General features: G+C 40.5%; 3 protein-coding genes across 3 annotated transcripts; all 3 read left to right on the top strand.

Annotated features, from left to right (window-relative positions):
• The first annotated feature begins 24,211 nt into the window (after positions 1–24,211).
• On the top strand, positions 24,212–26,551 carry LOC145943411 (uncharacterized). Its single transcript, XM_083050921.1, has 3 exons — positions 24,212–24,484; positions 24,578–25,500; positions 26,411–26,551. The coding sequence occupies exons 1-3, from the start codon at positions 24,379–24,381 to the stop codon at positions 26,549–26,551; spliced, it is 1,170 nt and encodes a 389-aa protein (XP_082907047.1). The 5' UTR covers positions 24,212–24,378.
• A 13,605-nt stretch (positions 26,552–40,156) lies between these two features.
• On the top strand, positions 40,157–46,024 carry LOC145943773 (uncharacterized). The gene is made up of 2 exons (XM_083051590.1): positions 40,157–40,228; positions 40,334–46,024. The coding sequence occupies exons 1-2, from the start codon at positions 40,157–40,159 to the stop codon at positions 46,022–46,024; spliced, it is 5,763 nt and encodes a 1,920-aa protein (XP_082907716.1).
• Positions 46,025–58,854: 12,830 nt separating this feature from the next.
• Positions 58,855–59,421, top strand: LOC145943410 (uncharacterized). The gene has a single exon (XM_083050920.1). The coding sequence runs from the start codon at positions 58,855–58,857 to the stop codon at positions 59,419–59,421; it is 567 nt and encodes a 188-aa protein (XP_082907046.1).
• Positions 59,422–72,089: the final 12,668 nt, after the last annotated feature.

Below are 72,089 nucleotides of genomic sequence, written 5' to 3'. Positions count from 1 at the left end.
TTGACGGAGGTTGAAACTCTCTCTGACCACAGATATATAGAGTTCTCCGTCAATGCCTTCCCCCGAGAAGTGGTGGAGCGCCGCCGATTGAGAGAAGCTGTCTCTCGCAGATGGGCCCTCAAGAAAATGGACCAGGACGCGTTCCTGGCCGCAATTGAGGCTTCCCTGATGGTTCAAGGAGGGGAAATTAGGGGGGACCTGGAAGAACAAAGGGCGTGGCTGCTCAGGATCATAAATGAAGCTTGTGATGCAGCCATGCCCAGGGTAAAGAATAGGTCCCCCCGAAAAGCATATTGGTGGTCGGAGGAAATCGCCGAAGCGAGGCGATCCTCCGACCATGCAAGGAGAAACGTGCAAAGGAGGAAGAGGCTCGAGCGGATAGACCCCGAGGGTTATCAGGACGCGTGGTATGCGTACAAAGAAAGACGCGATACCCTGCGCGTTCTGATCAGGAAAGCCAAGGCGGGAGCCTAGGAGGAATTGCTCTCCTCCCTGGACGAGGATCCGTGGGGGCGCATAGTCCTTACCGCATAGTCTTAAACAAACTCAGAGGTAGGGGGCCCCCTATAACGGAAACTTTAGACCCCCAATTTATTGGCCAAGTCGTAAGCACCCTGTTCCCGCTGGAGGAGGGAAACACAAACCCGATTTCGGCGCGGGACTGGATGTGGGACGAGGCGGCCATGGGGGTCACGGGAGGAGAGCTCCAGAAAGCCATCGGGAAGATCAAGAGCGGAAAAGCTCCAGGTCCCGATGGCATACATGGAAAAGCCTGGGCTCTCGCCTACTGGGGTCTGGCAAAGCCCATGCGAAGGTTGTATAACGAATGCTTCCGCATGGGCTCATTCCCACAAGAGTGGAAGGAGGCGCATATAGTCCACCTTCCCAAAGAGGGCAAACCGAGGGATGTGCCCTCGGCGTATAGGCCAATTTGCCTAATAGACAAGGCGGGTAAGATCCTGGAAAGAATCATCGTCGACCGCCTCGTCTACCATTTGTCCCGAAATGGTCCCAATTTAAGCGATGGGCAATACGGCTTCCGCGTCGGGCGATCCACCGTGGACGCGATACTGCGGGTCCGCTCGATTGCGGGGACCATTGCGGAGGAAGGCGGGGTATTGTTGGTAGTTTCGTTGGACATTTCCAACGCCTTCAACACCCTGCCATGACACCGGATCGGGGAGGCCCTGGAATATCACAGGGTTCCCCCGTATCTGGTATCGATTTTGAGGGACTATTTCAGGGACAGGCAATTGGCCTATACAGACAGAAACGCCGAAGAACAAAGACGTCGTATGTCGTGCGGGGTTCCACAGGGGTCAGTGTTAGGACCCCTAATGTGGAACCTGGCATACGACGGGTTCTTCGGACTGCCCTCCCCCCTGGCTGTCACACGGTGTGTTATGCCGATGACACACTGGTGATGGCTGGGGGGAACTCGTGGGAAGACGCTATCGCTCGAGCCAACTTTGCGGTGAACCGCGTCATGCGACACATTCATCAGATGGGGCTTAAGGTGGCGCCCAAGAAAACTGAGGCCGTCTTTCTTCACGACGGCTCTCATGGGGCGCCACCAGAAGCCCGCATCACAGTGGAGGACACCACCATAGAGGTGGGGGCCCATATGAGGTACTTGGGCCTCCACCTCGATGACAAGTGGACGTTCCGCGAGCACTTCCGCCAAATATCCCCCAGGGTGGAGAAGGCAGCAATGGCGCTGCAACGCCTGCTGCCAAACCTTGGGGGACCGGGCGGAGGTGTTCGCCGACTGTACGCCGGAACAATTCATTCCATGCTCCTGTACGGAGCCCCGGTATGGGAGGAGAGTCTGGGGGCCGCCCGCGGTGCAAAAAATGCCTTAAGGCAATTACAAAAGCGGGTGGCCAACAGAATATGCCGGGATTACCGGACAGTGAGCTGGACGGCTGTGGGGGTACTAGCAGGAGTACCCCCAGTGGAGATGCTCGCCCGCATGTACGCAGATGTGTACAAGCGTACAAGAGAATATCAGTGTGCGGGCGTCCCAATAACGGAGGGCCTCCGGTGAGATTCCACGCCCGACGGGCGCTGATCCAAAGGTGGAAGGACAGCCTCATGGATCCGAGGCTGCCGGGTCAGCGCACCGTCGGGGCCATACGGCCCTGTCTAGAAGAATGGCTGGACAGGGCCAAAGGTGGGGTGTCCTATCATATGACCCAGGTGCTCACGAGCCATGGATGCTTCGGTGAGTACCTGGTTCGGATAGGAAAGGAGCGCACGACGCGGTGCTGGCACTGCCAGTTCGGGGGGGCCGGGGACGCTTAAGTCCCGGCGCTTCCCCCCTAAGACCTCACGAGAAATGGGGGCGCGGGTGCGTCGGTCTCGTTTAGGCGGGGCCGGCGCGGTCGCGCCCCCAAATGGGCAACCTCCCTGGTTGCGGCCAAATCCTAACTCCCAAGGGAGCGGATGGAGCCGCAACCGGGGTGGCCGGGGGGAAGGGTCGCGCGCCTGTGGTGGTCGCGCACTGCCCGTCCGCATGGGGCGCGGCCTCCCCCCTCTTAGACGTAGATGCGGCTGGAGCGCCCTCTCACCGGAAGCCGAGAGGCACCGGTGGGAGGGCGCAAACGCCGTAGGGAGGGTCCATCTCCTTCTGAGAGGGGCCCCCTGGTGAGGGCCTCCGGGGCTGGATGCCGAACCCCCTATATGCCTTAGGGAGTGGGAGGGAGCACTACTCCGGTGGCGGGGGGTGGCGGCTCGAGCGGGATACTCGAGCCGTGACCCCGCCCCCCAAACTTTTTGGGAGGGCGTGGCGTGGGGTCGGTGTCGCCCTGCGCCGCAACCGCGAACAATCCACACGATGAGTGGGGGGAGAGTGTCGTCCCCTTCAGGGGCGACGCTCTCCCCGAGAAGGAAAAAAGGTGGGGGGCGGCGAGTCGGCATGGGATATCAGCATCCTCGCCGTACCCCACCTGACGCCCGAGTAGGACACCCGCTGTGGTTTTAATGCGGTAGGTCTTGGGCCCCCTGATCCATTCGTGGATCGGCCAAGGGGTACAAGGAGTCCCACATAACCCTCAACCCCTACCCGGGGGGTGAGTGGTACCATGAGGTTTCCACAGCGATATAAAAAAAAGGCCCTAACATACCATAGGGTACCCCCGTACCTGGTCACAATCCTCGGGGACTACTTCCGGGATAGGCAATTGGCTTACACGGACGGTAATGCTGATGAGCGACACATAAGAATGGCATGCGGGGTTCCACAAGGGTCAGTGCTAGGACCCCTAATGTGGAACCTCGCATACGACGTCGTTCTTCGGACGGCCCTGCCCCCCGGCTGTCACGCAGTCTGCTACGCAGACGACACAATCGTGATGGCCGGGGGATCCTCATGGGAAGAGGCGACTGCGCGAACCAACCTTGCGGTGGCTTTGGACACATCCGAAAAACTAAAATAAACTATTCTTCGCGAAAAAACAAAATAAAATAAACTTTGAATGTCTATTGCACGCTTGTCTCCGCATGTCGCGTCGTTCCGCGCTGGTGTTGCAAGAGCCTTGATTCCTCTCTCGGCTCTCCTTATATACTCGAGTCCCCACTCTGCGTCGTCGAGAGCTGCTTGCGCCTGCGCATTCTAAAAATCACGCATACGCATCTTAATGTCTAGATATATATTATGTCTTTCGCTTATTTGGTCTAAATGGTTACAATCTAATAAACGCTTATTTATAACGCAACAATTAATAATAAACTATAAACTAAATGCTACATGTTTATGTTCGCAATGTTAACTACCGTTGATGGTAATTGCGTATGTCGGTAAGTTTACCGACTGTGCTCGGTCGGTAACTTGCTTGTCTCGTCGCTGTGAGTAATTCTCAGTCGGTAAGTTTCCGTCCACCTTCCGTCGGTAACTGATAAGTTACGAGGTGGTTAGTCTCTTTCCTTGGGTCGGTTATTTACAGACCGTCGGCTGTCGGTAACTGCTTGTCAGTTATCATTATACTTTAGAAGAAGTCTGCAGCGGCTGGCCTCTTTCCTTGGTCCCCGTACTGCGTTGTTAGGTCTGTTGAGACCGTCTTCCCCTCCATAGACGGGCTTGGTGGTCGCCTCGGGCATTTGGCCGGCTCCCTGTTGGTTGCGGCTGTGGCCATCCTCTCCACCCGTACCTGCGGTTGCATAGCCCCCCTTAAAGGCCTTTGTCGTGGCTTTGCAATTTGCAAATCACGACTAAGCTCTTTATCTTCTGTGGCCTTATCGGGTGTCGGTAGTCTGGATTTTTTAACGGCGATTTTTCCTTGTTTTCTTCAGGTGACATCCTTCTCTTGGTTGCCTCCTTTAGCGTAATATCGCTTAATATTTTTGGCTTGGTATTCGGCTGTTGTTTCTTATCATCGATTTTCACTATATCGATGGCATTTTGTGCCGGTTTATCGATTTCTATTATATCGATGTCTTCTTGTGTCATGATTTTTATATTTTTCCGCATCAGCCCGTTCTCGATTAAAAACTCTGCTGTAAACGGTTTGGCCTTTTCAGCTTGATCTTTCAGGAACTTGACTTCCATGATTGTTTGTATTCAAACAAATCAGATTCATCATCGTCCTTTAACACTGATCTATCGAAATATGTTTGCGACAAACCTTGTGCCTTGATCGCTGATATGATCATTGCGTTGATCCTCTTTGTTTTCTCGTCCTCGACCTTGATCAGTTCGTCGATTTCTTCGCCCGAATATACGTTGAATTCCTCCTCTGCCTCGGCGAATTTTCGTAACATCTGGGTACGGGTTTCTCTTCGCCTTTTCACTCCTTTCAGCCTTATAGCTTGTAGAGCTCTTTGGTATGTTGTGTCCTCTTCTTCGTAAAATGCTTTTACGGCGTCTGACTGCTGCATTTTGTTTTTATTTATCGCGATTTCACTCGTCACTTTGTTGTACGGTTTGACAGCTGACATTGTCGTATGGCCATCTTGAATCTTGGATTCATGGTTGGTTTTCATGTGACTACACTCGCGTTCGCTATGCCATCTAACCTGGGTTTGTTCTAAAGTCTTCTCCTCATTGTTAGTACGATTCATATTTTCCCCTAGGCTAGTGACTTTTTAAAAAATCGTGTTTTTTACAGTTTCTCGCGATTCCTCACTTAATTCTAACTTATTATTTAAGTTTATTATATTGTTTATGTTTTTTAACGTTAAATTATTACTTTTAACGTCGTTATCCACTATTTTATGATTTGTTAGTGGATTGTTGGTATATTTCCTTTCGGAATCGTATATTTGTGTTACGTAATTATCTATTTTTGATTTTCCACTAGATTCTAGTGATTTCTCTTTAGTAACTTCTTTAATTTTAGCTGATTTCTTGAAAATTATGCATTTATCTCTATTCTCAACTAATTTATTTAAATTTTGGGTGCTTAGCAGCGCCATTGCACCGCTTTCTATCTTATTATCGATAGGTGTTAGAATTATTGTTTCTGTCGATGAATTGGATAATTCATCGACTATATCAACTTCTTTAGTCGATTTTTGTTTTATACATATATTATTACTAGAATGTAGTGACTTTTTTATATCATATCTTAAATCTACGTGATTTAAAATTAAATTCCGTTTATCTTCGGATTGTTTCGTTTTCTTACGGCTAGTTTTAAAGTCTCAATGAGTGTCTTTTAAGTCTTTTCCGAAATCTTTTATTTGTTTCGGTTTTCCGCTATTTCGGGAATTTTTCACAACGTATGCACTTTTTGCACTGTCGGGAAATCGGATTTCCGATATATTCGGAATTTCTTTGCTTTCGCGCACACGAAAATCACTTTTGCGCACAATTCTCTTTTAGCTGGGTTGTCCTTCATCTTGGGGTTGAGATTGACTTCCTCGGGGTTGCTCTGCTTCCTCTGGGTCGCCTTGGCTGCTCGTTTCCCTGGACTCCATGATGATAGATGTTCCTTCCATCTCGTTAGCGCGTATTGTGTCTCAGTTGAGTCACTGTTGCTATTGTGGAGAACTTTGCTTAGTTCTCTTCGCGTAATTCGTCCAATCATGAGACATGGTTCGTCCCCCTCAAGGATCATTGCTTCTATATTTAGTTTTTTTTCGTAGGCTTCCATTTTTATTGGAACTGCTCGAATTTTGATTTTTTCTCTCTTTTCAGATAAGCTGGGATGTTTTCTGGATTTTTTATTCTCTCCAGGATGTGTCCATCTCTTTCGATTCTTTCGATTGCTTTATTAGTGATCACATTAAATTCTCCGCGTGTGTCCATCAAGATTTTCATCACTTGACCTTCTACTAGACCCAACGTGAATGGAATTTGTTTGTTTCCATACATCAATTTTGTTATTCTTGATATATGGCGCATCCCCTTCTCGCTAATCTTTTCTCTTCTTTTTCTTTTCAGGGATTGCTGGCTGACCTCCTGGCTTACCGTTGATGTTCCTGCTTCGTCGTCCGTGATCTCCAGATCTCTCGGCGTTGAGTTTCCTTCCGGCTCGCTTCAAGTAAGTTCCTCCCTTGTTGCTTCGTCTTGTTCTTTCAAATCGCTTATAAATTTGTCGATCTATTTATGTTGAATTTTTCCAATTGGTTTATCGGTTGTCAACATATTTATCTGCATCTCGGGCTTTAGTTTTGCCTCGCGGTGCGGTTTCAGTTGTCTGGAGTTGAACGTTCCTAGACTGTTCCCCTCCTCGTCCTCCAACACGTAAGCGTTCGGACGTACTTCCTGTCGTACGGTGTATGGTCCTTCGAAGACTGGATGTATCTTCTTTGTCAACCGTCGACTGGCATCGCTCCTGCGATGTAGTTTTAGCCAAACCTTATCGCCCGGATTGTATGGCTTAGCCTCTCCGTGCTTGTCGGTTTGCGTCTTTCTTTCCTTAGCCCTCTTCTTGAGTGTGTCGGCTGCTTTGTTGATTTTCCCTTCTAGATTTTCGTCCGCCTCGGCTTGGTCGATATCCTCTTCTTCGTCATCGACGTTGCGCTGTGGTTCGAATCTGGGATCGATATGTAGTGTATCTTCGTAGGTGGGGTGTAGATCCACCGGTCGGTAACCCGTACTTCGGTGTGTCGTTGCGTTGATGGTAATCTCCGCACGGTTGATGATCTTGTCCCATCCTGTTTGTCTCTCGTGCGAATATAGCCTTATAATTCGGCCTAGTTCTCGCATAACCCTCTCGACAGGGTTCGATTGAGGGTTATATGGCGACGTTTTTCGGATGGAAAACCCTATTTCCGTCCCGAACTCTCGCCATCTATTTGTTATAAATTGACCCGCGTTGTCGGTAAGTATTTCGTCCGGTATACCGACTGTTGGAAAGTACTCTAATTGCAAGCAGTCCATTATCGAGTCTAATTTTTGATTCTTTAACGGGAAGAGTCGCGTTAATTTAGAAAACTGATCCATTAGGACCAGTATGTATTTATTTCCGCGTGGAGTTTGCGGTAGTGGTCCAAATAAATCTAAAGAAATTACTTGACCAGGTTTTTCAGGTAATGTATAGTACTTGGTACCCCTCGTCGGTCGGGTATAGTACTTCGGCTTGACACGCTTAACAGGACGCTTCTACGTCTCGTACCACGCGCTCTAGATTTAATATCGACATGTATTGTTCCACGAAGTCGGTAACTTTGTTGGTACCAAAGTGCAGTAGGTAATTGTGTACCCTATTATTTTCCACTTTATTGATTCTGGTACAATTACTCGATCTCCTGTTTTATTTAATCGAATTAAACCTTCGCGTTCTAGGAAATTGTGTGGACGTTCGTGAGTTTGCCGTTGCAATTCCTCATCCGCCCGTTGCGCTTCCGCAATGATTTCGCACCAATTTGACGTTTCTGTATCGTCGTTCGGCTTGCTGATCGCCGCGATTCGCTTGGTTTTTTCCTGTAACCGTTTTTTACGTTGTCGCGCGACAATGTGTCCGCTATGATGTTTTGTTTACCCGGCACGTGTATTATTTCGAGCTGGAATTCATTGAGAAACGACATCCATCTCGCGATTCGCGAACTGTCATCCGCGCATGCTCCTACAAACTTTAACGCGCGATGGTCGGAGTGAACTCTAACTCGGCCTAGCAACGTAGTGTGCCATTTTCTAAGCGCCCACACCAATGCGAGACATTTTATCTCCGTTACCGTATAGTTTAGTTCAGCCCCCTTCAGGCTACGGCTCGCATAAGCTACCGTGAATTTTTCCTCCGATTTATCGTCGTTGTATTGGTAAAGCATCGCGCCTAGTCCGTACTTCGACGCGTCGACGTAAATACCAAATTTCATTCCCGGACGAATTACGAATAAACTATCCGCTTCCTCGAACGCTCGTTTAATCGCTTCAAACGCCTGTTGCTTCGGTCCACAGGAATTTTATCGATTTCTTAAGTAAGTTCTCGAGGGGTTTTGTCAACTTGGACAAATTACGCACAAAACGACGATCCCAGTTTACGAGTCCCAGGAAGGCTTGAATGGCTTTCTTATTTTTGGGTTTCTCGAAGTTTCTAATCGCGTTTTTTGTACTTTCGTTCATCTCGGCTTTCACGTTATCGAACGTGTGTCCCAGAAAAGTTATTTCCTTTCGGAGAAATTCGCATTTGTCGCGGTTCAATCTAAACCCTACTCTGCGCAATTTCTCGAGCACATAGTTCACGTGGAACAAGTGTTCTTCTATCGTATACGACGCAATCAATATGTTGTTCAAATATACGATGGTAAACGCATCGCATTCGTCTCCTATCGCCGCTCGCATAGCTCGTGTAAACGAAGTACCCGCTGTTTTCAGCCCGAAAGGTAAACGTTTAAAGACGTACGATCTGTTGTCGAACATGAATCCGGTGTATCGCTTGCTTTCCTCGGTTAGCGGTATCTGCCAGAACGCTTTGGCCACGTCCAACTTCATGAAGTAACTCTTATTGCCTATTCTGCGAAATACTTCGTCGATCGTCGGAGGTTGTTCGTGGTCGTTGGTCATTCTCTTGTTCAACTCGCGCGCGTCTACGCACAGTCGAATATCACCAGATTTCTTTACTACTATCACGACTGGGTTTATATACTGAGTCGTGGCTCTCTCGATTATATCCTGATCTTCGAGTTCCGCTAAGTGTTCGCGCACCCGTTCTCTGTGTACCTCAGGCACAGGATATAGTTTCGTTTTAAACGGCTTTTCCGAATTCATTTTTATCTCGTGTCGGTAATGTTCTACGCACCCGATCACGTCTTCGAATAAATCGCTGTTATTGTTTAATATCTTTAATTGTTAATTATCTTTAATTGTCTCTCCGCGGTGTCTATATCTATCGCGTTTACTTCGACAATCGATTATTCTCCTTCCGGAAAATCTACTGTAAACCGGCTTACGTTGCATCGTAAAGTCGCGGTTTGTTCGGACAAGAAATCATGCCCTAAAATCATGTCGTATGACAAGTTCCTAACCACGTATACCTCGTAAGTGAATTCTCTACCTGTTAAAAGGAAAGTTAACTGTACTCGGTTCGCGATTGGTTGTCCTCGGTCGGAAAACGCTCCTCCCAGGGAAAACTTCCTTATCGGTATGATCCTCATTGGGATCTTTCTTTGGGTCAACGTGTCGTATAATGCTTTAGTTATCGCGGATATCTGTGCCCCGGTATCGATTAACGTTTTTACCGACACGTCTCCAATCTTTACCTCCGCATATGTCATCGCCCTCGCGTTGGATTTCCCCTGATCCTCCTTAGATAGATCGTCTACTTCGCGAATTATTTCCTTCGTTCTCATAATCGCGATTTTCTTATCGGGTTCTACGTCCTCCTCCGCTTCGCTCGTCTCTTCCCTCGTATCGATAGTCGCTACTTGTTTTCGCTGAGTGAGATCGTTTTTTACCGACGCTGATTTAAACGTTTTTTTATCGACGTTCTTGTCGTACTTGTCGACCCCTTTATTGCCCATTTTACCGACACTTTCTATTGGTTCTGAGGTTTTCGCGGTATCTGGTGTATATTCCGTATTTTCGCGTTTCGCGTTGTTAGCTTGACAACCCGTATTAGGTTTCGCGCTTGTTTGATTTCGCTCACTCGTGTTTGCGAATCGTTTGTTGTTCACCCTATCCCTATTCGGATATTCGGATTTGTTTTTCGGCGTTTCGGTACGCGGTTTCTGCGCTTGTATCCTTTTACGCTCGTAATCTAATTCGTCTAGTAGTTTTATAAACTTTTCGACTGTCTTTAACGTAGTCGGTCTAATTTCCCTAGCCACGGTTTCGCCAAAATGCCTCTTTATGCATCTAATGACTTCGTGATCCGCCATTGGCGGTGACAAATATTTGGCTTGCTTGGATACGTTTAACGCATATTCCGACATCGAGATCGCGGAATCGTATTTATACTTCCCGTTTTATAACTCTTCGCGGAATCGCGCCTGTTGCTCCTCGCCCCAAAAGTAGTCTTTGAACGCTTCTTTCGCGTCGCTTATGTCGTCGGGATCGCGGATGTCGTGCCAGTTAGCTGCCGCGCCACGTATGCACCTACCAAAGTAGTAAAGCTGGACACGCTCGTCTACTCCCTCGTACTTTACGAAATTCTCGATTTTCCATAGAAATTTGATAGGATTCTGCGCATCATTTCTCCCGGTGAACTTTAGTTCCTCGAATGGGTTCTTTAACCAACCCCCCCTCGGTAACTTAGCTCGTACGATCGTATTTTCACCGGTAGTTACGAACGGACCCCCGGAAACATCTTCATCGCGCGACGTTGTATCGCGGACCCTTTCAGTCTTGGCGCGTCTCGCTTCGGTCGCGTTTCCTTTACCTCGAGCCTCAATCGCGTCTAGTCGGTTACTAATTGACCTCAACACTGTCGATAACTTATCGTCCGTCGACTCGTTACCGACCATGCCCTGCCTGACTCGCATGATACGGTCAGCTCCTACCTTACCGACCGTTGGATCGGTAGTTATCTTCTTTACCAGCGTATTCGCCGGTCAACTCCCTTCCTTCTTTATTGATCTGTGACCTTGGAATTGGTCCGGACGACTCGGTCATCATCCTTCCTAACCTCTCTGTCACTTTGTCTAACTGTGCACGCAACATATCTATTTCCGCGCACTTGACACCTAACATCTCTTCCGCGCTCAATGTTGACTTCGAACGCGTCGTTACTTTGTCGCGTACTTCCGTGTATCGCGACGTAATCTCACCTTTCGCGTTCTCGCTCGCGTCAGTCGCACTTTCGTTTTGACTTCCGGTTACGAGTTTCGCGATATATTCCCCACAAGTCGGCGTATGTTTCACCGGTCCCGGGATTTTCGTAGCGATGTCGCTCGCTCTCTCCTCACACTCTCTCTCGTCTTTGTCGGCCATTATGCTATGTCCACGTATGAGGCTCTACCGTTAACTATTGCCGTATCGCTACGCACGATCGAACACGGTTATTTCGTCACGCTCGCTACTCGACTTCACCGCGTGAACACGTATTCGCAAAGCACTCACGACACCTGGGTAGCAACGTCCTGTCACGGTCGCCAATTCGAAGAAAAAGCGCCCCCTCTCTATTACACGAGAGAGTTGGATTCTTTCTTTTACTAGGTTATGTTACTTTACCGCGCGTTAGTTCCCACAGACACGGGACACCGGACTTCGTTTCCTTTACAGATCCGCGGTTACGGTATCAAATTCCCCGTAGACGAGCACAATTATACTGTGACCGGACGATGGGTCTTGAGAGTTCGGGAGTTATATTATTTGGATAGGTTTCCTACCTTTAACACGGTCGCCAGTCCGTTTCTCCTTACCACGGACAAGATCTCTGGATCCCCAGGATGTTAATCACTTTTCTAGATGAGCACCGCTGCTGCTTCGCTGCTCGCGGCTGCTGCGTAGTTTCCTTTGTTGCTTAGACAAAGGCACAAGATGACGTCATCCAACCGTCACCTTTGTTCGTTCGCGTAATGACGCAACACTTGCGTCACACACTTTATCAGTAATTAATTATGTTAATTATTGTTTCAGGATCCACCAGGTTGTGGCGGCTTCCAGTATATGCGTCAGGGTCGGTCCAGGATTCATCGCAGACGTCAACACGCACGGGATTTAGTTTATGGATAAATAAAACGGACTGTATGTATTTATATTTATAAATATATAAAATATTTAATTTATTTAATATAAAATAATGACTCGCTCTTCACTCATCCAAAAAATTAAAATAAAAATGTTCTTCGCGCACAAATAAAATAAAATTGAATTTGGTTTCTATTGCACGCTTGACTCCGCATGCTTCGTCGTTCCGAGCTGGTACAGCAAGAGCCTCGAGTCCTCTCTCCGCTCTCCTTATATACTGGAGCCCCCACTCCGCGTCAAGACGGCTGCTTGCGCCTGCGCGTTCTAAAATCACGCGTGCGCGTCTTAATGTCTAGATACATATTATAGGTTTCCCGCTTATTAGGCCTAACTCGTTACACACTAATAAACGCTTCTTAATACTAAACGCAATAATTAATAATAATAGTTAAACATTTCGTGGTTATGTTCTCAATGGTAACTACCATTGATGGTCAATGCGTAGGTCGGTACGGTTATCGACTGTGCTCGGTCGGTAACCTGTTTGTCTCGCCGCTGTGAGTAATTCTCAGTCGGTAAGTTATCATCCACCTTCCGTCGGTAATTGGTAAGTTCCGAGGTGTTAAGTGTCTTGTCTTGGGTCGGTTATTTACCGACCGTCGGCTAACTGTTTGTCAGTTGTCTTTATTATACCTTAAAAGAAGTCTGCAGCGGCTGGCCTCTTTTCTTGGTCCCCTGTCTTCATCTCCGTAGTCGGGCTTGGTGGTCGCCTAGGTATTTTGCTCAGCTCACTTTTGGTTCCGGTTGTGGACATCTTCTCCACCCGTACCTACGGTTGCAAGGTTGGAGCCCATAAAGATTATTAGGAATTGGGGGCGTATGGTGTGTTTGCGTGTATGAGCGTATTTCTATTATTGAATTTGTACTGCGTAAGGAATATTTTTCTTTTGCAGTTGAAGTCTTCGAGAGGTTTGTCTGAGTCTTCGGTAAGAGAAGGATCTCCTGAGAAAGTTCCTGTGGCCGAAGCTTAATAACAGCTGACACCTTCCAGATGGAGACTTCTCATTTGTTTCGTTTCGGTCATTTGATTCTTCGATTGAGAATACTGTCTCGCCCACAGTTATTGATCCGTGGTTTTCCCGTGGGACGTAGGGCAAATGCCGAGGCAGGGACTTGAGGAGTCCACAAGGAACGATGTGTCCACGGATGATACCTCCCCCTTGTCTGAAGATTCGACGTTTCTTCTTCGATGTTTCCCCGGAAAACAGTTCAGCGGGAGCAGCAAAACAACAGCGAGGACGGCAGGGATTTTCTTTTACCTCGGCGGGTGTAAGGAAAAGTCTGGCCAACTTTTCTAAGAAGACACCGTTCGAGTACGGAGAAAGAGAGGGCGAAACCCGGGTACCTATTGCAACAGCTCAGGGAGGGCAGGATTCGTCCGGACAAAGACGCAAGGATTGGGACCAGGCGTTTCGCTCGACCACCCATAGCAGCAGCTTGGGAAGAGCAGGAGAATCGTCGGTGCCTTTTTTTTTGCGCTGTGGAAACCTCATGGTACCACTCACCCCCCGGGTAGGGAATGAGGGTTATGTGGGATTCCTTGTCCACATATGGATCGACGGTGGGGTCCAAGACCTACCTCACTAAAATCACAGCGGGTGCCTTCGCTGGCGCTTATGGGGATGGCAAGGAACCAGCTATTGCATAACTTCTTGCCATCCCTTGGCCCTACCTACTCAGGAGAGCATCCTCTCCGAGAGGAGGATACTCTCCCCCGCGGATTCCCCCCCGGTCATGCGGTCCTTCCCGGTTGCGGCGCAGGGGGGCACCGCCCCCACGCCGCGCCCCCCCAAAGAGCTTGGTGGACGGGGTCACGGCTCGAGTGTTCCCGCTCGAGCCGCCACCCCCCGCTCTCGGAACGGGGCTCCCTCTCCCTCCCTAAAGGGACGGGAGATTCGGCCGACGCTCCGCGAGCTCTTCTCCTGAGGGCTCCCCCAGAAGGGAGGGAGTCCTCACCACAGGCAGCGGTGCCCTCCCACCGGCGCTCTATGGCACCGATGAGAGGGCCGCCACTGCCGCGTCCCTTCCCGGGGGATCACGTGCAATGGGACCCAGCATGTTTCAGGGCCCCTGCGATTCCTCGTGCCCCCAGGCCGCGGTCCCCTCCCTTTACGGGATCCGACCATTGGTCTGGGGGCACCGCCGAGGCCCTCCCCTAGGGGTGGATCTCGGCAGGGGCGGGGACGAATGCCGCCCCGCCCTCCTTCTAGGACTGCTCCGTCCTCACGGGCCACCCTCCTTATCTCTGGGCGAGGGGAGCACCACGCCCCTCGCCCAGCTATTCCGCCCTTACGGGCCTCCTCCTCCATTCTCCTTGGGCGAGGGGGGGCACAGCGCCCCTCTCCCAACGCCCCGTCTAATCGTCCACTCCCTCCGGTGGGCGTCTTCTCCTTCGGCGACGAGGAGGTCCGCCTCCGCGTCCTTGCCTCGGCGGGCCGCCACCCCTGCCTCGGGCACCGTCTCTCTCTCGTGCCCTCTCGGCCCTTCCATCTTGGCAACGATGGCCGGGAGCGAGAGGTCATTTCCGATAATTTGGACAAGGACACGGCGCTCCTCTGCCCATGCCGGACAGAACTCCAGCGTGTGCTGCGCCGTGTCCCTGTCCTCCTCGCAATGATGACACTGCGTGGTGCGCTCCTTCCCTATCTTACACAGGTATTCGCCGAAACATCCGTGTCCGGCGAACACCTGCGTAAGGTGAAACGACATCCTGCCGTGAGACCTATCTACCCACTCTTCCAAGACCGGTCTCACGGCCCTGACGACTCTTCTTCCTGAGTTAGTTGGAGGGATGTTTTCCAAACAATCCCCCCATTCCTCAATCATGCGTCGTCGGGCCTGCGTTCTGACGACGCCCCGGACCCTTTCCGTTATACGGAAGTTCATCACACGGAGCTCCCTAATTCTTTCGTACATCCTTTTATGGGTGTACGCCTGGAGCTCCGTGGGAGAAAATCCCGCCAGGGCCGAGGCAGCTGCATGCGACACTGTTCGATAACCTCGGACGAAGCGAATGGCCACTCTCCGTTGAATTCGACGGAGGACGTCCCTTATACATCGCGTGGCCATCGCCTCGCCCGCCCAAACTGGTGACCCATATAGGGTCACCGAGTTAACCACGTTCGCATACAGCCTACGAATCCGATCGTCTGGCCCGCCAAGATTGGGCAGCAGGCGGCTAAGTGCCGCCGCTACCCGGTTGGCTTTTTCGGCCAGACGATCGAAATGGTCGCCAAAACGCCAGGTTCCGTCCAGCCAGAGCCCTAAATATTTGATGTTTAGCCTCAGCTGGACCGGGATGCCGTCCACGATAACGTGGGCCTTTGGTGGCTTCCCCCGAGAGCCATCATGAAAGAAGATGGCCTCGGTCTTATGGGGAGCCACCTTAAGGCCCAATTCCTTAATAGAGCGCACCACGCAGGCCACTGCTATATTGGCCTTCCTCTTTGCTTCCCCCCAGTCACTCCCCCCGGCCAGGACTATAGTGTCGTCCGCATAGCAGACAACACGACAGCCGCGGGGGAGGGCAGAACGGAGCACTTTGTCGTATGTGATGTCCCACAGCAATGGGCCCATAACTAACCCCTGCGAAACACCACACGACACCGTCCTTCCGCGTAGAGCACCGGTCTTGTCCCGGTACTCCAGGCACCTGTCACGAAAGTAGGCCTTAACGACCTCCACAAGATATAGAGGGGCGCCATGTTCTATGAGGGCGTCCCTCACCTTTTCCCAGGGTAGGGTGTTGAATGCGTTGGTGATGTCCAACGAGACACCAACCACCACCCTGCCCTCTTCAGTTTCGGCAGTTCACGCGTAGAATCGCGTCCGTTGTCGATCTACTTTCGCGGAATCCGAACTGGTCCTCGTGGAGGTCCGGCCCCACTTCCCTCATCCGCTTGACGAGTCGGTCAGTTATTATTCGCTCGAACATCTTCCCGACTTCGTCAAGCGGACAGATTGGCCTGTACGCGGAAGGCGCTCCGTCCGTTCTGCCCCCTTTGGGGATAAGGACTAAATTGGCCTTACCCCAGACTGGGGGGAAGTCCCCTGCCCGTAGGCAGTCTGTGTATAGCCGTTTGATTGGCTCCGACAGGTAAGTCAAGGCATATAGCCAGACCCTTCCGGGAATGCCATCTGGCCCCGGGGCCTTGTTACCCCGGGCTCTGAGCCTCTTGGCAATCCCGGCCAGCTCGGCACTGGACACTTCGTATTCCCCTTCCCACGCGACGGGCTCCCTTATGTATAATTCGGGGACCCGGTCGCACTGTGGGAAGAGGGTGGATAATATGTTATTTAACACATCTGTGTCCAGTGCCTCCGTCACGGGGGGCGTCCATCTTCTCAGTTTCTTCATAACTGCTTTATATGGGCGTCCCCAAGGGTCCGCATTGAGGCCCTGGAGTTGTTCGTCCCAGGACCTCGCCTTTGACTTCCTAATGGCAGCGCTCAGAGCATTACGTGCTGTTCTGTAACGCTCGAGCGCCTCTGCCAGGCCCTCGTCGTCTTCGCCGAGGCCTCTCCTTCTTAGTCGCTTGAAGCGGCGCCTGGCTTGGACGGAGGTGCGTCTGAGATCCGCAATCTCCTCCGTCCACCAGTACGCCGCTCTCTGCGGCCTCGGCCTGACTCGGGGCATTGAGATGTCACAGGCATCTCTGATTATTATCCTGAGCCATGCCACCTGGTCTTCGATCCCTTGCGGTGCGTTCGCACCGGGCCAGGTGGCCGAGAGCATGGCTGCCACCAACCTGTCGGAGTCCAATCTCCGTAGGGCCCACCTTTGGGGTAGGTCCCCCCCTTGGGCGCGGTTCAGCACCCCCCGGCGGGCGACGTCCACCCTCATCCGAATGTATAGATGATCGGAGAGGGTCTCGTCGTCCGTCACCCGCCAGTCCTCAATCCTGTCCGCCGCAGAGGGAAATGCCCATGTTAAGTCCACATTGGACTCCCCCTGCGGCCTGACGAGGGTGCTGCTCGACCCCTGATTAACAATACAGAGGCCGAGAACCGCTGCCCAATCCTCCAAGACCCTACCTTTGCGGTTCGTTCGTCGGGAACCGCAAAGGGCATTGAAGTCCCCAGCGACCACAATGGGTTCGGAGAGTCTCCTCTGCACGATAATTGAGATCTCATCGAGGATATCCCCGAACGTGGCAGGGTCGACACTGGGGGGAATGTAACATCCTACAATCCACAGTGGGCCCCACTCCACGGCTACACACGCTCGCCCGCCTCCAATTTTTATGCATGGAGGCGAGCCCGTCTCCCTTCTCCACGTGATTGCGACCGAGCCAGTATCGTTAGTTGCCCAACACGGATTATCCGGTGGGACACGATACGGCTCGGCCGCAATCCCTACTCCGTATTTGCACTGCGCCAGGGTGTGCAAGAAAAGATCCTGGGCCCTGGCGCAGTGATTAAGATTCGCCTGGAGGAGGCCTATTTTCTTCGCCATAACTGGCGATGCTTAGGCCTCCTCCGTGACCACCTCCATTGGCTCGCTATTTTGAGCCGGGGGCGCGTTTGCTCCTGCCTTTGCCTTATTGGAGGCGCCTCTTACCTTACGCGTGCGTTATGGTTTGGGCGCCTCCTTTCTTTGGCTTTGGGCGAGCTCGGGGGAGGCAAGGCCATCCCCGGAGCCCCCTCAGCCCCTCCTTTCTCCTCTCTCTTTTTGCCTTGGAAAGGCCCGGGGAAGGCCCCGCCATCCCCTGAGCCCCCCTTGGCTCCTCCCTTCTTCTCCATCTGATTGCTGCCCTTCCTGGCTGTCCCTCCTCCCTTCTTTGCACGGCAGCTAACGCCGCCAGCGCGGTGATTTGCCGGCAATCCGGTCTCAGCGCATAAGACGCAGTGCGTCTTGTTTCGGCACTCAGTAGCCCTGTAGCCAGGGGAGCCGCAGTTATAGCAGCAGCCACTCCTATCGATCGGGCTGCTGCATTGCGACTTGACGTGTCCCTTCTCCAGGCACTTAAAGCACTGGAGGGGGCGCGTGCTCAGTGATTCTATATGTGCCACTATCCAGCCCACCTTGATTTTTCCTTCCGCAGCCATTCTTTCTGCAGCTGCGATAGGGCATTGCACCCAAAGTGTGCCCATGGATCCTTTATTGAACCGGATTTTTCCGGTCTTTATATCGGAAGTCTGGCACATTCCTCTCTTTGCTATCTCCGCTACCACTTCTTCCGTGGTAGCGGATTCGTCCAGTCCTCGCACCCTTAGATCTCCCTTCTTACAGGAGCGGGTAACTCGGACTCCTTCCTTTCCCTCCAGCACCTCTCTCAGCTTCTGCGCGAAGAGGTCTGCCTTCTGGGCCTTATCTTCGCCCGGGATCTCATATACAATAGCTCCCGTGACGGCCCTTCTCGCCTTAACGGTCTCTATATTGAGCTCCGAGAAGTCAATCTTCTGCCGAGCCATTGTTATTGTCTCGGCATATTGACCCTCGGGGCAGGTGATAGTTATTGCCGCCGTCCTAGGAACTCTCCGTGATCTCCTCGCAGCAGCAGTGTTTGGGCCGGCCTTTCCCTCTGCCCTCTTATCAAGAGGGGGGAGGCTTTCTGGGCCTTGCTGCCGTTTGCGGAGGAGGGTGTTATGGGCTGCGCTGTTTGAGCCCTTGTTATCCTCGCCTCCTTTCTCCCTACGACCTTTGCCCAGGGTGTTTCCCGGGTGCTCAAAGGCTGCGGAAGCGGGGGAGATTTTTTAACGGAAGGTTCCGGGTTTTGTGTCCTTGCCTTGGGTTTGGGCTCAATCCTTCCCATTTCTGCTCCTTTAGAACTATTACCCTTTTGAGTGTAGTTCTTCTTTTTGCCTCTTCCGCCGTCTTCCTCCGGGGCCGCGGTTTTAAGTACCGAAGCATACTGTCGGTTGACGGCGGGTGTGGCTATCTTCTTCGGGGGAGGTTTGGTCTGAGGTATCTTGATACCTCTTTTCAGCTCCTCTCTCTTATCGAGGAGTCTCTGGATGTTCGATGTCAGGTCATCGTACATCCTCTTGTCTTCATCACTTTTAATCTCTGGAGGATACTCGTTTAGCCTTTTGGTGATCCCCTTTACAGAGGGTCTGATGATTGGAGGCGGTGTAACGGTATCCTCCGTATCTACCTCCATCTCAGCCCTTGGTGAAAATGGAGGGATGTTTCCCTTCTTCGCACAGGGATTAAACCTATCTCCCAGTGGTTTTGTAGGGGCAGGCCGGGGTTTCTTCCCAGGTGCAATGCCCCCTCCTTCCTTAAGGCGTCTAGTTTCACCTTTCAGCATAAGTATTTCGGATTTTAAGATCCTATTCTGCTTATGAAGAGCCTCCACCTCACTTTCCCCCTCCATAATTGGAACGGTGGAGGTGGCTGCTATGCTTGTTGCGGCCAGAGCGGTAATAGCGGCTTGGAGATAGCAGGCCGCTTCCATCATTTCCTTCCTCACCGTGCCTTTTAAGTTTTTGCTTAAGATGGCCCATTTCTTCAGGATCGTTACGCTTTCCAATCCTCGGGCTGTTACGTCCATCGTCGGAGCTTCTATGATCTCGTCCGCGAAGTCAGCCACTTTCGCGTAAAGTCTTGACCATGCCTGGCTGTTCCTCATTGGCGTCGTGGGATCCAGCATACTCCTTTCCTCCCGGAGTTCCTTCTCGACCAGTTGTTATGTTTTTTGGGTCTTTAACCTCTCATAGTCCCCTGTCGTTACGGGTCGCCCTTGTTTCCTTTTCTTCGGTAAAGGCTCTGTCTCCAAATCTGGAAAATAGATGTTCTCAGGGGTGGTAATATCTATCGTTTCCTCTTCCTCCATCTCCGTGTCAGATTTCCCGCGATTGGGTTCCAGCGAGGGTCCGCTCCGGGGCGCGATGTCTTCCCTTTTAATCAAGACCGACACCGATCTGATTTCTTTTATTATAATTTTTGAGGATTTTGGTCCAGGCCTGGACCCTTTAGCCTCATCCTCCCCCTTTGTCATACTTCTTGTTTTGGTTGATATTTCGCTGTTCATTGTATTTGTTCCCGCTGCCCGTGGAGGCTCGACCGGCCGGCGTATCTCCCACGGACGGGAGACGGCCCGAAACGTGACCGGCCTCGTCACCCGCCCGTGCCCCGGGTACTCCCGGGGGGCCGGCTTATGCCGCAGACCGGGGGGATACCCTTACTGGGCTCCCCGGCACTGGGCTCCGAGCCTCTTACTGGTCCGTGAGGGGTGTGAATCCCCCACGGCTTTTCAGGGGTCCCCCGCCTCCGACAACGGGGGCACCTCCACGGGTGACGCCACTCGGGGGAGGCCCCACGGACGCTTTGCTCTCCACCGGCACCCTGGGGCTCCTCTCTTCGCCGGACCCCGCCTCGGAAGAAGTCCGAGCGGCTCCCGCGATCGACCAGCGTGGCCCCCTCCGGGCAGTGCCCCTTGGGTGACCACGCGTGGCCTTCTCCGCCGCCCCCGGCCCGAGCTCGGAATACGTCCGAGTGGCCCGGGTGCAGCCAACTCCAGAGACGCTGGGACGAGAGCAAGCTCTCCACCAGCACCCTGGGGCTCCTTTCTTCGCCGGACTCCGCCTCGGAAGAAGTCCGAGCGGCTCCAGCGAACGTCCAGCGTGGCCCCCTCCGGGCAATGCCCCCTGGGTAAACCCTCCGGGCAAAGCCCCTCGGGTGGCCACGCATGGACTTCTCCATCCCGGCCTTGTCTCGGATCACATCCGGAAGACTCGGGACCCACATCCCCACCCCGCGACCCACGCCGCAAGAAAAACCCCACCCTGCGACCCCGGGGGGACCAGTCCCCGGGAATAACCCCAGACAAACCAAGCCCCCCAAGACACAGAACGGAATCGGTATTGACCCAGTCTCCCCCGCGACCTGTCCAACATGGGTGACCCTACCGAGGACCGAAGTCCCCGCCGGTTTAGCCCGCGAGATCATTGACTAAGTGTATTGAGCTCGGATGCCAGTGTGCATGGAGGGAGGACAGCGCCAAAGACGCCGTGCAATGTCCTCCCCTTACGGTGCCATGTCACCGGGCGATTGAAGTCAGGGCCGCCTACCCCTACCGGCTCGCGGGCGATAAACCCGTGGGGGAGCCGGGCCCCATGCTCTCCCAGACGTGGGAGAGCCCCACAGTATGGAGAAGACATCCTCCATACCGTGGGAAATGTTCCGCTATCATGCGGAACGGGTCACTCTTAGCACCAATCTCTCTACGAGATGGGTGAGCCCCCTCACCACGACAAGGTGGTGACCCACGAGGGGGAATCGTCGGTGCCCTGGAATTAGCGTCAGTGTCCTGGATCTTCAGCAGTCTCCGTGTTGGATTGTCGGGACGACAATATTGAAGAAGGGGGGCAGTGTTGCGCCCCTCGGATCTGCATCCTCATTCTCAGATCTACATTTCAAGATCATCCCCTATACGTTTCCGGGAGATCGTCGTCAAGAGGGTTGTTGATAAACAACCCCCGGGTTACTTTTGTTTTTCATCGCCATGTCAGTCTTGGTCTAGCTGTCATACTGTTTTGACGTTACGAGACCTCTGACTAATTTCCCAATATTAATTGTACTTCTTCTATTTGTATCTCAAAGGGTCGTCACTCCATTAAACACCAATCTGTTCACAACCGTGTCTTGATTTATTTCGCGCGCGAGTGAGAGTGCTTGTGTGAATGAGATATCTCGGGAGGATTGCAAGAGGCGTCCAGGGAGACGCAACAATATATATATCGTTTGACACGTATATCAATATATACGTCGGGATTGTCCTAAAATGTCAAATATGAACCTTTCAATGTCATAGATTATATAACTGGTTGCGCAGGATCTAGACGCAATTCTATATCCGCTCCAATCGATACAAGGCCGTATACAAACAACAGCAGCTCAAGAACCTCGTTATAACATCTCTAAATTTCAATATTTTGTCTTAAAAAGTCAAAAATGAATCTTTCAATATTATAAATTATATAACTAGTGGCGCAGGATATATACGCAACTATATATCCGCTCCAATCGATACAAGGCCGTGTACAGACGCAGCTTCTCAAGAATCTCTTAACCCTTAGGCTGCCGGCATTTTTTCATTAAAATAGTGGTTTTTTTTCTTAAAAGTTTATATGTACAAATGTTTCGTATTATGATAGTTGATTATCAGAAACTGGAGTGATTTGTAGGAACTGGTGACGTCGGGTTGTTCGAGATAGGAAGCAAAGCGAGTTATTTCTTATCAAGATAAATTTAGATGAGCGATCTTTATTACAAGCCGGTTCAGTACACTGTCGTCGGCAAGCACATCGAGAGATATTCGAGGAACCGCGTCTATTTTGATTTCGAGAGAGGGGACTTTTTTCCGTCGGTGAATGAGAGTACAGGTGTGTGAATGTTTGTGTTTTTGAGTGAGGTAAACTAAAGGCTAACGCGACGATGTGTTGCCGGCGACGGTTGATAATGCATAGTAAAATATAGGAAGTTACAGAATATTTATATATAAGAGAAACTCAAAAACAGAGTGAAATCGAATAAAATTAGAGTCATTACAGTTTTGTCGAAACAACAAATAACATACACATCGTGTAGAATTTTGAGATTTCTTCAGAGCCACAAAAGTGGCTTTCCCGGCAGGTAATAGACAGCCAAATATAATAAATTTTTTTTTCTCAAAAATAACTGTATCTGAGGGTTTTCGGTGTCGTTGTGATTTTAATTCTGAACATAGATTTATGAAATTTTGAGTCTAGAAATAACAATGAATAGTAATAACAACATATATGAATATAAACGTATATGCTCATGCAGAGAACTTTTCATTAGCATTACTCAGAGCAAACGTCGTGGACGTAGAAAGTTTGTAGCTTCTTTTTGGTTTTTTGTTTGTTTTTAATTTTTTTAATTTTTTTACTTATTTTATAATTAAAATAATTTTTTTTTGTTTTTTAATATTTATATTTTTTATAAACATTTTATGATATTAATTTTTTTATTTTGAATTTTATTAATACATTTAACATTAAAAAAATATCATAAACTTATTAGCACATTTAAGAGCCACAAAAGTGGCTTTCCCGGCAGTCTAAGAGTTAATAATATCTCTAAATTTAAATATTTTGCCTTAAAAAGTCAAAATTGAAACTTTACATATTGAAGATTATATAATTAGTTGCGCAGGATCTATACGCAACTATATATCTACTCTAATAGATACAAGGCCGTAGGAATTGAGAATGGCCGCCGAGGTAGTGACAAGCGGAACGTAGTGCTCCGTGTTGGGATGGGAAAAAGGTGGTTGTTGGGTGAGAGGGAGGAGAAGGAAATAAGAGGCGGATAGAGGAACACAGGAGAAGTTGAGGGAGTTGTTGGAGAGCTTGAGAACGAAGAAGAAAGAATTCTGTGGAAGGTGGAAAAATATGGAGCAGCGTGAAGAAAGGACGAGGAGACGTGACGTGGAAGAAGAGGAAGAAGAGATGAGAGAGAGAGGGCGCTGGACAGCACGGAGAGGCTTACAAGGAGATGACGCCAATTGGAAAATCGCTTTTCCAACGAGTCATGGTGCGTTCGATAGCTTGTAGCTAGCTAACGAAAACCCTAAAGGCGTTTGCGCCAATGGGCCTTTGTTTAGTAGAAATTACGAGACAAAGTTAGAGTCACGCAGCTACGTTTCTCATAAGCAAGGACACTATGATTCTTTTCGAGTGAGCGGCGTGGCTGCGAAGACTAAGGCTCTCGTTCATTGTTTTTTGCGCCGGCGGCGAAGGTTCGAATCCCGCTGACGACTGCTTCGCTTCCTTTTTTTTTTTTTTCAATATTGGACATTAAAAAAATACTATATTATTATTTATTTATTATTTTTTATTTATTTATTTTTTTTACATAAAAATAAGTACATTTTTAAATGTTTGAACGCAATAAAAAACACAAATCATGTGAGTTGATTATTTTTTTCATGCAACTTATATCAAAATAAAATATGTAAACTTTAATCGTCTATATTATAAAAAATTTCCATTGCTTCGCAATGTCGTGGATGAAAATCCATGTAAAAATAAACATTGCGTGGTTAACATATACATCTTGGCAGTATAATTTGCAAATTACATGTTTGTTTATTATCTTTATTGTGGAATATTTTATATATGTATTAAAATTGTGTGTGAAATATGTAGAGATGAGAGAAAAGGACGGGCAAGTATACCTGCCAGCGTTTGAAAAGTCTTTGTTAGGTAGAAGGGACTGTTGTCCCCTCTATTCGATCTTTTTAACGGTTTTCACGAAGGCATTCTCACACGTTATAACGTGTCTCACCAGTTTCGTAACAGCATTTCGAAAGAGAGCGTGGCACGAAACATCGGTAAAAATGGAGACAACATATATTACTGATAATACTATTAAATATGTGCAACTACTTGCAAAGTGCGATATTTCAAAGGAAGATTTGACGGATGCAATCGAATATTTTCGAGGTAAATATATTATTAATGAAGAATTGAAAAAAACATCTGCTTTTATAACATCACAGTATATTTCAAATTATAATGTTAAATAATTGTTTGTAGATACTGTTGTACGCTTTAATTTAATATTTGCTGACGCCCCACGCAAATTTTCGAACAATGCCAAATTAGTTGGCGGCAAACTTTTTGAAAAATTTATTAAACTGTTGGGAGAGCATGAAATTATGGACGAAATTGAATATTATACAGAAGAAGGACAAGAGGTAGTTACCTGCGAAGATATGCCAAGTACGAGTGAGAATATACTCGATGAATTGGAAGACTATGAACCTCCGGAAAAAATTGCTGCGCATAAAATAGTACCATATAATGTCAAATTGAAGATTGTAATGACAGCTGAAGAACATCCACAGTGGTCTTTTAAAACATTAAAGCATCATTTTAAAAAGTATTTAAACCATGCCTCTGATGTTGCAAAATATAAAAAAGCTGTTTTGTCAGGTGGCACTTTTAGAGACAAATTAAATACAATAAAAGTTAATGTGTACGATCGCTTTGTAGAAGCAAGAAATAATAATCAATTAGTTACACGACGTTTGCTGCAACAATGGGCGATAGCTGTAGCCGCACAATATAACAATGCACAAAAGGAAAACGAAGAACCTATAAGTGCTTTCCATTTCGTAGCATCCAGCACATGGTTGACCAACTTTTTACACGATCACAAGATATCGAATCGTCGCGTTGTCCGGTATATTTCTAAAAAAGAGGCAATTGAACCAGAAGCTGTGATAAAATCAGCGGAACAGTTTCAAAAATTAATTCAAGCAATTTCACCGGATTACGACCCCGATTTTGTAATTAATACAGATCAAACAGGATGTGAGTATAGAGTTAATGTGTCGCGAACTTACACGCATACTGGAGAAAAATTAGTCCAATTGTATATCGGCGATTTAAATAAAGTTTCGCATTCGTACACCGCCCAATATTCGCTGACAAAATCCGGGAAGTTATTAAATAAAGTATTTGTTTGTTTGCAAGAATATTCTGATTATTTTGGAGTACGTGTAAAAAAAGATGTAGATGAGTTATTAAAATTATGTAAAAATGTTGTCGTTGTATGTTCCAAATCGGGCAAATTAACAACGTCATTATACGAACAGTATTTGAAAAATGTTGTTAAACCGTATGTCCGGGATAATTTGTTTTTATTTATTGTTGATTCCTGGGGAGGACAAAAAAACATCCAAACATATAACGAAATATTCCGCAACAAAAATAATAAACCAACATGTAATTTGCAAATTATACCACCAAAATGTACTCCGATTTGTCAGCCATGTGATGTATATTTTTACAGACAAGTAAAAATTATAATTAAAAAAATACAAAATTGTCCAGATGTCATTGCAAGCGACGAAAGCAAACAATTAAATACTCGTGCTGATGCAATTCGCATACAATCAATAATTCATTATTTATTATCAGCACCAAAATTTAAAAATATGCTTCAATACGCATGGTATGCTGCAAAGTTAGCTGACAATAGAAACATCTTTTTAAATGTAAATCAAATATGCTTTCCCCCTATTATTGTTAATAAAAAATGCGAATGTGGACAATATAATTCCTTTATAAAATGTTCGTGGTGTGACAAAATTTTATGTTTCAAATGTTTTTATATTGATTTTCATCCACGACATTGCGAAGCAATGGAAATTTTTTATAATATAGACGATTAAAGTTTACATATTTTATTTTGATATAAGTTGCATGAAAAAAATAATCAACTCACATGATTTGTGTTTTTTATTGCGTTCAAACATTTAAAAATGTACTTATTTTTATGTAAAAAAAATAAATAAATAAAAAATAATAAATAAATAATAATATAGTATTTTTTTAATGTCCAATATTGAAAAAAAAAAAAAGGAAGCGAAGCAGTCGTCAGCGGGATTCGAACCTTCGCCGCCGGCGCAAAAAACAATAAACGAGAGCCTTAGTCTTCGCAGCCACGCCGCTCACTCGAAAAGAATCATAGTGTCCTTGCTTATGAGAAACGTAGCTGCGTGACTCTAACTTTGTCTCGTAATTTCTACTAAACAAAGGCCCATTGGCGCAAACGCCTTTAGGGTTTTCGTTAGCTAGCTACAAGCTATCGAACGCACCATGACTCGTTGGAAAAGCGATTTTCCAATTGGCGTCATCTCCTTGTTAGATGAGAGAAAGGATAGATGGAGAGGACGCCACGGAGGTTGCTGCAGGAAGAGAGTGGGCCGAGCGATATAGATGGAGACAGCGAAGGAAGAGGGATACGAGAGAGGAAGTGGGTTGTAAAAGAGGGCGCCACGGTATGATCGACACATGCAGGGTCGATAGCGATCCAGCTGACAAATACGTCGGAAGATTGGAAGAAGGTTAGAAAGCCGGGGAAAGTGTGAGATAAGGGAGATAAAGAGGAAAGGACGCTGACAAGGTGGATAAAGATAAGGAAGGAAATGGAAGCGAAGGAGGGGATAAAGGAGTCAAAGGAATTGAAGGAGTTAGTGATAAGGATAGTGAAGATTTTGGAAGAATGGTCAGGAAGGAGGTTAGAATGGTGGAGAGAGAAGCAAGGAGCTGCGGAGAGAAGGGAAGAGGAGAGAAAGAATAGGACATATATAGAAAGGGAAGGAGAGGCGGAAGGAAGGAAGGAAGTACAGGGAGAGAGGACAGAGCAGACAGAAGAGATACAGAGAGCGGAGAGGGAGATGGAGAAGGGAAAGGAAGAGAAGGAGGCTGACGAGGACGAGGAGAGGGATAGGAGGAAGGAAGACAGGCGGAGAGAGGACAATAGCATGGAAGAGCAGGAGTTGATGGTAGGAGAGAAAGGAAACGGAGGTAAGTGTAAGAAAGAGGAGAAAGAGAGGGGGGGGATACAAGGCAGAGTAATGATGAGAAGAGGGGAGAGGGAGAGGCGTTAAAAGAGAAACCACTGGATGGAGACCATATGAAGAAAGATGAGGAAGAAAAGGAGGAAAGTTTAAGTAATTGGGGCACGAAGGCTGAGGATACAATTGAGGAAGGATCAGGTCAAGGAGGAAGGAAAGTGAAGAAAGAAGATGAAGGCAAGAGGGAAGGAAGAAAGAAGGAGGGTGAGGCCGAAGAGAGAGAGGAAGACGTGGAACTAAGGGGATGCGATGAGAGGGAGTTAGAGAGCAGGGAAGAGAAAGAAGGAAGAAAGGGAAGAGGAGGTGAAGAGGAGAGCGAAGAAGAGGAATGGTGGAAGATAGTAAAAAAAGAGGAGGACAAGAGCGCCAGGGAGGAATGCATACGGAATGAGAAGAAAGGAAGCGAAAGAGAGGGAGGTCTGCAGCAAGAGGAAGGAGAAGGAGACAGAGAGGGCAGAAGAAAGATGGAGATAAAAAAGAGAAGGGAAGTAAAGAATTGAAAGAATGGAAAGAAATGGAGGTATGGAGGAGGATAGAGGAAAGGGAGGAGAAAAGGAGGAGAGAGGTCGAAAGGAAAAGGTAAAGAGGGAGGAACAGGAGAGAAGAAGGAAGAGAAGGAGGAACTTGATTTGGAAAGGAGTGGAAGAAAAAGACCAAGAAGAGAGGCGAATATTTGTGAAAGAGATTATAGCGAAAGTGATAGGGAAGGAAGCGAAGATAGGAGAAATAATGGAGAGGATAGGAGATACGGGAGCATGGGTACTGATCGTGGAGATGAAGGAGGAAAAGGATAAGGAGGAGATGGTGGAAAATTGCCGGGAGATAAGTAAGAAATGGGGAGTTTGGATTGATGAGGATTTGACGATGGAGGAGAGAAGCGCAAGGTGGAGGATAGTAGAGAAGGCGAGGATGGAGAGAAAGAGGGGAAAAATAGTGGAGATGACGAATAAGAGGATATGGATCGATGGCGAAGAATGGTTCTGGGACGCGGAGGGACTGAGATAGACGAAAGGAAGATCAGACATGGTTGAAAAGAAAGAGTCATAAAGAGAATAGGAAACGGAGAAAAGCAAGGGGAAGGAGAAGGGGAGGGAAGGAAGATGAAGTCTAGGAGGAAGAAGGAGAAGAAAAGTGAGAAGATCAAGGAATGAATGAAGAGGAGGCTGGATACGAGCAAAAGAGAGAGGGAAGGGTGAAGGATAGAAGAGGAGAGAAAAAGGAGAATAAAGAGAAAGAGAGAAAGAAGGCGGCAAGAACAGCGAGATGACGATGACAGGAGGAAGGGAGAGGTTAAGGAGAAGGAGAGGAGATGGTGCAGAGGGAGAGGTATAATACAAGGAGAATGATAATGTTTCTGTTTCTGATTTTTGTTTAGTATCTGAAAGGTAAATGACAGGGGGCCCGATGAGGAAGGAATATATGTTGGAGGAGTCGGAACAGGACAGGAGAAAAGAGAGAAGTGGAATAAGAAGGAAGAATGAATCGGGGCGAGAGGAAAGAGAAGGAGGAGAGAAGTTGGAATAGCTTGTATTGTTATTATTTTTGTTTTTTTGGTATATTGTGAGGTCGCAAATGGCCAGGTACGGGGAGAGTTTAGGAAATTGTAAAAGGTTGGGGAACGCTCCTTTGAAAAGCGCCTTTATAACCCTGCGGGGAATAAATACCCAATACATAGATACAAGGCCGTATACAAATAAAAGCAAGTCAAAAACATCATTATAACATTGCAAATTTTTGTATTCTGACCTATTTTGGTCGAATTTTGAAATAATTTGATTGGACATTAAATTGTGGCATATACAACTTGAATCTTACAAATTATACAAGATATAATATTGTAGATTCAGTTAATTACTTATTTTGATTATTAGATGTATAAAATTTAGTTTTGCGATACATGTATATAATTTTAGAATATAGACCTATATCGGTCGGATAATTAATTACATGGATTTGGGATTTGCTGATAGTACATAACAATTATACTGTACTATTTATACAAGATACTGCATTGGGGATTTAGTATCTTACTTATATCGATAAGTAATAATTTATTTAGTCTCTACCATGGTGTAAGTATATAAGGTGAAGCATTCCGGTGGATGCGCAGTCATCCGAAAGTAGTGGGAAAGTGGTCAACCAATTAGATTTCACCCATTCGGCAAAATTATATGATTGATACTGCCATATGTATATTGCTGGCAATGAGCGTTAAATATTAAGGGCCGGTTTCACCATTTCCGATTAACTCAATCGGCCGATTAAACTATATCTTTGTCTATTTTTAAGAACGTAGCTGAAAAGAGACAAATATATAGTTTAATCGGCCGATTGAGTTAATCGGAGATGGTGAGACCGGCCCTAAGTGTTGGAGTGTTATATTAACGTGTTATTTCGGACATCAACATCATGCCGAATTGTTTTGTAAAAAATTGCAAAAATCGTTATAGTTTATATTAATATTTATGAATACACATTTTTACTTCCAATATAAATTCTGTGTTTTTATTTCTGATTAGTCATTCACGTTTGAAATACGCGCGTTGCCAAATGGGTGACATTTGATTGGTTGAAATTTCGGTATGCCGCCATTATGCGTAATACTTCACCTTTTATCTTTCTACCATCTCTATGATATGTCAAATTTATGTATTCTGACCTATTTTAGTCGAATCTTGAAATAATTTAATTCTACATTAAATTGTGGCATATTGTTATATACCGTCGTCGCGAACGAGATGGCGTAATGGATCGTAACAGAGCGGGAACAAAGAAACAATGAAAAGAAGCTCAGTCGCGTAATACATCCCACGAGCACAACACCGCGTCACTGTCATATCCGCGGTTCGCGAATACATTAAAACTGTCGACGAGGATTAAAAGTACATAAAGTATACAGTAAACAACGTACATAAAAGAAAAATGGCTACAACACACAGAGGAGTTGGCCTTATAGAAGAATTCCAGCCAGGCAGAGCCGCATCCTGGACTCAATACATAAAAAGGTTAAATTTCTATTTTATCGCTAATGAAATAGCAGAGCCTGTGAAGAAAAGGGCTATCCTTTCAAGCGTATGTGGGAAAGCGACATACGCACTCATACGATCGGTAATAATGCCAAAATCACCAGCAGATGTGCCATACGAAGAGATCATACAAATGGTGGGCGAACATTTCAGACCTAAACCTTCAGAAATCATACAAAGATTCAAATTTAACAAAAAAAGGCTAATAACTTCTGAATCGGTCGCAAAATACGTTTCGGATCTACGTCGATTGTCGGAATATTGCGGCTTTGGAAATACATTGGATAGTATGCTTCGAGATCGCTTAGTTTGTGGCATAGCGGATGAAGCTGTACAACGACGTCTGTTGGCAGAAACGGATCTATTATTCCAGAAAGCTCTAGATCTCGCGATAGCGGCAGAAACAGCAAAAAAGAACGCATCGGATTTAAGAGCAGCGTCCATAGCAGGAAACGCCGTCACACATGGAATCTGGAAAAACGATTGCAGCAAAAAGAACATAATTCAAAAGAAAACAGGAAATGCAGCATCAAAGAAACCATGTTTCAGATGTGGAGACGCACACGCGCCTAGTGAGTGCAGATTTGCAACAGCCGAGTGCCGGTATTTTAGGAAGACGGGACACATAGAACGCGCATGTTTTTTTTAGGAATTTCGCTAACAGGAATTCAACATATTTAAGCCAAACAAGAGATACAAGAAGCAGTATTTGCAGACGGATTAGGATCATATACCGGAACTCCAATCAGCATAGAAATTAATCCAGAGATAAAACCTATATTTTTGAAGAGTCGAGCTATACCATACGCACTACGAGAAAAGGTCGACGAAGAATTACGAAGATTAGAAACAATCTGTGTTCTAGAAGCGATTCAACACTCAGACTGGGCCACGCCTATTGTGTTAGTGTTGAAAAAAGATGGTCACGTTCGGTTATGTGGAGTATCGAGCCACTGTAAATAAAGCTATAAAGACAGACACATATCCATTGCCCACAGTAACGGAATTATTAGCACAACTCTCAGGAGGTAAGCGATGTACAAAGTTAGACTTATCAGAAGCCTATTTGCAGTTACCAGTAGATGAAGCGACATCAAAGATCCTCACAATAAATACACCTATTTCGAGTCAAAAGACTACCGTATGGAATCTCTTCAGCCCCTAGCATTTTTCAAAGAGTGATGGACACTGTTTTAGCAGGACTCGCAGGAGTAGGTGCATACCTGGATGACCTACTCATAGCGGGAGGATTACAAGAACAGTTGACGGATAAGGAAAATAAGGCATTCGAAAGACTATACAATGCAGGATTACGTCTAAAGAGATGTAAGTGCATACTCAATACTGACGCTGTGGAATATTTAGTTTACAGAGTTGATGCGGAAGGAGTACATCCAACAGAAAAAGTAATGGCTATACAAGAAACCGCGGCACCAAAGAATAGAGAACTGCAAGCTTTCCTAGAATTGTTAAATTTTTACGCATGTTTTTTACCACATAAAGCAACAGTATTAGAGCCATTACACAGACTACTGGACGACAGAACAAAGTGGTCATGGACAGCAATACACGACAAGGCATTTTGTTCCGCAAAGAAGATGATAATAGCATCCACCGTCTTAACACACTATGACCCGGAAAAACTTCTCATTTTGGCATGCGATGCATCACCATATGGATTAGGAGCGGTACTGTCACACTTAAATCCGGATGGTCTGGAGAGACCAATAGCGTTCGCATCAAGAACACCGACAAAAGCAGAAAGAAATTATTCACAATTACAAAAGGAAGCTCTATCCATCATTTTCGGAGTCAAGAAATTTCACGCATACGTATATGGTCGAAATTTTACAATTCTAACAGACCATAAGCCACTTCTAGGCTTGTTTAACCCAAATAAGTCAGTACCTCAGGTTATGTCACCACAGTTACTACGATTTTTTATTACTACGAGTTTAATATTAGCAGCTTATACATATAAAATATTTTTCAGAGAAGGGAAAAGACATGCAAATGCAGATGCATTAAGTCGATTACCATTGGAAACAACAGAATCCCATATTCCACCTCTAAGAGAAATCAAGATGCTAGAATCAACACAAGACATAGCATTGAAAACAAAGGACGTAGCAAAATGGACGCAAGTAGATCCAGTTTTATCCAGAGTACATCGATGGTTACTTCAAAAGTTTCCAACAGAAAATCAAGAAGAACAATTTACATCATATATAAAACGAGAAACAGAACTATCAGCATACAGAAATTGTGTTTTATGGGAATCTCGTGTGATAATTCCAGAACGTCTCAAAAATTCCATATTACAGATGTTACACAACGCACACCCAGGAATTGTAAAAATGAAAGCAATAGCTCGTAGTTTGATGGCCAGGAATGGATAAAGCCATCGAAGCATATGTAAGTAGATGTGACAAATGTCAACTAAATAAGAATAACATGACGTCAGTTCAAGAAAACATATGGACATCTCCAGAAAGACCATGGAGTCGGTTACACATTGATTTTGCAGGACCTTTCCACGGGAAAACATTTATGTTAGTTGTAGACGCATACACCAAGTGGTTAGAAGTTTTCCAAATGAACAACTGCACAGCACAGGCAGTAATTACAAAACTACGAAATCTTTTTGCGACACATGGACTACCGCAAATCATTGTATCAGACAATGCAACAGTATTCACATCAAATGAATATATGGGTTTTCTTCAAAACAACGAAATAAAGGCAATGTACAACGCACCTTACCATCCTTCATCAAACGGACAAGTCGAAAGATACGTGCAAACGGTAAAAATGACATTAAAGAAGTTACCCAGAGAAGAATGAGAAGTAGGGCTTGCACGATTCCTGTTTGTTCACGCTCTGTGCTTGGCGTCACCTGCAGAGCTATTAATGGGACAACGTTTACGAACAGCGTTAGATGCATTACACCCGAATAATAAACAAGAGACTACTGCACAAATTAAGAAAAAATCCGAACATTTGAAGCGGAGGATCCAGTATGGGCCAGAGCCTACCTCACATCAGAGAAATGGACAGCAGCATGGATAATAAAACCTGTCGGACGAGTAACATATGAGGTCCGTACTACAGATGGGAAGAAATGGGTAAGGCACATAGATCAATTACGATCTCATGTTGAAACAGCAGCTAAAAAGACCGATGACAGGAGTTGGGATGAATTCCTTACCACAGAACCAGAACAACAACTGGAAGAAGCTCCAGAACAACAACCGGAAGAAGCTCCAGAACAACAACCGGAAAAAACTCCAGAACAAGTATTGATAAGATCCACTCGAACTAGATCCACCCCAATACGATATAAAGATTATGCCACTCAAAAATCTTGAGGGGGAGGAACTGTTATATACCGACTGTCGTCGTGAACGAGATGGCGTAATGGGTCGTAACAGAGCGGGAACAAAGAAACAATGAAAAGAAGCTCAGTCGCGTAATACATCCCACAAGCACAACACCGCGTCACTGTCATATCCGCTCGCGAATACATAACACATATATAACTTGAATCTCACAAATTATACAAGATATTATATTGTGGATTTAGTTAATTACTTATTTTGATTGTTAGATGTATGAAATTGATTTTTGCAATACATTTAATTTTTTAATATAGACCCATATCGGTCGGATAATTAATTACATGGATTTGGCATTGCTGATAGTATACAGGGTGATTCTAAACAACCGTTTGTCCTTAAAATGTCGTATTCCTGATTGAATTCTAAGAAGATTTTTCCTTTGTCAAAATTTGATCCAAAGCTTAGTTTTCAAATTATTAAAAGAAATAGTAAGCGAATTACGGCACAAGTACGGGCGGTAGACAGGAGCGGCGATGACGCGACGCGACGCGATACGATGACGCGACGATAACAATTACGGCGTTGCTGAACGCGTACGCGTAAGGGGCTTCGCCCCTTCCCCCGCCTATGACGTAGCAACTCGGGAGAATATAAGAGTAGAAGCGGTATTATTATCTTAATCAAAATTTCCAAATATCGTTATACACATTGCTCGCAAAGTAGAATCTAGAGTTTCGATATCTAACCAACCGCACCAAGTACCTCTACCACACCAACAAGACCAACAACATCAACTCGCTTCTATATATCCGTGCGCGCAATCGGACGATTCCTTTTTAGAGTTTCAGCAGACAGACTATTCTCCAATTCTTCAACTGTATTAGATATATATTAAATTGTTTCGTTGGCGACCCCCCTAAAGAGCAGAGTACGTGTCTGTATGTTTGTCTGTCTATCTGTCTGTCTCACGAGAAGGAAGAATGCTCTATCGTCCGCGTTATTACTGCCACCATCTCAGAGAGAGGGAGAGAGAGAGGGAGAGGGAGAGAGAGAGGGAGAGGGAGAGAGAGGGGGAGAGAGGGAGAGGGGGGAGAGAGAGAGAGAGAGAGAGAGAGAGAGAGAGAGAGAGAGAGAGAGAGAGAGAGAGAGAGAGAGAGAGAGAGAGAGAGAGAGAGAGAGAGAGAGAGAGAGAGAGAGAGAGAGAGAGAGAGAGAGAGAGAGAGAGAGAGAGAGAGAGAGAGAGAGAGAGAGAGAGAGAGAGAGAGAGAGATAGAGAGAGAGAGAAAGAAAGATTAATAGAAAGGAAAAAATATTGAACATATATTATTTATTTATTTTTTAGGTATTAGAAGTATTACGTATAAGAAAAAGCTAATATGTATGTACAAGGATAATAAAAGATAATAGAGGAAAATTAGGAAGAAGAAAGCGGAAGTTAAATCAGAAGAAATATATTTTAAATTGTTCAGGTAATTATAAAATAATATAATATGTATGTCTGCTATCAATATGCTGCTGTCGTCAGCAAAAAGACTACACCTCAGTAAACACATTAAATTAACATTGGGTGCTTTCCAGCAACGACACAGTGCGACACAGTGTATCATTCTATCTTTGTTGTTGACAGATATTGAAAGAAGATAGAATGATACTCTGTGTCGCACTGTGTCGTTGCTGGAAAGCACCCATTATTAAGCTAGCAGCAACATAACATCAATTATAACATTGATGTTACATTACTGTTAGCTTATTATTTTACTGGAAAATTTAATACAGAATCAGTTAATTTTGATTATGTTTAATAAAATGTATAAAAAAATATTAAACATTTATAAATATAAATATATATAAATATATATATATATTTATATATATTTATTACTTCTATATATTTATTTATTTTTTATTAGATACGTTTAGAAATAAATATATATTAAGTACAAAAAAATCTATCTTGTCCTCTTTTATTCTTGCACGGAATTTTTTTGTACATAACTTTTTTTACATAATATACTTCTAAACATATTTAATAATAAATAAATAATAAATACAAATATATATATATATATATGTTTTTATACATTCTATTAAACAATCAAAATTAACTGATTTTGTATTAAATTTCCCAGTAACATAACAAGCTAACAGTAATGTAACATCAATATTATAATTTCCCATTCAACAATGTAACTGTTACGTATAAGGCATGATGCATTGTATTGTTATATTATTGAGTAGAAGTTTAAATTACAACATTGATGTTACGTTGCTGTTAGCTTATGTTTACTGAATTGTAGTCTTTTTGTTGACAACAATTAATAGTAGATATATACATACAATTATTACTTGAACAATTATTATCTGAACGATTTAAAATATATTTTCTCTGCTTTTTCTTTCGTATGTATATATTTGTAAAAATATATTAGTTGATGAACAACTTAATTATTCTGTTGATGTCAAATAATTATTATTAATATTGCATTATATTATTTTGTAATAAGAATTTATCAATTTATTATTGATTAATTATTGGCTTATTAAAATATTTCCAAATATATAGCAATGGTGTATCAAATACAAAGTGTCTCTGAAGTCTGACCCAGCCTCCTGGGCTGCTTTCGCGACAGAATCAAAATGATCCAGATTAAAATGATCCTGCGCTGTGATTAGTTAAATCTGAAATTTCATTGAACAAAATTTCAATGAGATTCAATAAAATTTCAGATTTGACCAATAACAGCGCAGGATCATTTTGCTTCTGTCGCGAAAGCAGGCCTGGATCTCGGAAATGGCTTTAGATATTGAAAAATGTTTCAAACAAAAGTTGTAGGATTAAGTGGGACAGAAGATGGTGCTATTGGCTTTTTTTAAAAGTGTTTTTCAAGGTCATTTGGAGATTGAAATCGATTCCTCGCAATTTTTGGCAAAAAATTGAGTAATATGGTAAAAAAAATGTGTTTACGAGATATTTTATTCTTAAGTTTGACATAATTTTACATAGTATTCATAAAATAATGAAAGAAATCAATTGGTGTAAAAAAACACATTTGTTTGTAAGAAAAAGTATATAGCTGCTAGTTGCAATTTACATACTTCTCCTTGAAAACAACTCTTTCTTTTAAATCAATTGATTCATTATTTTATATAAAATATATTAATTAGACAAATGTAGCCAAAAGATAAAATTAAATTTTACCTGAAATTTTTTAATTTTATAAAATTTAGTTTATAAAAAGTTATAATTTGGAATTGATATCTCGACATTTTCATTGGAGAAAAATCGTCTCCAAATGGTTTTAAGAATGTTTAGTTTTGCGCTTGTTATATAGGGTGTTTCATTTTAATTTCCCCAGGCAAATATTTCGAAAAATATGAAAGATACGAAAAAATGTTCCCTACAAAAGTTTTACGGCTTCGAGGGGGACATAAGATGATATCATTGGTTTGACCTTGGATAGTCATTTGAAGGTCACATAAAGTTCACCTACAATTTCTTAAATGAAACCTTTTATTTTTCCTTGCAGATTCTTGTATCTTATCTCGAGAGCTTTATAAAACACTATAATAAAGTATTTTTTCGTTAGTATTTTTTGTTATGAGGCTTGAAAATTACACTACTCCCGGCATTAGCATTGCCCAAGGTACCACGTGGAGGTTGCTCGGTCGAATTTATTGTTATAACTTGTCAAAGTATAAATCTGACCGAACAACTTTCACGTGATATACCTTGGCTAATGTCGGTGGTACTGTAATTTTCAAGCCTCATAACTCGAAAAATACTAAACGAAAAAATACTTTATTATAATGTTTTAGAAAGCTTTCGAGATAAGTTACAAGAATATGCAATGAAAAATAGTAGGTTCCATTTAAGAAATTGTAGGTGAACTTTATGTGACCTTCAAACGACTATCCAAGGTCAAACCTATGGTACCATCTTGTCTCCCTCGAAGCTGTAAAACTTTTGTAGGTCTTTCATATTTTTTGAAATATTTGCCTAGGGAAATTAAAATAAAACACCTATAAAATTAAGTTTAGAAATAATTTGTTATCTATATATTTATATGTATAAAGATATGTTTTAATAAATTACAGCTATTATTATTGTGAAATGTGTATTATAAATTTATAATTAAATTAAATTTTTATTTAAGCAACGTTTAAGAAGATTAAGAAGATTCAAGAAAAGAAGAACAGAAAATCAAGAAAAGAAGAAAAGAAGATCAAGAAAAGAAGAAAAGAAGATCAAGAAAAGAAGAAAAATTTTAAAAAGAATATAAGGCTGCTGTGCGCCAATACAAAAGGCTGCTTTGTGCCTACAAAAAGTGGCTGCTGTGCGCCCATACAAGCTGCTGTGCGCTTACAAAAAGTGGCTGCTGTGCGCCCATACAAGGCTGCTGTGCGCCTACAAAAAGTGGCTGCTGTGCGCCCATATAAGGCTGCTGTGCGCCTACAAAAAGTGGCTGCTGTGCGCCCATACAAGGCTGCTGTGCGCCTACAAAAAGTGGCTGCTGTGCGCCCATATAAGGCTGCTGTGCGCCTACAAAAAGTGGCTGCTGTGCGCCCATACAAGGCTGCTGTGCGCCTACAAAAAGTAACTGCTGTGCGCCGATAAATTATTACATATTTACAAAAAAATTGTATCTTTGTAATTATTATATTTTTATCGAATATATATAAATAATGTCTGTAAAGACAAAAAAGCATAGAATTCTATCACCTAAGGATAAAGATATAATCATTCGAGGTGAATGGTTAACCGATATACATATGGAATATTTTGACAATTTATTGCAAAATTGTTCAGATTATAGACCTGTCGAAACATGGCGATTACAACTTCCTGATACTATTCAGCCTATGCCAATTGATAAAAAGCATATACAAATATTACATAGTTCATCAGGTCTATCAGATGGACATTGGGTGTGTAGTTATTACGATACAAAAAATATATTTATTTATGATTCATTAAATAATAAAAAATTGCATAGACATCATGAACAATTCTTGAAAAGATTATTTCCAACATATAACTTTGAAAAAATTCCTGTTAAATTTCCTACTGTACAATACCAACCAAACGGTAGCGATTGCGGGGTTTTTGCAATAGCCTTTGCAATTTCATTGTTATTCAATATTAAACCCGAAAAAATAAAATATGACCATAGTTTAATGCGTTTGCATTTAATTAAGATTTTTGAATCTAATGTTATCGAGCATTTTCCACAAGATCCACAATATGCTCTTCAAAAAGTGCTTCCATTAGCAGTAATAAAAGCAAGAGAAACTGAAGCAAACCGTATACGTACTATACGTCGATGTGAGACGGAACAACAAAGTTTGAATCGTTTAGAAAAGCAACGTCATATTTATCAATGTAAAAAAGAATTAAGTAATAATCAATTACAATTAATGGAAAATTCTCCAAAGAATTTCATGAAAACAAACAATATTTATGAAGAAATTAAGCAGCATGATTTGGATAATCACTGTGTAAATAAACGTGCACGCTATACACAAGATTTAGAAAATAATCAGGCTAAAAAACATGATTCATATGAGCAAGATTCCGAGAATAATTGCATTGAACAGCACGATCTGTATAAACAGAGCTTTGAAGATAGATCCGCTAAACGACGCGATCGTTATAAACAAAATTTAAAAGACAATCGCGCTAAACAACGCCGAAATTTAAAAGATAATCGCGCTAAACAGTGTGATCGATATGAACAAAATTTAGAAAATAAACGCACTAAAAAGCGTAATCGATATCAACGGAACTTAGAAGATGAACGCATTAAAGATCGATATCGATATGAACAAGATTTAGAAAATAAACGCGCAGAAAAGCGTATGCGTTATTCGAAAAACTTTGAGCATGAACGAGATAGATAAAAAAGATTGGATCCTAATTACAAATGGCTTTATAATAAGCGATATTATCAGACAAAAAAACAGAACAAAATTAAGACAAAATCTACATTTAAAATAAAAACTTGCAATATTGTCAAAAAAATTACTAAAAAGTATGAACAATTCTGGTCGAAAAACACCATAAAACTTCGTAATTCGTCAGAAATATTTATAACAAATATTATTGAAAAAATCAATATTAAAGGTCATATTGAGAAACGATTAAAAGCCGAAAAAATTGTACGTTGGTGCATGTGTATTAGAAAAAATTATATTCGCAATATATACAAAATGTTAAGTTCGATTAAAAAGAAATCAGAAGTGTATTTAACTCTTATCGCAGATTGTTCTACAATTGAAGACAAATTAACTGCGCTATGTGGCGAATCTAGACATACAGCCTCATCTGAAAATTATTTCATCGAGTCTATATATCATCATGATGTAAATCCATTAGAACCTTTGGTAATGAATGTAGAAGGAAAAGTGGTAAACATATTACCATTAATAACAGAACGAGCTAAAAAATCTTGGTCGTGTAATACTTCAAACTGTAAAATTAACGATCCGCTTTTAATTGACCGTTCTCAGAAGTTTCTCAAAACCGTAAATACATGTTCTTTAAAGAATGAACCAAAACTGATGTGTAATACTGCAAGCTGTAAAATTAACGATCCGCTTTTAATTGATCGTTATCAGAAGTTTCTCCAAACCGTAAATACGTGTACTTTAAAGAATGTACCAAAACTGATGCAAAGTATTCATAAATGTACTATGAAAACTTCAAATGAGAAATTGGGTCATATGCGTAGCTGTTATATTGATTTAACACTTTGCAAAGGAATGTTTCTTCCAGTTCAATTATTATCGCCTCATTTTCCAAAAGTAAGATATATGAAGCGTTTAATTTACCAACTTACAGTTTTTTATCGAAAGATGGAAAATTTAGATGATGCATTAAATCATGGTGATATAAACACTTTGAATGAAATTGTGACTTCTGCACAGGAAAAAGTAGATATACACAGACAGCAACGGACTGATATAATTTTGAGTGACGATGATATTATTGTTAAATATCGTAAAGCATTTAAAGCGTTGACTAAACGCTCTATGGACACACCACGACATGTTTGCGTATCGTGCGAGAGATTGTGTTATAAAAAAAATGTTTCTAAAGTCAATAGTCTTCAGACACAAATTTGGAGAGATTTAATGACGTATGTACAACAACAAAAAGTTGATGCGCAATATATATGTAATTATTGTGTAAACAAATTTCGTAAGGGCTTAATGCCTGCATACTGCGTCTTAAATAATCTTTTTACAAATCAGGTGCCTGAAGTAATATCATCTCTTAATACATTCGAAAAAATTCTTATACAGAGAGCTAAAGCGTTTCAAACTGTCCTCAAAATGGGAACTGTTATGAATAAAAAGTTGCCTCAAAGACAAATCGTACCAAAAGTTAAAGGTAGAACATTTCATTTACCACTGCCGTTACAGGAGACATTGAATAAATTATGTTCTAATACTGATCCAATAAATATTAATCATGAATTATATATATTAGTTAGAGGTATCCCGACAAAATCAAAGATTATTTGGGAAGAGGTAGTTGATGTTAAAAAAGTATTTGACGCTTTAACGTGGTTAAAGCGCAACAATACTTTATACTCTCATATTATATTGCCAAATAATCACAATGATTTACGTTTACCAAAATTAAAAAATTCTGAATTCCAAATGGAAGAGACAAAAGATAATGCAGAAGTGGCTGATGATGAGACTAAATTATTAAATGATCCGATAGAAGAGATCAAAAATGATACAGAAGGCCAACGGAAAGCAATGTTAACTCAAGTTACTAATGTTGAAAACGATGGCTATTACGAACAATATACTATTTATCCCTTATATGAAAAGAAAGCAAATAAAACTGCGACAGCCTTATATCAAATGTTAAAAATTCAGGACTTGCCTTTGAATAATCGTGAGCAACATTTAGATTTAATGTGTTTTCCAGATTTATATTCTTCTGGTATTAATGGACAACGTGAGATTAGACAGGTTAAACTTCATGATCATGAATTTATTAAATGTCGTTTGACATCTAAACATCCACAGTATAGATTAAATCAACAATACTTATTTTATTTATTGAACGATGCAAATATGCGTCAATTAAGTCGTGGAATTTTTCATAAAATGAATGTAACTAATCCGCGACTTCGTTATACAGCTGCAGAATACTTAGACGCAATGTCGAAAGAATTGTTGGAATCTAATTTGAGTACAATATTTGCCACACTTCGAAATACGGAGCAATATTGGCGTAGACCGAGAAGTGATTTAAATTGTATGACACAGCATTATGGACCTGCGACATGGTTTTTAACACTAAGTCCAAGTGAATGGTTATGGGAAGATTTAGGTGAATATATTCGTGAAGTAAATGGATGGCATGACGCTTCCTTTAGCGTTAGCGTACTCATTGCTAGAGATCCTGTATCAACATCCAGGTTTCTCGATAATAAGTTTCGGGCAATGCTTGATTTTATCAAGTCCAAAGATCATCCAATTGGAGAAGTAACGCACTATTTCTGGCGACGAGAATATCAAGGTAGAGGTATACAACATTTTCACTTATTAATTTGGATTAAAAATGCACCGATTTTCGGTGAATCTACTATGGAAGAAGTCTCTAAATTTATTTTACAACATATAAGCTGCAAAATGCCGGATAAAAATATTTCGCCATTATTATACAGTCGTGTTGATACGCATCAGCGACATATACATAATGATTATTGTCTTCGCTCTAAAAAAGTAGGACGTAAAGTTATTCGTCGATGTCGTTTTGGATTTCCTCGTCCCGTTACTGAAACTTTGAATATGAGAGATGTGGCAACTTCGATAGCCGGTAAAAAACAATTGAAACATAAAAGTAGACTTTATGATCTTCCTCGAATGGATAATGAAGTTAATATAAATGACTATAATCCTGTTCTTCTTACTGCATGGGAAGGTAATATGGATATACAATTTATTGGTGAAAAATCATCGCTGCTTACCTGGTATGTTACTAAATATATGAATAAAGCGGGGAAAAGTGAATTGTCTGAGACTATTCTTGATAGTAAGGATAACAAAAACAAATCATTAGCGAGTCATCTTTGGAATATTGCTTTGCGATTTACGAATAATAGAGAATGTGGAGCTCTCGAAGCTGCTGATACATTGTTAGGTATTCCTTTGTATGGAACTGATCGAAATACAACCATCAGATGGTTAGATGTTAATCAAATACGATATAGAAAATTAAAAAGTCGCAAAGAAATTGAAGCTCTTGATGCTGAATCTACAGATATATTTTATCAATCTTTGATAGATGATCATTATCCACATAGACCAAACGAACTAGAAAATACGTCTCTTTATGAATTTGCACAGTGGTACGATATCTCGAAGATCAAACCGAAAAATAGGTTTATTGAATATTATAAAATAGATAATGGTTGTTATCTTAAACGGCGGCAGCGCGGATATCTTATTAATCATTATAGATATAATGTTAATACACAGCCGGAAAATTATTTCTTTGCGTTATTGCTTATGTTTAAACCATGGCGAAAATTAGAGGATCTTAAAAATGAATGCGATACTTATGCCGAATCGTTTCACAAAGTAAAACTGCATCTTATAGAAGCATTGCAATATCATGAAAGATTAGAAGAATTGCAAAAAGCATTTGAAACTGCAAAACAGTTAGTTCAGCAATGCTTAGATGACGATTTACAAAAAGAGCAGTCTCAGGATGATCCTGAAAATGCGATAGGTATTCAAAATATAGAGGCTGGTGAAGCAATGCAAGATTTTAAAGATCTTGGTGATAGAGCTATTCGAGAAATTGATGTATCTGAAATGATAGTAAAATTAAATACGGATCAAAAACGAGTATTTAATAAAGTTATCAATGTTGTAGAGTCCGATAAATCAATATTACGATTATATGTTAGCGGAGAAGGTGGTACTGGAAAAAGTTTCTTAATCAAGACTATTAAATGCTGGATAAAACAAAATCTCAACAAAGATACTGCTGTAGCAGCACCTACTGGTATAGCAGCATTTAATATAGATGGTTTGACAGTTCATAGATTGCTTCAATTACCCGTTGAACATGGTCAAACTCCTAAGTATAAACAATTATCTGATCATGTATTGAAAGTTTTACGAGCAGATCTTAAAGATGTTATTCTTTTTGTAATTGATGAAGTGTCAATGATATCTAATTTGACTTTAATATATATACATCTTCGATTGTCTGAGATTTTTGACACTAGTGATTGCGATGATGGTTGGTTTGGTGGAAAGCATATTCTTTTATTCGGAGACTTGCTTCAATTACCTCCTGTACGCGAAGATCCTATCTTTATACATTTATCAGATACAAAAATTGCTAAATGTCTTGGTTCTTTAAATGCTGTTAATTTATGGATTACATTATTTGAGTATGATGAATTGACAATCAATATGCGCCAGCAAGGAGATGATTCTTACCGTGAGTTATTGTCGCGAATTCGTATAGGTTTAGTGACAAAATCTGATTGTAAAATTCTAGAGAGTAGAAAAATATCTTTCAAAGCTGATTATTTCGAATCTAGATTAAATGAATTATGTGATTTTATTAACAGTTTACCATCGGACACTGTTTGTTTATTGCCAACTTGTAATATGTGTAATGTCCTTAATGATGCAATGTTAAGTCGCATTGTTTCCAAAGAAATATTATTAATTGCTCAAGATACGATTGAATGTATACCATATGTAAAAAAGAAAGTATTAAAAGTATTGTCAAATAACGATGATGATAATTCTCGAACAGCTGGGCTTTCAAAACAAATTACAATTAAAATTGGAGCAAAAGTTATGATTCGGCGTAACATCGATGCTAGTTTGGGTCTTGTAAACGGTACAATTGCTAAAGTAATTTCAATTGTACGAGAAACGTCTACTGACGACGTAGAAAAGATTAAACTTCTTTTACCATCAGGTTTAGAATATGAAATTGAAAGAGTAAAGGTTAAATTTCAGGTATTGGATAGAGCGTATGTTATACGAAAGCAATTTCCATTATCTTTAAGTTATGGCATCACTATTCATAAAAGCCAAGGATTAAGTTTGCAAAGTGTTGTTACGGATATTGGCAATTCTGTATTTAGTTGTGGTCAAGTTTATGTTGCCTTGTCGCGAGTAACATCTCTAGAAGGATTGCATTTAATTAACTTTGATCCTTCAGCAGTAGTTGCTAACAGTGAAGCTATTATTGAATATAATCGTTTAAAACGGATACACAATCCAAAAGCAGAAATGATTGCTGTGTCAAAAGAACGCTGTCATAAAGTGAAAGATGTTCGATGGGCGTTACCAAAAGTAGTTGCCTCTGTTCAAAAATCAAGTTCAGATAAAAAAATTCAAGATATTGCTTCAAATCGAAGAATTCAAAACACTGCTTGGGTTATACATGGTTTTCAGAATACAGACAAGGTTTCATGTTATGCAAATACAGTATTGCAATGTTTATTACATTTAAATGCTATTAGGCAACAGTTAATTAATTGCGACAAAACAGATGTTTTACGTATATTAATGCATCGATATGAAAATGGAATGCGTAATCTAAATACCTATGCAATACGGCAATATTTAGGAGAATATTTTTCGAGCATCGTAAAACGAAATGCGTATGATTTTCTTACGGCACTTTGCGAAAAATATGATTACTTAAGAAATTTGATACAACATCAGGTAACTTCTACCAAGCGATGCAAAACATGTGGCAATACAAAAACTATTGTTGAAAATAATATTGCTATTTCAATTTCCCTTGATAATTTAAAGGAAAAAAGTTATAATCTTAATGATTTATTAAATGCTACATTTTCACATTGGTTTCACTTACACAACGAATCATGTGAATGTTGTACTGGAACTGATAAAATATTTAAAAATGAAGTAACATTAACAAGAGAAATAATTGTTATTCGTTTAATACAATTTTTATCACAAGATGGTAAATTAATAAAAGCAGAACACAAATTTAACTTATGTGCTGTTCCAACAACTAAAGTATTAATAGCGGGACAATTGTACAAGACGATGAATGCTATTCTTTATGATGGTTCGTGCACCGATGAAGATCATTATATAAGCATATGCAGAGAAGGATTATCTAATATTTGGATCGAAATTGATGATGCGCAAGTTAAAAAGAGGCAGTGGCCTAGAGGTGCTAAAGATGTTTATATAATATTTTTACAAAAAAATAGCAAATAAATAATATAAATTCGATATAAAATAAAGTAGTTGAAAAATTCTCACTAAATAGATTTTTATAATATAAAATTTATGATTAATATTTAATCATTTAATATTGCATTTCGATCAGTCCTATATAAAAGAATGTATCATAATGTATTAGCAATTTCATGACAATGCTTTTATTCTGTATTATTCGTAAAGTGCAAAAAAATATTTTTTACATGCATAAATTGTCAATAATTTGCTATTACTACTAAAAATGAAATAATATAACACTTTTTGTTTTATTTATATATTTAATAATGAACTAGATAAGCAGTAACGATTAGTCATCAATGGACTTAGAGGTATAGATTGTGAATAATAAATATATTTTTAATGACATATTAATCTATAAAAATAATGATATGAAAAAGTTGCAACTGATAAATAAAAACCTATAAAAATATTTTAATTAAATATGGTTATACAAAATAGTTGTTTTTATCTATAGTAAGCAGAGGACCGTCGTATTTTGAAATATGACGGGGGTGGTGGCGGGTTTTTTGCTTATTTATTTAAAGATGTTTATCATACAAAAATGAATGATATCCCTATAAAAACCTACCTTTAAAAAAAGGTAAAAAAAGGCGCCTAGTATGGGCACGCCAGTAGTGAAAAATTACCCATTGCAAACCCATGTAGAATCGTATGAAAAATTACTCATTGCAAACCCATGTAGAATCGTATGAAAAATTACTCATTGCAAACCCATGTAGAATCGTATGAAAAATTATCCATTGCAAACCCATGTAGAATCGTACTACAAAAGTAATGATATCAAAAAAATTGCGCGCCAAGTGAAAGTAGAAACTTGTACCAGTGGAAAATTTAAATTGCAAACCCATGTAGAATAGTACCTATGTAGAATAGTATAATTATAGAGACCTCTCTTCACGCTGGAAATTGCAAACCCATGTAGAATCGTATAATTATAGACCTCTCTTCACGCTGAAAATTGCAAATCCATGTAGAATCGTATAATTATAGACCTCTCTTCACGCTGAAAGTTGCAAACACATATAGAATCGTAATAAGAAAAGAATAAGACAAAACACAAAAAAACAGAATTAAAAATTAATACAAGCATTAAAAATTAAAAATTTATGCAAAAATTATATAAATTAATACAAATAAAAAAAAATAAATATTTAATTTAAAAAACTAGGCACTGCTAAATTTCAAAATTAACTTTAGCATATTGTTTAATTTAGTAGTGCCTAGTTTTTTAAATTAAATTTTTTATTTTTTTTTATTTGTATTAATTTATATAATTTTTGCATAAATTTTTAATTTTTAATGCTTGTATTAATTTTTAATTCTGTTTTTTTGTGTTTTGTCTTATTCTTTTCTTATTACGATTCTATATGTGTTTGCAACTTTCAGCGTGAAGAGAGGTCTATAATTATACGATTCTACATGGATTTGCAATTTTCAGCGTGAAGAGAGGTCTATAATTATACGATTCTACATGGGTTTGCAACTTCCAGCGTGAAGAGAGGTCTCTATAATTATACTATTCTACATAGGTACTATTCTACATGGGTTTGCAATTTAAATTTTCCACTGGTACAAGTTTCTACTTTCACTTGGCGCGCAATTTTTTTGATATCATTACTTTTGTAGTACGATTCTACATGGGTTTGCAATGGATAATTTTTCATACGATTTTACTTACTGAAAACGTTTTTATTAAAAAAGAAATAATTTTGTATAACCGCAATTCTAACATTAACTGCTATTATACCCAGATAGCACCATGTCCAAAATGCACCCATAAGATGCCATAGATCCCCAGATAGCAAAATGTTAGCAGCATGTCGGCAGTATGACAGCAGATCTAATCATGACTTTACAGCAGATTCCTATCCACTGTGTCCGCAATTGATGATATTCTGCTAGCATAGTTAGTAAGCAAAATCTGACAGCAGATTGGCGGCAGAAACCGAGCAGATCTGCACATATAGTTTGATGGCAGATTGGCAGCAGAAACCGAACAGATCTGTCAAACGCAATCTAATAGCAGATTGGCGGCAGAAATCGAGCAGGATCTGCACAATTCCTTGCCATTTGAATATATAAGTATAATAAAATTCAATATTTTTCGATGAATATAACAGATGCATAAGACGTGTTATCCGCTACTTATAATTTTTTTTTTCATAAATATGATATTTAATGCATAACATATTATATTGTATGTAGTTATATCTCACATAGTAATTTTAAATGTTCAATTTAATCTATTAATTAAATTAATAAAATAAATTGTAAAAATAATTAAATTTATATAATTTATAAAATTTAAGATATAATTTATATGAGAATTAAATTCTGCTTTATGCTTTAAATAGAAAGTAAATGGATAATTTTTCATGTATATCCTATTGATTCTAATAAGTTTAATATTCTCATGTTAGACTTGTCAGATATCAAAAATTAAACTGATAGAAAAATATACTTTTGATCTTTTATTAATAGCCACGACTTGCAGACTTTATATCTATTTTTAACAGAAATTTGATTGCGAGAAAATACATCACATAGCGGTAGGTGAAGGAACTATTAAATAACTGCAAAATGCAGATCCTGTTGTCAATTTGCCATCAGATTGTGCGCGCGCAAATCTTGCTCGATTTCTGCCGTCAATCTGACACCAAACTGCGTTGCGCAAATCATGCTCGGTTTCTACTACCAATCTGCTATGATAATTCTATACAAATCCTGCTTGATTTCTGCTACTGACTTGCTGCCAAATTATGTCAGCAGATTTTATAACATTTCTGCCAACGTTCTGCTATCATTATCTGATATAACAAGTTTTGTATAAAATCTGCAGTTTTTTTGCTGGCAAAAATATATAGCACACAGTTTTAATACATGCTCTTGACAGATTTGGCTATCTGGGTCTTTAAGATGTTTTTAAGATGTCTTTGGGATATCATATCATAAGATTTCTTAAAGACATCTTAAAGATTTCTTAATGATGTCTTATGCGTGCATTTTGGACATGGTGCTATCTGGGTAGTAATAGTTTGTGATCGACGTCTATCTTTTAATGGCGCCCTGGTAATCATTAGAGATTGATAGTATTACATTTTTTAATTGCTTACACCAAATAAATGCTATCAAATATCAAATTTTGGAAAATAAAACAATTAATTGTAATTGAAAGAATGTAATTAAATAATTGTTATAATATAAACTAAAAATGCACCATTCAATAATTAATACATTTAATTTTTATGTAAAGATTATATCAATTATCAATCAACAATGAGATGAACACATTATATGTTATTCTTATTACTTATAATAATTAAAATTCTAATTTGGCGTACACGGAGTGATAAAGTATACAAAATTCAGTCAATGCGTTATACAAGAGAATTAATAAAAATTTTTCTCAATAAAAGCAGTTTTACGAGAAATATTTAAGCAAAAAATATATTGTTTAAAAAGATATATGTATATATATTTTATTACACACATTTATATTATATAATATAATACATTATTGACATGTTATGTTACATTCTAAAAATAGTTATATTAAATATTAGTTTGATTTTTAGTTTATCTTCAAAAATTTACAAAGAACAAGTTAATGCTTTAAAATCACTTATTAACTAAAAAAAATCTTGTTTACATTAAAACTACTATATTAAACTCATCAAGTAGCAAAATACAAAATAATTAACATTATTTGATAGCATCTCAATATAAATTAAATACTTTTATTAAATGTATTAATGTCTTCTGAAGTTTGCTTCACTTGTTAATACTTCTGCAATAACAGAAATTATAAATTAATATAAACAAAATAAATAACTTCATTTAAAATAAGTGCACTTATCTATTACTATTGCTTTGACACTAGTAACAGATATATGCAAGATGATGTCACGAAACAGCTATGATTTATGCCTATTTTTACTCCCGATTGCTGCTGAATTGTAGATTATTATATTTGTGACATTCTGCATTTCTCTATTACAAATTTTTATATTGCTCTTTAATATTTCATTACATATCACACCTAACAAAACTGTATTTTCTACTTCTTCTAGGTTAAATCTTGAACATTTCTTACGCATGTTCACTGATAGATGTGAAAATATGTTAAAGACTGATTTACTTTATAAAGGTATGTCACTCTTTATATAAATATATCTATTATCAATGCTTCATTTATATTTTACAAAGAAAATAAAAGCGATATAATTTGAAACTATAAGATTTTAATAATATAAATATTTCTAAAAATATAATCTACTCAGATTGCGCTTGTTTTGATTAAATTAGATTTAGTTACATTTTTTTACTCAAAATGATCTGATATATCCTCTAAATATACTGTATCTGTTCACACTCATATAAAATAATAGTAATAATATTATTTTTATAATATATTATATTTTTATATTATTTATTGTTATGAGTAACTTAAAACTTATATATTTATAAAAATTAATTTTATAATATGACAATGTAAACAGATATATATCTCCAATTTGTTTATAAATACATCCCACACAACACAAAATATTTCAGAGATCTTCGCAAAATTTACTCAAAAATGTTTCATGTACGTCTTACAAGGGGAGGTCGCGGTTGACTCTTCACCGATTTTGATCTCCTTTGGTATGGTGAATCTACATCGAAAAAAAGTTGCTCCGTGTTCGAGCTTTTCGTCCAATGCGCCTTGTAAAAAAAAATTTTTTTTTCCCGAAGTTTAGAGAAATTGTCAGGTTCGTTACAAGGCCTAAAGAAAGACAAACTTTCGATCGGTGCCGCTAGTGCAGCGACAGAGCACAAGAATAGTAATCCCGGGATCCCAGGTTCAGAACTTTGGGCTGTCATAATTTTTTTTTTTTTTTTTTTAATAACGTATTATTTATTATGATAAATAAATATTCGGCATATTTTTATCGTTAGTTATGCATATATCTCTTTATATATTTAAAATTAATAAAATGATCGTAATATAAATAAAATATTTTTATAGAGAAATATTTTTAGAAATATTTTTACTTTTTAAAGATTTATACATTTTTTCAAATTTTCTTTAATCTAATAATGTTAGAATACACACTTTTCGTAGCTTTACAAAATTTAATTTATTACTCATTATTATTTTTTGCTTCAATATGTAATAAATATATCATAAATATATAAGTAAGATATTTTCTAACCGACCTTCTAGAACCCTTATTAGTAGACAGGATCAGACGACCCTCTCCTCTCCCTCCAACGTTCCTTACACTTTCACAACCAGCGGTTTCATCCAGCGGTTCACAGCAGGTAGAAAATCCGAATTTTGTAAAGCTATGAAAAGTGTGTATTCTAACATTATTAGATTAAAGAAAATTTGAAAAAATGTATAAATCTTTAAAAAGTAAAAATATTTCTCTATAAAAATATTTTATTTATATTACGATCATTTTATTAATTTTAAATATATAAAGAGATATATGCATAACTAACGATAAAAATATGCCGAATATTTATTTATCATAATAAATAATACATATTATTAAAAAAAAAAAAAAAAAAAAAAAAATTATGACAGCCCAAAGTTCTGAACCTGGGATCCCAGATTACTATTCTTGTGCTCTGCCGCTGCACTAGCGGCACCGATCGAAAGTGTGTCTTTCTTTAGGCCTCGTAACGAACCTGACAATTACTCTAAACTTCGGGAAAAAAAAATTTTTTTTACAAGGCGCATTGGACGAAAAGCTCGAACACGGAGTAACTTTTTTTCGATGTAGATTCACCATACCAAAGGAGATCAAAATCGGTGAAGAGTCAACCGCGACCTCCCCTTGTTAGATACATGAAAATATTCGCTATTTTGTCACAAATACGTTTATGAAAGGTTGCACAAACGTTTCAAATGTTACGTTTTTTATGATATGTCTTTTAAATGTTCTAACGACATTTTAGTGTTATTTAGAAACTGTTTTGGAACTTTGAAACGTTTCTGCAACATTTCTGTTAAGTTTTGTGCTGTGTGGGATATTTACATATAAATATTAAATAGGTTTAATAATTAATTAAGTTTGATACAAATTTAATTAGCTAAGCATAAACAAGAAAATTTTATTTTAATAATTTATTTGTTACAAGATTATATTGTTAAAATATATGAGAGATACAAAACATAAATATACATTTTTTAAATTAAATTTATTGAATTTTTTATTTTCTTTTATTTTTGTGATTCTCTTTTGTTAATTATCGAAAATATTAATACCAATTGCATTTCTTTTTGCAGAAAGTAATAGTCATATACATAATTCAACATCTGATGAAGAAAGTGCTCTGTGTGTGTCTTGTGTAACAAAATCTAACATATCACATAATATTGAAACTGACAAAGTAAATAAAGCAACAATAACGCCATTACAAGACTTATTCAATCAGGCAGAAAATAATAATTCACGCATGACACGTCAAAAAAAAAAGAAAACTATTAACCATTGATAAGGGTAAGAATGCTAATGTCAATGTCATATATTTGTGTCAGTTTTCATATTTAATGACATTTGGTAACAATAATTTTTAAATTTATTTTACTATTTCTTCTATTAATTTGTTAAACATTTTTAATAAATAAACTCATTATTTATGTTATTAATTACATTACACATTATTTTTATTTATTCTGCTACTTAATTATTTTATAAAATTTACGCTTCCATATATGCTTATTAAAACTTATAATAATTTTATAAAGCTAACTGTGTGTTCATATTAAATAGTATATCTTTATGTGAATATCTAATTTATTTTACTTTTCTTTCAAATTTATCATTACTGCCTTGCTTTAATTTTTTACTAACTATTGCAATATGCCAGAATTATCTGTGGTTTTACACAAAATAGATGAACCATCAAAGAAACATTACAAAAATAGAATTTAGTTTCTACAAGGTAAGGTTATTACAACAGATTATACTTATTTCAAAAGTAAATATCGATTAAGAGGATATTTGCCTAAGAGTCGAAGAAAAGGATGCTAAAAAGGATCATATTATAATACTACATCAAATCATCTTTCTATTTATACATACTTAGCTTCATACAGCTGTAACTTTGCATATATTAATAATTTATCAAATTATATATATATTTAAAATTTATCAAAAATATATTTTACATTGTACCTTAGCCTAGTAAACAAATGCACAGGACGCTTGAATAGAAAGTGTCACTTAGCATGTGTGTACAAATGGGCGGTCACTCAACGTTCGGTTTTGTATGGTACTATGAAGAAGAATACAGACTTAAAGTATCATTTAATTAGTATTTTCTTTGCTTCTACGTTGACACGCTTTCTAGCATTTTTTTGACAATATTGATATCGTGGTTTTTCTAATTTCGGCCAATATAGTTTCTTAAATCCATTCCTTACAATATACACAAAAATAAAATGTAAAAAAACTAAATTTTTAGATTTGAAACAGGCAAATATTGTTTTAATCAACTTTAGGTTTATCTCAACAATGTCCTTAACATCTTTTTTGTACAGATATTGCATCAATGTATGATATTCCAAAGGAAGATGATTACGCACATTTGTACTCTGCCACAAATGCAAACCAGAGAAATATCTACACAGAAATATCTACATCATCCATTTCATACAGTGGACTGGACTCTGCAGAATAGCCAAAGTACATCCAAAGAAAAATCTTCCTCAGACATTTGTACGGTGTGCTACACTGACGAACGAACACACATTTTCGTACCCTGTGGTCACCGCGCTTGTTGTTTCCAATATGCATTCAACGTTTAGAAGCTAATCGATGTCCGATATGTAATGTGACTTATGAAAACTATATTCGAATTATTAATCCATAAGATTTGTTCCAAGCAATACATTTTTTTTAAAAGACTGTTCTTCATAAGTTTTACATATAAAAATGCAGTATTACTTGATACGATAAAATTATTTTATGTTAGAATCAATATCATACTTGTGCAATATGTTACTTTTTAAAAGCTCTCTTAAATATTCTTTTATGTAATTTGATTATGTTCTTGCGGACAAACTTATGAATTGTGTTCTGCCAAAATAAGTTTAAGTTCGTTAAATACATATTTATTTAAAGATTACATAAAGATAAAAAGTGATAAAAAGCAGATAGCGGTATTAAGCAGTATTATTTGAATTTACTGTCTAAAAAACTGTCGTTCCTAAAATAATTGTCGTTGTAAAAGTGATGTGCATTATTTGTTTTATCAAATTAATTCTAAAACTTAGCTATAAGTTTATTTTCTAAAGTAGACATTGTTACTTTTCAAAAGATTATAAATATCGAAGTTCATAAAGAAAATTTTCTCTAATCAATATAAATACATAATTTGTTATTATATAGAGATTTTATTTTGTTTAAATGTATGTAGCGCCAAAGAGTGATTACCTTTTTATTGTTACATGTAGTGTACCAGGAACTACGGTTATATTTTAGCTTTGAAGAAAGTTTTATGATGTTAAGATTTTGAAAAAGTAAATATTTTTATTTCAGTTAATAAATACTATACATAACAGGAGATAACAATTTAAGACAAGTGTTGTTTTATACTGTTACATATAACACAGATACAAAATAAATTATACCAGGAATAATACACGTAACATAAATAAAACTTTTGTATATAATTTCCGTTTATGAGATTCAATAAAACGTTTCCCAAACTTTACTCTAATTACATCATTTTCTATTTGCCTAAAAGAATTAAATATAAAATTATATAAAATTATATACATAATTTGTTATTATATAGAAATGTTACTTTGTACAAATGTATGTCAAAAAGATTATTTGATTACTTATTTTTATATTATTATACGAAAATTTTCAAATATAATGCATTTTATTAAATAAAACTTTCGTATCGCTTCTGTTTATAAGTTTCAATAAAACGTTTTCTGAACGTATGTCCTTACTCTAATTACACCATCTTTCATTTACCTTAGCAGTGTATAAAATTAGGATAAATGCTACGTAAGAAATTCATAACATTAGTACCTTATTTATTATTTAAGAATTGACAATATTTACAATCATGAATTGCGATTAGATAGCTGATTATATTTTTCGTGTAAACGTTTACACCTGTAACATATTCAAGCAAACGATGTGCAAATTATAGCGGTGTACAATTTTTACGTATCCTAATAGACAGTGTCCATTTGCACCGTGTCCAATAAATGGTGTGCAACTGAACGATGTACGTCTGAGCGGTGTGCAATTGAACGGTGTACGTCTGAGCGGTGTGCAATTGAACGGTGTACGTCTGAGCGGTGTGCAACTGAACGGTGTACGTCTGAGCGGTGTGCAATTGAACGGTGTACGTCTGAGCGGTGTGCAATTGAACGGTGTACGTCTGAGCGGTGTGCAATTGAACGGTGTACGTCTGAGTGGTGTGCAACTGAACGGTGTACGTCTGAGCGGTGTGCAACTGAACGGTGTACGTCTGAGCGGTGTGCAATTGAACGGTGTACGTCTGAGCGGTGTGCATTTTTACGTGTTCAGCTAAGCGGTGTACATTTTTATGTGTCCAACCGAACGGTGTCCAATTGAACGGTGTGCAACTGAACGGTGTACATTTGAGCCGTGTGCAACTGAACGGTGTGCATCTGAACGGTGTGCATTTTTACGTGTCCGACTGATCGGTGTGCGTTTTTATGTGTCCAATTGAACGGTGTGCAATTGAACGGTGTACATTTGAACGGTGTGCATTTGAGCGGTGTGCAATTGAACGGTGTACAACTTAACGGTATGCATCTTTTACATGTCCGACTTAACAATGTGCATTTATGTGTACAAAATTTATTTGCTTTGTGTCCATTTGCACCGTGTCCATTTGCCCCGTGTCCAATTGAAATGTGTCCAAATAAACCGTGTGCAAATTTCGTGTCCATTTGCCCTGTGTCCAATTGTACTGTGTCCGAGTGAAGGCCATTCACAAATTATACGTCCGAATGGACGACGCGGACAATATGGCCGAGTTACAAGAAAGAGCCGCGGAATTCGAGGATATCGAACGACAGCGAAAAGACCTGCGGAAAGGCGAGAAGGGCACGACCGAGAAGTTTGTCGTCGCTGCCGCCTACAACCGCGCCGAATGCTGTTGGCGGTGCAAACAACGGGGACACACGCGTTTTGACTGCCGACGCCCCGCCAAGAAATTCTGCTTCCAATGTGGACGCGACGGAGTACTGACCAATCAGTGTCACCCGCCGACGCCGGGAAACGGAAAGGCGGCCGAGGTCGCACGGACCGACGCTCGACCCGATGCTTCCGTGACGTAACCTTCACGCCGACGTTACCGTCCGTATCAACCAGCAACCATTTACCGCGCTTCTCGATTCCGGATCCGAGGTCTCTTTTATTGACATAACCACGGCCGACGCCGACCGGGCGTGGGGCTATCACAAACATACCGGCGTCGGACAGGTGCAACTCGCCGACGGCACATTCACGGAAGTACCGGGCGCTATTACGTTACCCGTAGAGATAGAGGGGCGAATGTATCGACACGAATTCGCCATTCTACCAACCCTCGAGAGCGAAATTCTAATCGGAGTCGATCTCTGGGGCAAGGTGGGCTTAGCTCTCTCCTCACCGCGAACCGACGACACCGCGTCGCGGTCCAAATGCAGCTCGACCGGGGGGTTGGCTAAACGGACGCCGGAAGAAGATCGGCAACTCGCGGAATTCCTGTCAACCGAACTCGCGTTATTTCAGTACGTTCAAGGACATACGAACGCCACCCAACATCATATCCGCTTGAAGGACCCAACACCGATTAAACAGCGGTATCGGCCACGGAACCCCGCCATGCAAGCCGTCATCGACGACGAAGTGACCGAGATGGAACGCGCCGGGATTATTGAACCCTCGTGTAGCGCGTGGAGCTCACCGATAGTCGTCGTGAAGAAAAAAGACGGCAAATACCGTTTTTGCATCGACTTCCGACGAGTCAATGACGTAACCGAGAAGGATGCTTATCCGTTACCGCAGATTACGGCCACGTTAGATAAACTCCGCGGGGCCCGTTATCTCACGACGCTCGATCTAAAAAATGGATACTGGCAGGTGCCCTTGACGCCCGAAAGTCGCCCGATTACTGCATTCACGGTCCCCGGAAGGGGTTTAATGCAATTTAAGGTCATGCCGTTCGGACTTCACTCCGCGCCCGCGACATTTCAACGTTTACTCGACACCGTCCTCGGCCCCGAACTCGAACCGCACGTGTTCGTCTATTTGGACGATATCATCGTTATCAGTCGAACATTTCATGAACATCTCACGCTGCTCGGGGAGGTCTTCCGCCGTCTACGCGAAGCAAACTTGAGGCTGAACCCGGAGAAGTGCAAATTCTACGTCGAACAAATCGAGTACCTCGGGCACGTCATTGATAATCAGGGCATTCGAACCGATCCGGAGAAAGTCAGTGCCGTGGCCAACTGGCCCGCACCACGTACCGTACGCCAGGTCCGACAATTTCTGGGGATGGCCTCGTGGTACCGCCGGTTTGTGAACGATTTCTCGTCGGTAGCCGCGCCACTAACCAAACTCACGAAAAAGAACGCGCGGTGGAATTGGGGGGAAACCGAAGACGCCGCCTTCTGCGCGCTAAAAAAACGCCTCATCGCGGCACCCGTACTCTCGTGCCCGGATTTCTCGCGGCGGTTTTTCTTACAGACGGACGCCAGCGCGAACGGCCTCGGGGCCGTGCTAACACAATTTTTCGAGGAGGGCGAAAGGGTCATTGCATACGCCAGCCGAACGCTGAGTGCAGCCGAGCGAAACTACAGCGCCACGGAACTAGAGTGTCTCGCAATTGTCTGGGGCGTCCGGCGCATGAAGGGGTACCTGGAGGGCTACACCTTCACGGTAGTAACCGATCACCAATCGTTGAAGTGGCTGCAGCACCTCGACTCACCAACGGGCCGCTTAGCCCGACGGGTCTTCGAGCTGCAGCAGTACGAATTCGATGTCAAATACCGCCGGGGAAAATTGACCCGCGTGGCTGATGCCCTATCCCGGTACCCCACAACATGCGTTGTTCGCTCCGCCGCCTGCCGATGGTACCATCGCATCGCCGAAGGCGTGAATCGCGAACCCGTCGCGTTCCCCGACTACCGCTTCGAGGAAGGGACGCTCTATCGCCATATCCTGCACTCGCTCAACTTCAAGGACGAATCTGTGGAGCAACAATGGAAGCGGTGCGTGCCCCAGGAGGCACGGAAGGAGATTATGCGACGATTGCACGACGAGCCGACTGCGGGACATGGTGGCGTGGCCAAAACTATCGCCCGCGTGGCCGAGAGTTATTATTGGCCCGGCATGATGCGAGACATCACTAAATACGTACGCGAGTGCCGCACGTGCCTGGCACACTAGGCGCTCCAGCAGAAACCCGCCGGCCGCATGCACGCAACCGAAGTAACCCGGCCTTGGGAGCAAGTAACCCTCGACCTAGTCGGGCCATTACCGCGATCACGCCATGGACATACGTGGTTATTTGTTCTCCAAGATCGGTTTACGAAATGGGTGGAACTTGTACCTTTACGCAAGGCCACCGCCGACGCCGTAACACAGGCCATCACCGACCGTCTCATCTTGCAGCACGGGGCACCAAAAATCTTCCTATCCGACAATGGCACGCAACTTATATCCGGCCAAGTGACGGCGCGATTACAGACGTTTGAAATCGAACACTGAACGACCCCGGTACGAGCACCGTATTGTAATCCTGTGGAACGAAAAAACCGCGTCATTAAAATGATGATTAGCGAATATGTCGGCCAAGATCATCGCAATTGGGACGCACATATACCGGCCCTGCAGTTCGCATATAACACGGCATCCCACGACACCACGAGATTTACGCCTGCGTATCTTAATCACGGCCGAGAACTCGTGAGGCCCTGCGACGACGGGCAACGACCACCGGCGGCCGAGTTTCCAGACGCCCTCGCAACCCGGCTGCACGAGGCCTACGACTTGGTGCGAATAAATCTGGCACGCGCCTTCCAACGGCAAGCGCATTATTACGACCTGCGCCGGCGCCCGTGGAAACCGCGCCTCGGAGAGACGGTGTGGAAACGACATCATCCGCTATCGAAACGAGCCGATGCCTTTAAAGCAAAACTCGCGTCAAAATACATCGGGCCCCTGACAGTCAAGGCCATTCTCTCGCCCGTTATTCTCGATCTGAGGAGTGAGCGGGGAAAATGGTATAGAAACATACACGTTCAAGATCTAAAGCCCGCTCTCGCGCCTAATAAACAAACGCCAGAGGACAACGAACCAAACAATCCGAACGGGAAAGACGAGGACGACAGCGACTAGACGCGTCATTTGCGATCTAACCGCCAGCCTGCAAGCAGTGGAAAATGGATCACGACATTCTTGCTGCTATTGACGAGTTCCTTCGGGGGACGCCGGCACCAGGAAATCCGGCCGCAACGACCCACGCGGATAACCCACCCGCGCCACCGGCCGTGCCGACCACATCACGACCGCCCTGGGTGGGTACTATCATCCAGCGGTCGGACCGGACCAACCAACGGAAAAGAGAAATGCTCTTACAGCAGCCGCCACCGCCCCCGAAACGTCAGCCCGCGCCGCCAAAGCAGCCTAAGCCTGAGCCATCGCCGTCGCTACTAATGCCAACGGGCCCAACGCCATCGCCACCCATTCGATGCCAAGTGACCCCGGGAATCGTATTCGAGGTACCGCACTTCGCCGTGCACGTATCGCGGCGATACAAGATCCGATCCGCCGAGCACGGCTATTGGATACTGCGTTTTTCACGCCGAGGCGAGTTACGATATTTCCGCCGTATCCGTTAACAAATGTAAGATGCCTCAAAATTCAGGCATCCGCTACGGGGGGGGGGTGATGTAACGATGCCGCCCCCCATCGTTCCCGACTGACCACCCGTCGGAAGGCTGCGCCCGGCGACCACCGGTCGGGCAAAGCAGCAGACGCAAAGCGCCCCATTTTTAATCTCACACGTGTAACCGTTAAAACGACTCTCGGCGTCGGAACGGATTAAGATCCGGAGACTGCCGACGTGCGCCGAAAACCTCCGAATCCATTTAATATAAAGGGTAGACCTCGAGCCGAGAAAACACTTCGATACCAGCTCCTGAACCGATCCGGAATCCCAAGAGCTTCCTTCGATAAAACCGAAACCAACGGCGATCGAGTCCGAGGTAGAAGCGTACTCTGCCTCCGCTGGGAAAATCCCAGCACTCGATCCCGGTCCTTAACCCCGATACCGACCGCACTTCCGGTTCCCGAGGTGGAAGCGTGCTCCGCCTCTTCTGAGCCTCTCTCTCGGAAACCGGACTCCGTTTCTCCCTCACTCGCACCGGCTGCAACGGGTGGAGCTCCGCCGCCTTCACCGAGATTTCTCGGTGGCCGAGTGTGGTCCTCACGACTCCCGACTATTCGTAACGGACGACCGTGACACGCCGTCCCGTGATTAGGAGACCGTCGTGGATAATTACCCGCGATACGAAGCGTAATCCCGCGGAAAATAGACCCAACGCGCCGCCCGTTCTCTCTTCGAGATATATCGAAGAGAGCGACCGTTCTCGCGCTCACGTGTTTCGACGCGCGGACCGCCCCGCACCGCCTCGCCCGCGCGCCCCGCCTTCCGACGTCAACCCTGTCGCGCCGATACACGCACACCGACGCATGTACACACCGACCCACACGACCTCGGCAACAGCTGAATTCTGAAGTCACGTGCGCTCCATAAATAACGGCGAAAAGAAACCGCATCTATTCTTAGCGACTGAAAATAATCACGAAATCGGCCGATCAACGGCATTGACGCACACACACACACACATCTTTATACGCACAATCACATACACCAATACACATGTAACCCCGGGTAGACGTTATCCAATAAATCTTTATTTCTTTTGTTTTAAATACGGCGTTCTGGACTTTAACCCTTTCACGAGCCCTGATCCCGACTGCGTTAATCCGCGCTCGCGAAAGCGGCCGTTACAATATAATATAAAAATATAAAAATATAATATGAATATATAAGAAAAATACAAATATTAAGATAAATAGATAAACAATATAAATTTAAAATACAAAATATAAAAATTTTTAATGCGTCGGCGGCAGGCGGTGGAGCAGCGGCTGCGAGGTGGTGGGGCGGTGGCAGCGAGGCGGTAGAGGACCATAATGGGACAGCAAGGGGCCCCTTCTGCATAACAGAAATTTTTTTTTATTAATTTATAAATATTTTAATTTATTTAAATAAATACTTACAAGTATTACATACTGCCTCCATGACAGCTTAGGGAGAATACGGTTCCTCAATATCTCGGTCTGAAAAATTATAATGGTTCCTCAATATCTTGGTCCGAAAAATCATAATCCGATGATTCGCATGATGCCGATGGTGATGGCATATCCATTCGACCAATATATGGGTCCTCAGATCCTTTAAAATAAACCACACAGCTTTTATAGCGACATCGAAAGCATTTGATATTGTTGTGTGCTCTGAAGCATTTAGATAAACCGCCAGTTGTTCTTAAAATATCTTCATGAATTTCTATAAAATGGGCCAAATCTTTTGTTTAGGGTTTCTGTACACCGAGTTCACGATTTCGTAGAAGCTGTACCACCGAAGACATGTCCTTCGATTTTTTCTGACTCGCCATTTTCACAACACTTGTAGAATTCTCATTTTAAGTGTCCCAGCACAATCTCCAAAAGTTTATTTTGTGCAAATAGGACACATATCACATGGAAATATCTGACACAATGATTCTCTACAATTGCAACACCATCGACAATCCACTGCATTGTGTAATTTAATCACATGCTTTCGTACAGCATACATGTGTCCGAAATCTTGAATAGAGATCATACATGAAGTACATAAAGCCAGAGCACCACCCGTAGAATAATAAAAGTATATGGCGCAAACTTTTGTACGTCCGTTTAGCGCAAGGATTTGTGAATTAGACACTACCTTGTCGTGAATATCCGTAAGGTCCTCACTGCGATCACTAATATAATTACTGTCACTCGACAACGCGTGATCTTCGTCAGATTCGTCTACACTGTTATCCGACAACTCGTGATCTTCATCAGATGACTCGTCTAATATTCTCTCGAAATTATTATTTTCCATTTCTTTTTAACTCACTACACTGTGCCACTGACACTTCGCATAGGACACTTTAACTCGTCGAATGCTAAAGACTTTTTGACGCGGAGACCCACTCTCCATAAGCTTCAGCCCTATCCCTCTCAAAATTATCGCAAAGGAATATCATAATAATAAAATCGAGCGCTATCTGTTTATAAAAATTCGAGCAGCCGAACGTTGGCGCCGATACGTCGCAATTTTTCCTTAAAAAATATTATGGAAGATGTTTCGCTCTCGTTTATGGGAGATTTTCTGTGAGGGTACAAAGCTGCCGAACGTCAACGCTTTTACATTTTCACCTATAAATAACGTTTCGACATGTTCGTCGCAGCCTCATCCCCCTCAAAATTTCCTAAATTTCCACAAAAGAATATCTTAATGATAAAATGTCCATAAAATGAGAAACATAGTTTTATGGCTTCTAGAGCGCTTCGGTTACAAGCAGCCGAACATTGGCGCCGATACGTTGCAATTCTTCCTTAAAAAATATTAAGGAAGATGTTTCGCTCTCGTTTATGGGAGATTTTCCGCGAGGAATACAAGCTGCTATACAAAGCTGCCGAATGTCAACGCTTTTACATTTGCACCTGTAAAATGTCCATAAAATGGGAAACATAGTTTTATGGCTTCTAGAGTGCACCGGTTACGAATTCGGGTAGCCATCAATCACAAAGATAATCAGTTGTCGAACATGCTTAGGACCCCCCCCCCCCGATTCTGCGATAAACGGTCCCGCCCCGCGTGACGTCAGCCCCCGCGCCACCGAGATCCCCCCCGCCCCGCGTGACGTCAGACCCCGCGCCACCGAGATACCCCCGCGCCACCGAGATACCCCCGCGCCCCCGAGATACCCCCGCGCCACGCACCCTCCTCGGAGCTCCATGGGTTAGAATTGGCATAGTATCCCTACTTCTAATACCTTGTATCTTATTGTTAGTATCATTCTCTTGCTCATTGCATAAATTAACATTGTTTGTTTCAATTTCTTGAAATTTGCAGGAAGTTGAAGGAAACTTTTTTTCGTTGTTGTTATTGTCCAATATTGAATTAAAATGTACATCTTTGACATAATAAGTAATCAAATAATATATATTAAGTAGCTAATTAGTGACTAACAATAACAGTAATTAAATAATTTACAGAAAAGTAATAGCAAGTACAAAATTTAATCGTTTTATGTATAATTGGTACAAGATAAAAATATTACTACCTGTATTAAATGAATTAGAAAATTGACTAGAATTCATAACGTTGTAATCAATTATCTCTTTCTCAAGCACATCGGTTATTATTGGTGAAAGACTTAAATCATTAATGATACCAGTGCTTGCATTTCTTCCGTCATTTTTAACAAAATCGTTAGGCATATCTGTGTCTGTATGTAAAGAGCAATTGTCTAAAACATGAAAAAAGTATTACATATATTATTATAAGCAAATATTATTTTGATATTAATTTGAAATTATTTTTGATATTAATATTGTAATTAAATAAAAATGATAATAAACAATGTAGATTAGTATTTTTTACACATTAATAAAACCAAATTTATAATATAGACTAAAGGCCAAGCTAAGTTCGATGTCAGCATAAAATAAATTCATTTGCATTTAATTTTTTTGTTAAAACTTGAAAGCTTTAGATTAATACTAGTAATATAATAATTCTTATATGCAGTTCTCTTATATACAAACATCTTATATACAAATACCTTTAGGATCATCAATGCATGATTGATTTTGTATAACAAATTTAGTATTTATCGTGTCGATACTAATAATTTTACATGTGAAAATAAAAATGTTTAATGTATATTTTCATGCAAAAATAAAAAATTATCATTTCCAAAATTACCAAAAATACACTTATTTGTTGCCACTATAGTTACTGGATCTAATTTCTTTTCTTGATAACTATCTGCAATAAATGACATATTTCACTATGTAAATTAAAATATGTACGCTTTATATAAGACACTAATAAGAAAATTGCATAAATGATTAAGTCAGTAAACATTGAGAAGAAGAAGTCAATAAAATGATTAAAATATATTTTTATATTATACATTAAAAATAAAGGAAAAAAATTACTTTACCTTCATTATCGATTTTTGATATTTCAGATATGAAAATATCCGATCCAGTTATATTTTCAAAACTAGTTCTGTAGAAACATGACTTCTCTGGAGATACAACTGTTGAAAATAGTTATAAAAATTACGTATATAGAATTACTAGAACTTTAATAAAATTGTAAATAATTATTGAGAAGAAGTCAATAAAATGATTAACATATATTTGTATACCATACATTAAAAATAAAGGAAAAAAATTACTTTACCTTCATTATCGATCATTTTTGATATTTCAGATATGGAAATATCCGATCCAGTTATATTTTCAAAACTAGTTAGTTCTGTAGAAACATTTTTCTCTGGAGATACAGCTGTTGAAAATAGTTATAAAAATTACGTATATAGAATAAATTACTAGAACTTTAATAAAATTATAAATAATTATGATTTTGCTTCCCTGATTACTTGCTGATTTCAGATATCATGGAAGTATTTAATATCTAAGAAACTTTTTTCTTTGTCAAAAATATAGCTAAATTGTGAAATAACTATAAGTCTAATGTATGCAATAACTAAATAATTAGCAATGTAACCATCATAATTAATTTCTTCCATAGATTTTATTCTTCAAAATATATGATGTAGTTTTATTTTGTAGAAATATTTATCTTAGATACTTTTACTTTTTTCACAAAATTTATTAAAATTTTTTTCTAAGATCTATTTAAAATCATCATAAATGTAATACACATATGTAAATAAATACCATTTAGATAATTAATAATAATCCCAGCAAACACAAGCTAACAACAACGTAAATTGATGTTATAATTTCCAACTCAATAATGTAACTTACATACAAAGCATGTTACATTACATTTACATTATTGAGTGGGAAATTATAACATTAATGTTATGTAATTGTTAGCTTGTATTGGGATCTTTAATTTTACTCTTTTTCTTAAGTTTATAAGTTTACCTTCTTCCGAAATCTTATCCTCCTGTAATACAGTTTTATCTTTACAAACTTCATCATTTTTCATGCAAACTTTTTTTTGTTTTTTGAAGACTTAGCTGCAAAAAAGATCATTTTAATTCATTCACATCAACAATTGCTCTCAATGCCTCTTTATACAAATATTAAAATAAAAAAATTGTCACAAACTTTTACCATTATATCTGTATCTGTCTGTTGCGATACTTCAATATTTTTTCTTTTATTATTCACTTTGCAACGTGTTAGTACAATTTGCGGTATACCTTGAAATGAAAACAAAGATAAATTTCCATATGTTTCTGTGATAGATTTTTATAATGCATAATATACAAAATCTCTTTGTTTATTTTACAAATAAAATGTTTTAAGATCGTACATAAACAAAATAATACAACATAACCTAATATACAGAATATATAACCATAGATGTATAATATTTTTATATAATATATTATTTATTATATGCCTATGATACTTACTGACTAATGCCATATGTTTTTGTTCTTCTTTCGCTTTTCGGAAATGTTTTCTTAATGAATACATTTTATCTTATCAAAAGATTTATTTGATATTGTAGAATACGAATATTTTCGAAGAGTTGAAAAGATGTTTATTAACACAGAAAAGAACGTTAATACAAATAAAATACGTGTTATCGCTCGGATGCTCGGAAAGATTCTGTCGTTAAGGACCGCGAATAATAACAAAAACGACACACGCATTATGTACGCATCTTCGCGTAGTAATTAAAAGAAAACCTTAACTATATCATACATGCCGACTATGAATAAAGGTGAATATACAAATATTCATCCTACACTCGGCCATTCTGCTTTAACATTCGCCCCGAATGTTTTCGTCCATGTCTTCATTTTCTGATGGATCCTCATTAGTTTCTTGTATCCATAGTTTCATAAAGTCTGCTGACGTAGATGTTTGTTGAGGACCTTCTCCTTCGGCAACTTTTTGCACTAAATATCGTTCATTGCGCAAGACTCGAATAACTTCATAAGGACCAAAATATTTTTGAGTTATTTTTAATCCTGGACCCTGTTGAGTGCGTTTAATAGCAACCAGATTGCCTTCATGATAATCTGTTGCTTTTCGTCTTTTCTTGTCAAAAGTTCGCTTGTTCTCACGCTGAATTTTAGATATATTTTCACTTGCTTGAGCTCGAAGTTCATCTCGTTTATCTTGAAAAAAAGCAATCCATTCTTTTTCAAGCCAATCTCGAATATCTGGATAATTCTTAATACGTGGATGTATTCCGAACAGAAGATTAAATGGCGATGTGCCTATACTCCGATGTGTGGTTGAATTTAAACATTGCTGAGCTATCTCCACGTATTTGTACCATTCATTAGGTTTAGGAGCGGTCAACTTAGTTAAAAGTGATATAAGTGTTCGATTAAGACGTTCAATCTGACCATTTCCTCTAGGAATTCCCGTTGTAATTAAAGAGTGCTCTATATTTTCTTCTCGGCAATACTTTTTGAACTCGTCTGATGTGAAAGCTGTCCCTCTGTCTGAAATAATTCTTCGGGGATTACAGAAAATCGCAGCCTGTTTCTTAAGTCGTATTAAAACTTCTGTCGTGCTTGTAGATTTGGTGGCGTACAGCCACGTAAACTTTGAAAAAGCGTCGATTACTGCAAATATATATCGATATGATTTCTTTGTCGAGGGTAACGGTCCAAGGTGATCGATATGTAGTGTATCCAGGGAAATACTTCCTTTTTCGATTGGATTTAATAAACATTCTTGTTTTCCGTGTTTCTTCTCTGCTAAAATACATGCAACACAATTTTGCACAACTCTCTCAACTCGTTGTCGTAAATTTGGGATCCAGTAATCAGTTCGAATAAGAGCTTCAGTTTTTCCAACGGAGAAATGTCCGCATTCATGAGCCCGTCGTATGATTTGTGTTTGCATTTTCTTTGGTACCACAAGTTGTATATCACCACCTGATTCTCTGTAAACTAAATTGCCTCGTATTATATAATCTTGAGTTTTATTCTGTAGAATTAAATCTCGAAGTTTCATCACACTGTCATCTTCTTCTTGAGCTTTTCGTAGACGAGCTGTTAATCCAGCTTCAGATTCATCAATCAGCAAACATGTTGGAAGCGGGTTTCGACTGAGCGCATCCACATGCAGCATATTCTTTCCTGGTCGATGTTCTATACGATAGTTATATTCCTCTAAAAGTAACGCCCAACGCGCAACACGTATACAAAGATCTTTTTTGCCCATAGTGAGCGCAAACGCACGACAATCAGTAACGATCGAAAATGCGATACCTAATAAGTAAACGCGAAACCGTTTCAACGCCTTTATTATAGCTAAAACCTCCAATTCATAACTAGCATACTTAGACTCGGCAGGAGTTGTTTTTCCACTATAATAATAAACAGGATGAAAATATTGATCTTCGGTATTACGCTGAAGTAAAATTGCACCATAGCCTAACGCAGAAGCGTCTGTATGCAATTTTGTGTCTGCGCCGATTCGATATAAATTAAGTATTGGCTTTTCACTTAACATGACTTTAAGTCGTTTAAACGCGTTTCTTTCAACCGTTCCAAAATTAAATTTAATATTTGAACGCAAAAGGTTTGACAATGGTCGTGCAATCGTAGAATATCCAGGAATAAATTTACGAAAGTATCCAGTTAACCCGAGAAAACTCTGTATTTGTTTAGTATTTGTGGGTTCTGGAAATCGTCGGGCCGCCTCAGTTTTACGATCTGAAGGACGAACGCAACCATTATTAATCACGTGACCAAGGAATTCAACTGTGGTTTGCAAGAAATAGCATTTCTTCCAATTAATTATTAGACCTGCTTCACTTGCCGTTATTAATATTTTTTTAAGATTTTTAATACCACTCCCAATATCATCAGATGGAATAATCAAGTCATCCATGTATACTAAAATTACTTTTTCTCGAATAAGATCTCTAAACACCGTATTCACAAATCTCTGAAATATTGCTGGTGAGTTACAGAAGCCAAAAGGAACTCGTTTAAACTCATAATGGCCGTCTGGCACAATAAATGCTGTATATTTTTGACTTGATTCTTCCATCCGAACATGAAAAAAACCATTTTTCATATCTAACGTACTGAAAATACGTGCGCTTTGTAGCAAATCCAGTTGATCCTCAATCAGTGGTAATGGATATCTATCTTTAATGATTTTTTTGTTTAACAACCTATAATCTACGCATAATCTAAATGAATCGTCCTTTTTTCGCACAAGAACTATTGGACTCGCATAATCAGAAGTAGATGGTTGAGCAATTCCACTCGCAATCCATTCGTCAATTTGAGCATTAACTATTTCTTTTTCAATTATCGATAAACGTCTCGCGGATTGATACACAGGTTCTTCATCTTTAAGTATGAGTTTCATTTTTACATCTGATTCGTGAATCTTATTCGGCTTATAATTATTAGTGAGATTCTCTATTTCTTTTCGCTGTTGGGAATCTTTAATATGTGAAATATCCACTCGATTTATTTCACATGTTTCATCATGAATTACATCAATCTTTAAAATTTCTGGTACAATATCTTTGCATTTTACAACATCGCACGCTATCTCCGATAATGGACGGATAGTTATTTCGTCCCCTTTAAGATTAACATCAGTCATATTCAGAAAATTCGTTCCGATTAATAATTTATGTCGAAGCATAGTATCCGAAACTACTTGAACATTAATTGAGTACAAATGTCCGTCTACAGCGATTTCGGCCTGAAATTCTCCTAACGTCATATTATCGTTTGATCCCACACCATCGAATCGTAATTCATTAAATTGTAACTGCGGAGAACCTAATTTAATGTACTCGTCTGCGCGAATTAAACTAAAATCGCTACCCGAATCTATTAACGCTTCGATTTCGTGACCATTGAGTAAAACTTTTTTAAGACATTTACGATTTGAAATTCCCGATATAACGTAACTCTCTTTATTCGTTTTAGATTTTTTAGCACATTTTAACGCAATATGTCCACGCTCTCCACATTTGAAACATTTAGTACCCTGATCTTTAGTCGGACAATTCGTACTTACGTGATCACGCTCGCCACAATTATAACAACGTATCGTCCCTGATTTCTTATTTTCGTTACTGTTGATAGCTTCTTTTCGCTCACCTTTGTTTTGCTCGTTACCTCGCTTATCAGATTTCGTCGAATTCACTGCACCGGATGTGTTTTTATCTCGTAGAGTCACCTTCTCGAACGCCTCTAGAAGTCCATCAGCTGTTGCAAATCGTTGAATGCGTGCCTGATTCCGAAGTGCCTCGTCTGGAATGCCGTCGATTACATATTCAAGTATTTCATCGTCATTGATCGGTACTCGATTTCCAAAAATAAGTTTTTCGTGAAAGTATTCATGGAACGTTTCTTCTTTCTTCCACATTCGTTCTTCAAATTTCTTACGCATTACTATTTTGCTCTGCCGACGATAAAACATAGCTGTCAATTCGTCTAGAAGCTGATCAAACGTCATCGCAATATATTCAGGCTTGGAATGCAACCATTCAAGTGCTTTTCCTTTAAGTCGCATGCCAATAAGTATTTTGGCGATGTCATCTTCTAATTTATACGTCGATTTAAGTAACTTGATTTGCTTCTCCCAAACTTCAAAATCACCAGATTTGCCATTAAAGTTATTAAGCAAATCCGCTATTGCCGTTATATTTGTCCGTGACTTTGTTAGAACATTGCCACCACCATAGTTTGTTGTCATGTTATTATTACCATGATCACCGTCGTTATTGACTCTCGATTGCTCACCCTCAATCGATGCGATGCTATGCGCTGAACGCCGTCGCCGTTCGCCTCCTCCTGCTTGCTCGGTCTGCAATCTCATTTGCATCACTTCTATTTCAAGCCGCGCTACTGCTAACTCTCGTTCTGCTAATTCTTTTTCTCTTTTATAAAGATTGATCTTCCGCTGTTGTAGATTCGTTGCCGGCTGCACGTTCGATGCACCAGCTTGCTCGGAATCTTCGATATCGATATTTCTGCTCTGATCGATGTCCATCCACGCTCCCGATGGATCCGCGTCCATCATTCGCGAAATCAATTCGGTTTTTGTACCCGAACTGGATAACCCGCGTGCTGAAAGTATCTCCTTCAATTCAACAACCGTGAATTTATTCATGGCACTTATTCAACGTCACAATTTGTACTGCACAAATTATATTTTACTCAGTCCTCTCGTACGCACTGTCTCTCAGTTTGTCACAGAAATTTCACTTTGATCTCTCACACTTCTTCGTCGTTGTGAAATGAGACCGTTGAATTTCTTCACACGTATTCTTTGGTCTCTCACACTTTTCGTCGTTACGTGAAATGAGACCGTCGAATCTCTTCACACGTATTCACAATCAATCGCGTCTTCGAATATTTCGTGATTATCCCGGACGAGCCCCCAAATGTAGAATACGAATATTTTCGAAGAGTTGAAAAGATGTTTATTAACACAGAAAAGAACGTTAATACAAATAAAATACGTGTTATCGCTCGGATGCTCGGAAAGATTCTGTCGCTAAGGACCGCGAATAATAACAAAAACGACACACGCATTATGTACGCATCTTCGCGTAGTAATTAAAAGAAAACCTTAACTATATCATACATGCCGACTATGAATAAAGGTGAATATACAAATATTCATCCTACAATATTGTATATAATTATTCGGCTATCACTGATATAAACCTATTGACTTGAGGTGTTTTCCGTTTTATAACGTTGCATGAAACGGAAGGCACCTTAAGGCTTATATTACATTCATACGACAAAATGTTTATCGGACGTAGAGATTGGCTATCAACTACAGAATTTCTAGAATCTTTATTGAGATTCTAAGAATTATCAATTTGATAGCTAATTCAAATCAAATATGAGTGAGAAAAGTTTTTTTCAAAAGTTGATTATTTCTGTAAATATTACATAATGTTCGCAGTACACAACTAAAATTTACATACATCAATAAGAACAAAGTAAAACAGAATATATTATTACAGAGATTCATGGTTGGTAAGTTTTGAGGACGTACTAGTGAATTAATACAGATTATACATATAATTGTATAATTATTATATATAATTTAGTATTTATTTTCTTTGCTTTAATGTTAGCGAGAATGAAAAAGCGAGTATAAAACGTTTCAATTTATATTAGTATCTTCAAAATATAAATACGAACCGCTGTTTTTTAACTTTATGCATATTATTTTAATTATCATTAATACAAGGATAAATAAAACAAAAATAACTAATTGGTAAAAAGAATATATATATATATATATATATATATATATATACATATAAGAGATTTCGTATTATAAATTCCATTTTTTAATTTATTAGTATGTTCTCAAAATTTATCAACCATGAATTTCTGTAATAATATTATTTTTTTTTACTTTGTTCTCATTGATGTATGTAAATTTTAGTTGTGTACTGCGAAAATTATGTAAGAAATAATCAATTATTACAAAAATTCATGATTGATAAATTTTGAGGACATACTAGTAAATTAAAACAGCTTCTATTTGTACTAGTAAATTAAAAACCGGAATTTATAATACGATACCTCTTATATGTAAATATATTCTTTTTACCAATTACATATTTTTAGTTTATTTACCCTTGTATCAATGATAATTAAAATAATATGCATAAAGTTAGAAACATACGGTTCACATTTATATTTTGAAGATATGCTAATATA

This window comes from Prenolepis imparis, unplaced genomic scaffold (assembly GCF_030444845.1).
Source record: "Prenolepis imparis isolate NDT839.2.m4 unplaced genomic scaffold, iyPreImpa1.0 SCAF_12, whole genome shotgun sequence".
NCBI lineage: Eukaryota > Metazoa > Arthropoda > Insecta > Hymenoptera > Formicidae > Prenolepis > Prenolepis imparis.
The sequence above is the reverse complement of the archived record's forward strand: the minus strand, read 5'-3'. Positions and strand labels throughout refer to the sequence as shown.

Coding starts and splice junctions, on each gene's coding strand:
- LOC145943411 (XM_083050921.1), top strand. CDS start 24,379: ATGGAGACAACATATATTACTGATAATACTATTAAATATGTGCAACTA. Junction 24,485..24,577: donor TGCAATCGAATATTTTCGAG/GTAAATATATTA, acceptor AATTGTTTGTAG/ATACTGTTGTACGCTTTAAT. Junction 25,501..26,410: donor CCGGGAAGTTATTAAATAAA/GTATTTGTTTGT, acceptor AAAAAAAAAAAG/GAAGCGAAGCAGTCGTCAGC.
- LOC145943773 (XM_083051590.1), top strand. CDS start 40,157: ATGAATGTAGAAGGAAAAGTGGTAAACATATTACCATTAATAACAGAA. Junction 40,229..40,333: donor CTAAAAAATCTTGGTCGTGT/AATACTTCAAAC, acceptor CCAAAACTGATG/TGTAATACTGCAAGCTGTAA.
- LOC145943410 (XM_083050920.1), top strand. CDS start 58,855: ATGATTAGCGAATATGTCGGCCAAGATCATCGCAATTGGGACGCACAT.